This window comes from Arachis ipaensis, chromosome B10 (assembly GCF_059453495.1).
Source record: "Arachis ipaensis isolate K30076 ecotype BB chromosome B10, ASM5945349v1, whole genome shotgun sequence".
NCBI classification, from domain to species: Eukaryota; Viridiplantae; Streptophyta; class Magnoliopsida; order Fabales; family Fabaceae; genus Arachis; species Arachis ipaensis.
Window position 1 is genome coordinate 137,590,470 of NC_142435.1, and position 72,089 is coordinate 137,662,558.

General features: G+C 34.6%; 1 long non-coding RNA gene and 2 pseudogenes across 1 annotated transcript; 2 read left to right on the forward strand and 1 right to left on the reverse strand.

The window, feature by feature from the left end:
* Positions 1-5,876: 5,876 nt before the first annotated feature.
* LOC148581861 (uncharacterized) lies at positions 5,877-6,193 on the forward strand. Its single transcript, XR_015883441.1, has 3 exons — positions 5,877-5,895; positions 5,995-6,049; positions 6,131-6,193. It is a non-coding gene; the product is annotated as an uncharacterized LOC148581861 (long non-coding RNA).
* Positions 6,194-20,633: 14,440 nt separating this feature from the next.
* LOC107622089 (putative protein phosphatase 2C 76 pseudogene) lies at positions 20,634-21,283 on the reverse strand (annotated as a pseudogene).
* A 3,246-nt stretch (positions 21,284-24,529) lies between these two features.
* LOC107622148 (putative protein phosphatase 2C 76) lies at positions 24,530-32,472 on the forward strand (annotated as a pseudogene).
* The last annotated feature ends 39,617 nt before the right edge of the window (positions 32,473-72,089 follow it).

Below are 72,089 nucleotides of genomic sequence, written 5' to 3' on the forward strand. Positions count from 1 at the left end.
TAACAGAAAAGTTTAATTTTTTTAATAAATATATAACAGGCATTGGAAACTTAAATTTTACGCCTCTTTTATGCTATATTAATATTAATATTAATATTAATATTAATTATTTTATTAGTTTCTATAGTTTCGTAAAATTTTTAATTAAGTCTTTATATTTTTTTTCTTTTAATTAAATTCTTACACCAATTTTATTTTTAATTGGATTTTTATATTTTTTTATTTGGATTTTTATACCAATTTTTTTTAATTGAGTCCCTATACAATTAAATTAATTATTATCAAGAAGAATTTAATTAAAAAAAATTAGTACAAAGATCTAATTAATAAAAAAAATTTTAAAAATTCAATTAAAAATTTTACAAAACTATAGATCAACAGAATAATTAAACCTTAATATTAATAGTAATATGGTACATTTAAATATGAAATTCATAGCCTAACAACAAATGATTTGACCAAATCAATAAGGAATTAGATACAGTATTCTCTTTTCTTTGTTGTTAGGCTATGAATTTCATATTTATTTTCAAAACAGATTTGCTTAAGAACATAATAATTGATTGATTTTCAAAAAAAAAAAAAGGGAAGAAATGGCTGGTCGATTTTTTTTTTTTTTCATTTTCTTGTGTAATTGGCTAATTGCAATCATATTGTATTTATTTCATTTTAAATTTTCTTTATTATCTATAATTTGAATAAAGTACATAAATAGATCTCTAATCATTTTTTGTATGGATATTATAAGTTCTTAACCAAAATTAATAGTAGAAATGCCCGAGGCTAATATATATTTAATTTAATACAAAAAGAAAATTAGAGACTTATTTATTATTTATTCTTATAATTTTTTTTAATTTTGAGATGGGGCAAAAGGGACAGGAACAACAAATAGAGACTAGTTATAATTAAATTAAATTTATCCGTCAGTTATAATTATTTATAATTTGTAATATAATATTTAATTCAACCAACAAAAATACTTATAATTAATTTATCATAAAATATTGAAATAAACATACATAAAGACTGCCTACGACAAAAAGAGTTGGCACGCACAAGAAGCAAATATACATAAAAAATTAGTTATTAATATATATTATGAATAATTTTATGATTGAACTTTTAAATACACATAGTTTTTTTTTTCAAAAATATAACTTATATGCCCAAATTATGTTCAAGAATTTTAAATAAATATGAAATAAAAGTTTGTATGACTACTAAATAAATATTTTTATAATTTTATTATTTATTATTATAATATCGGTGTTGGTGGAGAAATACTTTCGAAAGAATAAGTTAATTCGAAATGCTGGAGAGATGTTAAAAAGGGAGTAAAAATCGAAAAGACATACGTACCAGTGTTAAATGGAAGTTAGCTACGTGTACTCGATTTTGGTACCTTAATGAATTAGGAAAATAATTCGAATAGATCGAATGACACTTTTGAAATGGAGAATCGAGCAGTTACACAGAGAAAGAAGTTGAAGACTTTTCTCTGAATTGGGAATTTATTGGTAACGTTCATTAATTAGTAAAAGAGCGGGAACGGTTACCAAGAAATTCGCATACAAGGCAGCACCATGCAATTAGTGGTTGGTTATAGAAGTAGATTATAAATACTAGCAAGTTCGAAGAAATTAGGGTTGGAACTTTTTTTCAGAAATACACTCAAGCACACTCATATTCTAGCGAATTCCCTAGTCTATATTCGAGTTCGATTTCTGTAGGGTTCCTTCCATTGTTTTTATTTTTTCTATTTACACTTTCTGTAAAACTTTACTTTTCCGTCCAATTTACCTTTCCTGTCTAATTTATCTTTTAAGCAATTTTGAATTTCTTTGCCCAATTTATATTTCAGCATCTTTAATTTTTATATCAAAAGTCCTTTGATTCTATCAAAAGCATTTTACCACTTTGTTTAAATTTACTGCAAACTATTTCGATTTCAGTCGGTATATTTTTCGAATCTTTTCTTCTACATTTCTTTTGCCTTTTTGACACTTTTTGAACTTATTTTCTATCTTGATACTCGTCTAATTCGAGAACCTTTGATGCACTTATAGAACTGGTACCTGCAAAAGAAGAGTAGGTTTCGCTCCCAGACTATTAGAATCGAACCACCATCGATTTTGTTTTGTTAAAAATCGACAAAACAATCGGAAATTAAAATTTAAATGGTAATATAATAATTTTTTAGAAATAAAAATATAACTTATATTTAGTTCTCATGAAACCTTCGATTTGGAGAACTTGAGAGAACTTGAAAATTAAATGAAAAGTTTGAATGATTAATAAAAATAAACTTTCAATCTATTAGTTTTTTTTTTTTTTTTTTTAGATTCTGTTAGAACTATATTTATCAAAATAGTGACTGGGTAATTTGGTTTTTTTATCCTTGAGCGTTTCTATTCTGTTATTTATAAAAAAAATGTAAAAATAAATAAAAATTTCCAATCTCTTTGTCTTCAGAATAATAAAATTTATAAATACCGTTTATATATTCAAAGTCCTTCATTCCCCTCCCAGCTCCCATCCAGCAAATTCCTCTAAACCCAAACTAATAAATGCAATTTTAATATGTATCTTAGGATAGTATGATCTATTTTCAATATCTAATTAATTTTGGTCTTCTTCTTTAAATACAATTTAAATGGTTCATTCTTTCTTGACATTTTTGGAATAAAATAATTTCTTAGTAGTAATTAATTTTATAGTAATTTCCTAAAAGTAATTTTTCAGTCAAAATTATCTTATATACTCTCAATTTCTTATTTTAAAGATTGATGAATTGACTGATTTTATTTTAAAATTTAAAAATTTCTAACATTAAAATGCATCGACTGATCATAAAAAATAATATCAACTCTTTAAAATCAAATGTTGGTCATTCTCTTTTTGGTTAAAAAAATATTAAATTAATTATTTTTTCTTAATAATTTTGGTTTTATTATTTTTGTTTTCTACAAATATTAAAAATTGACTATGAATATTTAAATTTTATTATCTTTCCATCAAAAGAGAAACCCCAAGGTAATATGGTTTTCCTATATAAATAGATAATTCGAGCATTACTAACACATCAATTTGAAAAATGGAATTCACTCAACTTTTGTTTCATATCATTGTTTGCTTCTTTTTCCTATCACTTGTTTACGACACTATAGATGCTACTAAAATTAATAACCCTGAGGTAGGTTTCAACAGTGATGTTTTAGGTCTCAAACGTATTGTTTCAATTGGTCCAAATTCAATCCATAATGAAGTGCTGATGCTGTCAAACTCAAATGGACCTCTTCCTAAAAAATACTCTTTCATAAAAAATATAGGTCTTGACCGTATCGTTTCAGTTGGTCCAAACTCAGTTCATAATGAAATGTCAGCACTGCCAAATTCAAATGGATCTCCTCTCAGAAAATACTCTTTCTCAAAAACTATAGGTCTCGACCGTATCGTTCCAGCTGGTCCAGACCCATTACATAATGAAGTGCCGGTGCTACCAAATCCAAATGGACCTCCTTTCAGAAAATACTCTTTCTCAAAAACTATAGGTCTCGACCGTATCATTCCAGCTGGTCCAGACCCATTACATAATGAAGTGCCGGTGCTACCAAACCCAAATGGACCTCCTCTCAAAAAATATTCTTTCTCAAAAACTATAGGTTTCGACCGTATCGTTCCAGCTGGTCCAGACCCATTACATAATGAAGTGCCGGCGCTACCAAACCCAAATGGACCTCCTCTCAGAAAATACTCTTTCTCAAAAACTATAGGTCTCGACCGTATCGTTCCAGCTGGTCCAAATCCATTACATAATGAAGTGCCGGTGCTGGTGTTGCCAAATCCAAAAGGACCTCCTCCCAGAAAATACTTTTTCTCAAAAACTATAGGTCTCAACCGTATCGTTCCAGCTGGTCCAAACCCATTACATAATGAAGTGCCGGTGTTGGTGCTGCCAAATCCAAAAGGACCTCCTCCCAAAAAATAATCTTTTTCATAATATACAGGTCTCAACCATGATGTTCCATCTGGTCCAAACCTAATCGATAATCCAGCACCGCAAAGTTATCCTCTAGAAACATAAATCATGACATTGATATTTCCGGTAGTCCGAATCCAATTAATCATAAGACACCGGCAATATTGGAAGGTCCTCCTTTCAGATATTTTTTTTAAAGAACATGTAGATCACCATTATATATATAGTTAGAATAAGTTTACCAGGTTATGTCCACTATAAGTATAATGCAACTATGCACGTTTATTAATAAATTTTCAGGTTATATTTTATTCGTATTTGTCTTACATTTTAGTTTTAATATATCGTTATGATCGAGTATGAGACTTTATCGTTGTTCTTATTATATTGCGTGATTATTTTATATTTCACCTATTAAAACAACAAACTGGACCTAAAACAAACCACCATTTAATTTGTATGCCAAAAACAGGTTTAATAAGGTAAGATTAGTTTCACATATATATAACTATAACAATAGAACCAAAAAAATTTTTCATAAATTTTATGCTTAATTTGTTTCTTAAAATTCGTTCTCTTCTTTAATCATACGTATATATAGTACTACTACTCATATAATCGGTACTTACTTAAATAATAATAAAAGGATAGCGTTCCCCTCCCAGCTCCCATCCAGCAAATTCCTCTAAAGCCAAACTAATAAATGCAATTTTAATATGTATCTTAGGATAGTATTATCTATTTTCAATAACTAATTAATTTTGGTCTTCTTCTTTAAATATAATTTAAATGGTTCATTCTTTCTTAACATTTTTAGAACAAAATAATTTTTTAGTAGTAATTAATTTTATAGTAATTCTCCCAATAATAATTGTTAAGTCAAAATTATCTTATATACTCTCAATTTTTTATTTTAAAAATTGATGAATTGATTGATTCTATTTTAAAATTTGAAAATTCTTAACATTAAAATGCATCGACTAACCATAAAAAATAGTATCGACTCTTTAAAATCAAATGTTGGTCATTCTCTTTTTGGTAAAAAAATAGTATTAAATAATTAATTATTATTTTTTAATAATTTTGGTAAAAAAAATTATAATAACAAAAGGTTGAAAAATATCAAATTTGAAAAATGTTTGTATGTTCTCAAATTTTGATTTTAAACATTATTGATACATTTATAATATTTTAAAATTTAAAAAATTGAAGAGTTTGTGATGATCACAAATTTATATAATCCTTTCACATTGGAAATAACTTCTTATCACATTATAAAATAATAGCAAATTAGATAGTCATATTAGCATCTCATTAAATGATGTAATACCCGGTCTAACCGAAATTTAGTAAATAATAAGTTAAATAGGAGCGAATATGGTTGGAAGATTTGGCAATTGGAATTTGATAATTTAAATATGATATTTGGATTCAGTGAATTTTTCCGAGTCGGAAAATATAGTTTTCTGCGTAAAAGTGCACAGTGGAATTTTGACCGGCAGTACCGGCTGAGATCTGTCTGGTACTACAACTGAGGAAATTGATTATGGGTAAATAAGATTAAGAAATGAGGAATTATAATTGGGAAAGGTAGAAATATTTAAACTGCGATTTAGAGCGCTAATCTTAAAGGTTTTGGCCCAAAATTGGGCCAATGGGCAAAAATAAGTGAACCGGGCCTAAGTGGGCCCAAGACCCAACATATATAAACATTAGTTGTGAGCATTTCAGCTCATTTTACCCTAAAAAGAAGGGTTGGGGCGCTGATTTGAGAAGAGAGAAGAGAAGAGAGAAAACCTAACTCTCTTTGATCTTCAAACCACCATAACTTGAGCTACGGAGCTCCGATTGACGAGCCGTTTGCGGCCACGCGTTGCTCTTCTCATCCTCTACAATTCTATCCAAGTTTGGTGGTGAGTATTTCATTTATCTCTGCCCAGTTTTCGAAATTCCCCACTGTTACACGTTTTTTGGGTAGTTAGTGTTGAAATCTTGTGATTTTGGGTGTTTAGGGATACTCCAACATGGATTCTAAGTGGATTCTATCCCTACTTCATATGGGCTGAGGTAAGAAGTGCTCAAATCCTTGTGATTTGTCATTTTTATGAGCCCTAGGTTGATGTATGTATGTGACATTGGTTATGTTAGTGTATTTGGTGATGTTGGTGCACAATTGGGAGATTGGTATTGCTTGAGGAGCTTTGGTAAGGCTTGGAGCTAAGGTTGGTGAAGAATTCCAAAGAAGAGGCTCAATTGGTTTGGCTACAAGAGGTACGGTTTAAGTTTCATTTAAGTACCGTGTGTTGTGATGAGAATTCCTAGGCTAGATGCCCCTAGGATTAAGTTTGGATTGTGTAAATGGTTGGTGCTAATATGCATAGTTGATATGTAATGTGAATTAATGATTGGGTTGAGAATTGTGTGACCTTGTATGCTTGGTGTATTTGAGAATTTGATGTACTAGGTAATGAGTATTGATTTGTGGTTTATGCATTTAAATTGTGAAAATTGGGCCGGAGGCCGTGAATTTTGGGCCGGAGGCCGGAAAGAGGTAAGAAAGGTAAGTCGATGTGTGCATTGTATGATGGCACAAGTGATTGGATGAATTTCAGATAATGAATATATGAATGATTAGGTTGGTTATTGAATAATAAGGTTTGAGAAGTTGAAGTGTGGAATTTGGTAATTTTGGGTAAAATTATGTAGACGAGGTATGTTTGGTTCGGTTGAGATATATTATGTGATCATATATGTGATTATGATTATTGATGCCTTGATGGTATGATGATGCATTAGAGATATGTATGTTGTGATATATGCTTGGAGAATGATTAAGGTTGATTTGTGGGTGAAATCACGTGATAGTGAGTATGATATTGATTACGTATAATGATGGTTGATTGGAAATGGTATTATTGGAAATTGGGATGAGGAAGGATGTATGACATGATATTGTGTTTGTCCTTTAGCCATTTGATTGAGAAGTGTTAAAATGGTTAGATGTGGTTTTGGGAATTTTTGGTAAAGTGTCAATGTGTGAGTTGAGGATGGCTTGATGTGGATTTTGGTACATTTTGATTGATTTCAAAAAGGGTTGAAATTGGCATGTTTTGGTTGATTTTGAAAAGAGTTGAAAATGGCTTGTTTTAAAAATGGCACCTAGTGGTTTTGTATGAAAACATGGTTTTTGGGCATATTTTGACGGGACATAACTTGGACTACGGATCTCTGTTTTGTGCCAAATCTATTTAGAAAGGAAATTGGATCCGGGATGTCCATGCCGTTTGAAGAACGGGTGAAAAATGATTTAAAATGAGAAAGTTATGTCCGTCGGAAGATTGGGGGTTGAATCTGTAAATTCTGCAGCTTTTAACTTAGAAAATTTTTAGCAGAATGACCCTCCACGCGTAGGCGCACTTGGCGCGTACGTGTCGTTCTTCAAGAAGGCACTATCCACGCGTGCGCGTGGTGTGCGCGGGCACGTCGATGCACTGCACCAAATGCCCAGCTATTTTCCCGAGAGTTGTGCCAGAGTTGTGCCAGTTTTGTGCCTGGGGCGCAAGAGCACCCACGCGTACGCGTGGCTGACGCTTGCGCGTCGTTTGGCTATTTTTCAACCTGCGCGTCCGCGCGTATGACGCTTGCGCGTCGATGAGTTTTGTGGCCATCCATGCGTGCGCGTGGAGTGCGCGTACGCGTGGTCCTGTTTTCATGCCAAAGTTGATTTTTGAGTTTTTAAAGCCAAATCTCGTACTTCTAAGCCTCTGATCTCACCCCTTATGTATTAAATCATTATGATATGCCTAGCAATGAGAAAGGGCTAGGGGATGTGGTAACTTGCGAGTGAAGCAAGGGGAAAAGTTATGATCAATGATGATCAAAGATGATTATATGAGATATGGAGGATGATGGTGGAAGTACCGTGTATGCCATGAGCCAGAGGGCTATATTTATTGATAAATGGCCCGTTCTTGATTGGACCATGAGCCGGATGGCTGAGTTATTGCTGGGTTACGGCAAAGCCATTATTGTTTATGGCTGAGTATAAATGCATATATGATTAATGAATGAATATGTTAAATGGATAATAATGAAAAAATATTGAATGTGATGTGCGACCCCGGGTAGTAGGCAGTGGCGTTGTCCACTTGCTCCGGGTATGAGACGGGAAAGGAGGATTATGATAAACGAGTTTAATCGTGGGGTTTTGAATAAATGTGTATTTGAGATACCTGGGTAGTAGCAAGGGTCGTGGTTCATCCCGCTTGCTCCGGGTCATTGTCTGAGGATTGATAATAATGAAGGGTGATTATGAATAAATGTTTATTTGTGATACTTGGGTAGTAGCAAGGGTTGTGGTTCGTCCCACTTGCTCCAAGTTAATGTTTGAGATTTGGTAACAATGAATGTTGATAATATGAATTGAGATTGAATAAATATATGTTTGAGATGCCTGGGCAGTAGCAATGGTTGTGGTTCGTCCCACTTGCTCCGGGCCAATGCTTGAGATACCTGGGTAGTAGCAAGGGTTGTGGTTCATCCCACTTGCTCCAGGTCAGAGATTGCGACGCCTGGGTAGTAGCGGCAGTAGTGGTGAATCCACTCGCTCCAGGTTGAGCTTTTAGACACCCGCCTGGGTAGTAGCCGCAGTAGTGATTATTTCACTGGCTCTGGGTTGAGCGGGCAGTAGTAAGGGGGTTGTAGCTCAAACCTACTTGCTCCGCAATGGGTGTTTCTGTCCAATGGTTAGCTACCAGGACATGTCGGGTTGGCTATATAACCGACAGATGATATCATCAGCCATAGGGCAGGCATTCATCATTTGCATATGTTTGAATTGTTTGGGTTTGCCATTTGTTTTGGATTTCTACATCATATATGCCATGTTACCTGACTATATGCTACTTGTTCTACTTGTACCATATTTGTGTATTACTTGCTTGTATTGCTTGTGTTTGTACAACTGAGAGGCCCCTCATGCTGGTGTCGGTGGGTATGAGGGCTGTTCTTGATGGGATGAATTGATGATGCGATTGCATGATGATGTATTGATATAGAACTGCTGAGGCAGAACAACTGGTGATGGTTTTGCTTATGATTCTGAGTCTGATTCGTGGAAGAGTCAGCGAGTTGGGAAACATGTGAAACATGAATTAAATTTAGCACTCCCTTATGACAGTTGCCTATTCATGGATTAGCGAGAACCTAGGATGAATAATTGGTGAAGAAGTTTAGGATGCTTAGTGAGTTTTTATTGCAGTACATTGAATTTATTTGGCACTTTTACCGTACTGGGAACCCATGGGCCCGGGGTTCTCATTCCGTATATATCTCTTATTTTTCAGATACAGGTCCAGGTGCTCAGAAGTGAGTTGTGGGTCGTCTGAGAGACGGCGAAGATCTTTATTTCCTCTACTTTATGTTTTGATTAGAATCTCTCCACCTTTGTTTTGGAAAGTTTATATTATGTATTGAACTCTTTGAATTTGCCTATAGAGGCTCTCATGTTTCCTTCGGGAGAGATTAGGATATACTGTTGTCAACTAATTTCATAATGTACTCTAGCCGACCTAAACTTCGCGGGTCGCGACTAGTAGCTATTTACTTATGTTATATATATCTATCTGTTATCTATCTCTTAATCTCCTCTACGCCTTGTCCGTATATTGTTTTCGGCTTCACGATTTATCTTTTGTTGTCGAAACGTGAGAGATACGTCTTCGCGATTTTATTTCTATTCTTTTCAGGCTTCTCGATTAATACTCCTTTCGAAATTACCTATATTTATTTATTAAAAATCCACCTGAGAGTCGTACCACCGTAATATCATTGACTTATGACTCGAGCATAAGGATTTGAATATTAGGGTGTTACATTATGGTATCAGAGCAGTTCGTCCTCGTGAGCCTGAGGGATGGAACTGCTTATGCTTCAATGCATACTCTGAGTCTGTGCATGTGCTAGTTAGGGTATCTAACCGATACATCTAGCATGAAGTCCATGAGTGTACCTTTGGTACTTTGAAGCACTATACTTCCGATATTGAGACTGATCAACTTGATATCGATTGTTTGGTGTGTATAGGAACCAGATGGCACCTCGTGGACCCGGTCGGGGACGTGGAAGAGATCGTACTAATACGCAGGAACCGGAAATCAACCCGAATAACCCGGTAAACCTTATGGCGGTGTTGGAGAATATGGCTGCTGCTATGCAGGCCACTACGGAGGCTCTTGGGCAACAGATGAACAATAATGGCAATGGCGGAAGGGAAGCTCAGGGCCCGATGACACTGGCAACCTTCTTAAAGGTTAATCCACCTAAGTTCAAGGGAACCACCAATCCGACCGAAGCTGATACTTGGTTTCAGGCCATGGAGCGAGCACTGCAAGCGCAGTTGGTGCCTGAAGAGCAGCGTGTTGAATTCGCTACCTATCTACTCACGGGGGAAGTATCGCATTGGTGGCAAGGGGCTCGACGTCTCCTGCAATAGGAGAATGATCATATCACTTGGGATGCCTTCCAGGTGGAATTCTATAAGAAGTACTTTTCGAATTCCGCCAGGACAGCCAAGGAATTGGAGTTACTGCAGCTAAAGCAAGGTGCTATGTCCATATCTAAGTATACAGACAAATTTGAGGAGCTATTCAGGTTTTCCCGCATGTGTCAAGGAGCTCCGGGAGACTTCGAGGAATGGAAATGCATTAAGTATGAAGGAGGGCTCCGGAGTGACATCTTAAGTTCAGTGGGACCAATGGAGATCCGAACTTTTTCAGAGTTAGTGAATAAGAGCAGAATTGCTGAAGAGTGTGTGAAAAGGAGGGTTGCAGAGAAGGGAAGTCATAGAGAGCACAACCAAGGATTCGCACCAAGGGGTCGAGAGTTTAAGGAGAGAGGATACGTACAACACTTTCCCCAAGGACAGAATAACTTTGCGACGAGTAAGGAGTCCCAAAGGAATGGTAAGGGAAAACGGGCAGCGGCTGCTTCTGATGTTTCAAGCTGTCAGAGATGTGGAAGTCATCACCCAAATAGGCCGTGCCGATTGGGGTTAGGTGTATGTTACAAGTGCGGGTTACCAGGGCATGTATCAAGAAATTGCCAACAAGGAGAGAGTCAGGATGCGGGCCGATTGCGACAGTAAGATTGAGGTAATTGCCTTAATACAAATGGATAAATGCCTGTGATGTAAATGACTTTCTGTTGAGAATGATATGTTGTGTTTGTTATGTAGTTGGTTGATTTCTGGATTTTTGGTGAAATGGATTGAACTCGTGACTTTTAGTTCCTTTGATTTAAATAGATAAGGGATGGTCCTAAATGATGGATTTGGAAACGTTAATTCGAATTATCGGTCAAGTTAAGTGGTGGTTTAGTACTTGAGGAAATAAGTGATGGAACTAATACTTGACGAGAAATCAAGGTGGCATAGCGGAAGCTTGCTAAAGCGTTAGCATAGTATGGTAATAATAAGGAAAAGTAGAGCATGATTGGAAATGCTTTATGCTTTGAGTACTTAAAAGTTTAGTGAGCTTATGCAGATAATGATTCTAGGTAATTGGAATTAATTGTGGCTGTGAGCCTTGATGGTTCTGAAACGGATGAGGAAATTATCATTGATGCATAATTGGATTTAGATGATGAGAGAGTGCGAGTTGTCGTCTTTGAGAGATGAGTACCATGATGTTTGGTCATAGTAACCTTGGAATTAGATTGAGATTTATAATGATTGGTTTTGAAAGACGAATGTGAAAGCCACTAAATTGAAATACAGATGCAGTACTGAGATTGGTTTGAGGGAGCCCATGACGGGTGGTAAACTCCAATTTTTGGGGAGGTACTGTTGAAAATTTTTCTCCAAAAAATTTGAAAGAGTGCTGGTTATGGTTTTAAGGATAATTTTTTTTATATGAGTAACTTTAACGAAAGAGATGTGTCTCGAATGCTTTTATAGATTATTAAAAGAAAGCGGATTCTTATGATTTTTGTTAAATTGTTATTTCAAACTCATTTGCTTTCTAGAAATGAAAGGGATTTTTGATTGATGAGTCAGAGACTTTATAACATCAAGTCATGTAGAAATTCGAAGGTTTGAGAATAAGAAAGTAAGTTTGGAGGTTATGCTTGGAGTTGAGCTGTGATTAGTGGTAATTGGCTTGGCAGAGGGAGAGGATAGTGATGGACGGAATTTTCGAGGACGAAAATTTCTGTTAGGGGGGTAGAATGTAATACCCGGTCTAACCGAAATTTAGTAAATAATAAGTTAAATAGGAGCGAATATGGTTGGAAGATTTGGCAATTGGAATTTGATAATTTAAATATGATATTTGGATTCAGTGAATTTTTCCAAGTCGGAAAATATAGTTTTCTGCGTAAAAGTGCACAGTGGAATTTTGACCAGCAGTACCGGCTGAGATCTGTCTGGTACTACAACTGAGGAAATTGATTATGGGTAAATAAGATTAATAAATGAGGAATTATAATTAGGGAAGGTAGAAATATTTAAAGTGCGATTTAGAGCGCTAATCTTAAAGGTTTTGGCCCAAAATTGGGCCAATGGGCAAAAATAAGTGAACCGGGCCTAAGTGGGCCCAAGACCCAACATATATAAACATTAGTTATGAGCATTTCAGCTCATTTTACCCTAAAAAGAAGGGTTGGGGCGCTGATTTGAGAAGAGAGAAGAGAAGAGAGAAAACCTAACTCTCTTTGATCTTCAAACCACCATAACTTGAGCTACGGAGCTCCGATTGACGAGTCGTTTGCGGCCACGCATTGCTCTTCTCATCCTCTACAATTCTATCTAAGTTTGGTGGTGAGTATTTCATTCATCGCTGCCCAGTTTTCGAAATTCCCCACTGTTACACGTTTTTAGGTAGTTAGTGTTGAAATCTTGTGATTTTGGGTGTTTAGGGATACTCCAACATGGATTCTAAGTGGATTCTATCCCTACTTCATATGGGCTGAGGTAAGAAGTGCTCAAACCCTTGTGATTTGTCATTTTTATGAGCCCTAGGTTGATGTATGTATGTGACATTGGTTATGTTATTGTATTTGGTGATGTTGGTGCACAATTGGGAGATTGGTATTGCTTGAGGAGCTTTGGTAAGGCTTGGAGCTAAGGTTGGTGAAGAATTCCAAAGAAGAGGCTCAATTGGTTTGGCTACAAGAGGTACGGTTTAAGTTTCATTTAAGTACCGTGTGTTGTGATGAGAATTCCTAGGCTAGATGCCCCTAGGATTAAGTTTGGATTGTGTAAATGGTTGGTGCTAATATGCATAGTTGATATGTAATGTGAATTAATGATTGGGTTGAGAATTGTGTGACCTTGTATGCTTGGTGTATTTGAGAATTTGATGTACTAGGTAATGAGTATTGATTTGTGGTTTATGCATTTAAATTGTGAAAATTGGGCCGGAGGCCGTGAATTTTGGGCCGGAGGCCGGAAAGAGGTAAGAAAGATAAGTCGATGTGTGCATTGTATGATGGCACAAGTGATTGGATGAATTTCAGATAATGAATATATGAATGATTAGGTTGGTTATTGAATAATAAGGTTTGAGAAGTTGAAGTGTGGAATTTGGTAATTTTGGGTAAAATTATGTAGACGAGGTATGTTTGGTTCGGTTGAGATATATTATGTGATCATATATGTGATTATGATTATTGATGCCTTGATGGTATGATGATGCATTAGAGATATGTATGTTGTGATATATGCTTGGAGAATGATTAAGGTTGATTTGTGGGTGAAATCACGTGATAGTGAGTATGATATTGATTACGTATAATGATGGTTGATTGGAAATGGTATTATTGGAAATTGGGATGAGGAAGGATGTATGACATGATATTGTGTTTGTCCTTTAGCCATTTGATTGAGAAGTGTTAAAATGGTTAGATGTGGTTTTGGGAATTTTTGGTAAAGTGTCAATGTGTGAATTGAGGATGGCTTGATGTGGATTTTGGTACATTTTGATTGATTTCAAAAAGGGTTGAAATTGGCATGTTTTGGTTGATTTTGAAAAGAGTTGAAAATGGCTTGTTTTGAAAATGGCACCTAGTGGTTTTGTATGAAAACATGGTTTTTGGGCATATTTTGACGGGACATAACTTGGACTACGGATCTCTGTTTTGTGCCAAATCTATTTAGAAAGGAAATTGGATCCGGGATGTCCATGCCGTTTGAAGAACGGGTGAAAAATGATTTAAAATGAGAAAGTTATGTCCGTCGGAAGATTGGGGGTTGAATCTGTAAATTCTGCAGCTTTTAACTTAGAAAATTTTTAGCAGAATGACCCTCCACGCGTAGGCGCACTTGGCGCGTACGCGTCGTTCTTCAAGAAGGCACTATCCACGCGTGCGCGTGGTGTGCGCGGGAACGTCGATGCATTGCACCAAATTCCCAGCTATTTTCCCGAGAGTTGTGCCAGAGTTGTGCCAGTTTTGTGCCTGGGGCGCAAGAGCACCCACGCGTACGCGTGGCTGACGCTTGCGCGTCGTTTGGCTATTTTTCAACCTGCGCGTCCGCGCGTATGACGCTTGCGCGTTGATGAGTTTTGTGGCCATCCATGCGTGCGCGTGGAGTGCGCGTACGCGTGGTCCTGTTTTCATGCCAAAGTTGATTTTTGAGTTTTTAAAGCCAAATCTCGTACTTCTAAGCCTCCGATCTCACCCCTTATGTATTAAATCATTATGATATGCCTAGCAATGAGAAAGGAGCTAGGGGATGTGGTAACTTGCGAGTGAAGCAAGGGGAAAAGTTATGATCAATGATGATCAAAGATGATTATATGAGATATGGAGGATGATGGTGGAAGTACCGTGTATGCCATGAGCCGGAGGGCTATATTTATTGATAAATGGCCCGTTCTTGATTGGACCATGAGCCGGATGGCTGAGTTATTGCCGGGTTACGGCAAAGCCATTATTGTTTATGGCTGAGTATAAATGCATATATGATTAATGAATGAATATGTTAAATGGATAATAATGAAAAAATATTGAAATGTGATGTGCGACCCCGGGTAGTAGGCAGTGGCGTTGTCCACTTGCTCCGGGTATGAGACGGGAAAGGAGGATTATGATAAACGAGTTTAATCGTGGGGTTTTGAATAAATGTGTATTTGAGATACCTGGGTAGTAGCAAGGGTCGTGGTTCATCCCGCTTGCTCCGGGTCATTGTCTGAGGATTGATAATAATGAAGGGTGATTATGAATAAATGTTTATTTGTGATACTTGGGTAGTAGCAAGGGTTGTGGTTCGTCCCACTTGCTCCAAGTTAATGTTTGAGATTTGGTAACAATGAATGTTGATAATATGAATTGAGATTGAATAAATATATGTTTGAGATGCCTGGGCAGTAGCAATGGTTGTGGTTCGTCCCACTTGCTCCGGGCCAATGCTTGAGATACCTGGGTAGTAGCAAGGGTTGTGGTTCATCCCACTTGCTCCAGGTCAGAGATTGCGACGCCTGGGTAGTAGCGGCAGTAGTGGTGAATCCACTCGCTCCAGGTTGAGCTTTTAGACACCCGCCTGGGTAGTAGCCGCAGTAGTGATTATTTCACTGGCTCTGGGTTGAGCGGGCAGTAGTAAGGGGGTTGTAGCTCAAACCTACTTGCTCCGCAATGGGTGTTTCTGTCCAATGGTTAGCTACCAGGACATGTCGGGTTGGCTATATAACCGACAGATGATATCATCAGCCATAGGGCAGGCATTCATCATTTGCATATGTTTGAATTGTTTGGGTTTGCCATTTGTTTTGGATTTCTACATCATATATGCCATGTTACCTGACTATATGCTACTTGTTCTACTTGTACCATATTTGTGTATTACTTGCTTGTATTGCTTGTGTTTGTACAACTGAGAGGCCCCTCATGCTGGTGTCGGTGGGTATGAGGGCTGTTCTTGATGGGATGAATTGATGATGCGATTGCATGATGATGTATTGATATAGAACTGCTGAGGCAGAACAACTGGTGATGGTTTTGCTTATGATTCTGAGTCTGATTCGTGGAAGAGTCAGCGAGTTGGGAAACATGTGAAACATGAATTAAATTTAGCACTCCCTTATGACAGTTGCCTATTCATGGATTAGCGAGAACCTAGGATGAATAATTGGTGAAGAAGTTTAGGATGCTTAGTGAGTTTTTATTGCAGTACATTGAATTTATTTGGCACTTTTACCGTACTGGGAACCCATGGGCCCGGGGTTCTCATTCCGTATATATCTCTTATTTTTCAGATACAGGTCCAGGTGCTCAGAAGTGAGTTGTGGGTCGTCTGAGAGACGGCGAAGATCTTTATTTCCTCTACTTTATGTTTTGATTAGAATCTCTCCACCTTTGTTTTGGAAAGTTTATATTATGTATTGAACTCTTTGAATTTGCCTATAGAGGCTCTCATGTTTCCTTCGGGAGAGATTAGGATATACTGTTGTCAACTAATTTCATAATGTACTCTAGCCGACCTAAACTTCGCGGGTCGCGACTAGTAGCTATTTACTTATGTTATATATATCTATCTGTTATCTATCTCTTAATCTCCTCTACGCCTTGTCCGTATATTGTTTTCGGCTTCACGATTTATCTTTTGTTGTCGAAACGTGAGAGATACGTCTTCGCGATTTTATTTCTACTCTTTTCAGGCTTCTCGATTAATACTCCTTTCGAAATTACCTTATATTTATTTATTAAAAATCCACCTGAGAGTCGTACTACCGTAATATCATTGACTTATGACTCGAGCATAAGGATTTGAATATTAGGGTGTTACAAATGAGTCATATGATCCGTCCAAATTTTGTGAAGGTCAGTGACTTAAAAGTATTTTTCAATAGTTAGGGACGAAAATATCCGCGGAACAAAAGGTCAGGGACTTATTTATGCTTTTCTCTAAATTTTTATCATCTTTCCATAAAAAAAGAAACCTTAACGTGATATGATTTTCCTATATAAGTAGATGATACATTTTAGAATTTAAGAGAACCCTTTTTCAAAAGATATTCTTTTTTAAAAAATGTTGGTGTCGACCGTAAAGTTTCATCTGGTCCAAATCCAATTGGTAATAGAAGTCCTCCTCTTGCAAGATATTCTTTTTTAAAAAATATAGGTCTTGATCGTATCATTCTAGTTGGTCCAAACCCAAATGGACCTCCTCTAAAAAATACTTTTTCCAAAAATATAGGTTTCGACCATATCGTTCCAGTTGATCTAAATTCAGTCCATAATGAAGTGTCAGCACTGTCAAATCCAAACGGACCTCCTCCCAAAAAATGCTATTTCTAAAAAATTATAGGTCTCAACCGTATCGTTTCAATTAGTCCAAACCCAGTTCATAATGAAGTGCCAGTGCTGCCAATCCCAAATGGACCTCTTCCCAGAAAATACTCTTTCTCAAAAATTATATATAGGTCTCAACTGTATCATTCCAATTGAACCAAATCCAGTACATAATGAAGTGTCGACGCTACCAAACCCAAATGGACCTCCTCCCAGAAAATACTCTTTCTCAAAAACTATAGGTCTCGACCGTATCGTTCCAGTTGGTCCAAACCCAATCTATAATGAAGTGCCGGCGCTGCCAAATCCAAATGGACCTCTTCCCAAAAAATACTCTTTCTCAAAGATTATAGGTCTCGACCGTGTCGTTCCAGTTAGTCCAAATCTAATCCATAATGAAGTGCCAGCGCTGCTAAACCCAAATGAACCTCCTCTCAAAAAATATTCTTTCTCAAAAATTATAGATCTCGACTGTGTCATTCTAGTTGGTCCAAACCCAATTCATAATGACGTGCCGACGCTGCCAAATCCAAATGGACCTCTTCCCAAAAAATAAACTTTTTCAAAAGATATAGGTCTCAACCATGATATTCCATCTGGTCTAAATCGAATTGATAATCCAGCACCGGAAAGTTATTCTCTAGAAACATAAATCATGACCATAATATTTCCGATAGTCCAAATCCAATTAGTAATAAGACACCGGCAATAGTGGAAGGTCTTCCTTTCAGGAACATGTCGATCACCACTATATATAGTTGAATAATGTCCACTGTAAGTATAATGCAATTATGCACGTTTATTAATAAATTTTAAGGTTATATTTTATTCGCATTTGTCTTACATTTTAGTTTTAATATATCGTTATGATCGAGTATGAGACTTTAATTTATTGTTGTTCTTATATATATTGTGTGATTATTTTATATTTCACATATTAAAACAACAAACTGGATCTAAAACAAACCACCATTTAATTTGTATGCCAAAAACAGGTTTAATAAGGTAAGATCAGTTTCACGTATATATAACTATAACAATAGAACCAAAAAAATCTTCATGAATTTTATGCTTAATTTATTTCTTAAAACTCGTTCTCTTCTTTAATCATACGTATATATAGTACTACTACTCATATAATCGGTATTTACTTAAATAATAATAATAATAATAATACGAAATAATAATAACGAGAGTCTGAATTTCAGAAACTAGGATATATATGATGAATTTATAAAGAATAAAATATTTATTAACAAAAATCTTCATTAAAAAAAAAAAAAAAACTCTACAAAGAACATTTTAAACTCTACAAAGAGGATTCTGTTTTATTAAAATATTGCGATCAATATCCTTAAAATTAAGTTTACATTCATGCACTTCTGAGTGCCTATATATACTTTATTTTCACAAAACGAATCTCCTTGTAACACCCTCACTACTAGAATGTCACGCTTCCAGCTGCGCCACTCTGATAATAAGAAGTATTATGACTACTTTACATACTAAATATTTAAATAGAAGCCTGTCACTCGACACTGTATCGCTGCGTTCTTTGAAAACCGGAAAATAAATACTTTATCTTAAGAAAAATACAAGCAGACATAGATTCATATACAAGACTCCTTACATAATATCTTATAATATAATATACATATAAAACATACAACTCCTATCCCTCTTACAAACTAATTATAACAAAGACGAGGGAAGAAAATAATCTAATTCATACAACATATGAAACCAAACGCAGTTTAACTCTTCTTAATGCTTCTTCATCCGGTTCCTGAAAATGTAAAGCTGTAGGGGGTGAGAACCTAACCACATGGTCTCACCACGGAGTTTCAAAGTTATCATAAGAAGATATTTAACAAGAAAATTATTTTCAAACTCAGTGATTATCATCGCCTTATGAATCCTTTCAAAACCAGTAGGTAATTGTTCAAAACTTTTTCAAAGAAACAATGTTTAATCTAATTGAAATCCAAAACATTTCCTTTCTTATAAGAAAATCTCAATCAGAAACCAACCACGCAATCAAACAACACAATCATTAATTCAGCACCAAAGTTCATTCTCAAATGTAGCACGCCAGGACAAACACATGCAAGACAGACAAGAAAAGCACAAGTATGTAGCAATTATAGCAAATAGTTCAAGTAGCAGTTAAGAACAGTTTAACAATTAGGCAAACCAAAACAAGTTCAAACCCAAGAAAAACATACAAATGCATATGATGCATGCTTGTCCTATGGCTGATAAGGCTCATCTGTCGGTTATTCAGCCAGGCCGACAAGTCTGAATTATCCTTAGACTGTCCCCCGACGTACATCTCCAAGACTCTATGCATAGCTTTTTCTCAAATAATCAATATTGCTCAATGGGGGTAACATTCCCGGGAATTTATATAGTGCCCGGTCACACTTACGTCGTAGGGTCAACAGAGTATCGAGTTTTCAACCTGGTACATGTGGTGGCAAGCCATGGTACTTTATCCAGGGAACCTCGTATCTCAGATAATTCAAAATCATAAGCCATATGAATAATTCAAAGATCATATCTCAACATTCTCAACATTCTCAACATCATAATCATTCGTCAATCCAAATCTCATTTCCAAATTCATTTAAAAACTATATTTCAAAGAAAATTCTCATCATCCTTCTTTCCATTCCATTCACTAACAATTCCCAATCCAAAACATAACTCTTCGTTTGATAAATGAGGTAATTTTAAATCATATAATACTTAAAACCCTTTTAAAATAACTACTTTAAATGAAACTTCTAATTTTATAAAATTTCGATAGCATCTCCTCTAAAACTTGGGTTCTGCCACCCTTTTCGGGTCCCATCCAAACATTTTTCAAACTTTTTTCTCAACCATTTCCAAATCTCATTCATTTTGCAAAATTCAACCAGTTCCAATATCAAATTGTTTTCAAAGCGAATCAGTGCCAATAATAAATCTCTTTTTAAAATCAAACCAGCTCAAATACTAAATCATTTATAAAGTCAGACTAACTAAAAATTAAACCGTTTCCAAAATTAATTCAGTTTCATATTCCAAATCATTTCCAAAGCCGATTCATTTACATTATCAAAAATAGCTTCAAAACCAAGAAAACCATTTTTCATAATAATCAACTAAATAACCTTTCAAACTAATTTCTTTTTAGCCATCACAAACTACTCAAGCAATCATGCAGTCAGTCATTCAGTCCAGCAAACAACCACATTTATAAGACAATCATAATCACAGACATATGTTTCTCACATTAATATCTATTTATAACAACTCTGTAATGTAAAATAGATATTAAGAAAAACCCTACCTCAATTTAGTCAAAGCTCAATAGTTAAACGCATCAATTCCTCTTCCGTTCATCACTTCTGTTTGGTTTATGATCCTGAGAGAGCAATTGCTTTACCAGCCAATATTATAGTCCCAGAATCTCCAACATTAGCAACATAGAGATGGTTATCAACCAAAACAGCGATTGAAGCAGTAGAGCCATCATCCCGGAAAGTGTCTTTTTCAGAATCCAGAAATTGAGAATCAGTCCCTTGATACGTTTCACTTATAGCCAATTTGGCACCAGTAAAGAAAATTTGGATGCTTCATGAGATTATCAAAGAGATGCTCTTTCAAATACTCTACAGCACCAGAACTACCATGACCATCAAATATTCCAAATAAGCATATTGAATGACCACCAATCTTCAATATTTTAATATCATAAAAATTCTCCATCGTTACTCTCTTCCATCTGAAGCTTGAATACCACGGCTAAGCCTTCCATCCTCACTTTTCCACCCTCCACCTGCAAACCGGCCATCATCATCTCTTTCTGGCATCATATTCACAAGGGAACCAACACTTCTTGACACAGAACCCGTATCCACCATCATCACTGTGAATGTCTTAAATTGACGAATAAAAAATACTAGGGGCAGCTTGCAAACTCCTCTTAGTGTTGTTTATTCTCACTTGTTTAGAAAAGGTTCCAGCTTGAACAACCAAAGGCTTACACGATTGCTGCATACCATCTAACCGACCAATCCAGAAGACATGGGTTCCGGCGGCAGTTTTCGGCAACCACACCCGCAGCAACGTAGCTTCCAACAGAACCAAGTAGAGCGATAGTAACCTTTGAGTAACTCCGATGAGCTTCATCAGCGGTGGTAAGAAAGGCGGTCCCGACGGCCAGAGGCTCCAGCAGCGGTGGTGAGATTTGGCGGCAGTGACGTAAACATTGTCTCCTTCCTCACGTCGCACTCCTCCTCCGTCAGTCTCCTCTCTTCGAGCACTCTCTGTCCTCGGTTCCACCATGGATGGCGGTGACTCTGCTTGCGGTGAGGACGACGATTATGACCTCAGCAATGGCAGCGGCGGCAAGATGCAACGGCAACGGTGGCTTCTCCCCTGTGCGTGCTCTGCTCCTCCCTTGCATGGCTCTGGTTCGCGCTCCTCTTCCTCTGACGGCGACACACAACGGCACAGACGCATCTGCGGTGACAACAGCCTCAGCCGCAACAAAGAACGGCGGAACAGCCCACTAGCTCCGGTGCGTCTTCCCCCTTCCACCGGCACTCTTCCCTCTCTTTCTCTCTGTTTTCTCGGATTTCACTCTCTCTTCCCTGCTTTCCCTGTTTCCATTTCCGTTCTTTTTTTCTTTTTGTTTATTCTGAAGCTGTTTTTCTTTAAAGAAAAGGGGGTATGGCTAGGGGTGTACACGGCCCGGCCCGGTCCGAAGACCCGGCCCGGCCCCAAACACTTTAGAGGCTAATTTAGTGTGATTTCATCGGGTCTAGGGTCAGGTAAGGGTCTCAAAAATAGACCTGGTCATTATTTTGGGTCGGGTCCGGGCCATAGCTCGGGTCACCCGAATTCGGTCTGGTGGCCCGGTCATCATACACAATTAATATTTTGTGTTATTAGTGATGGATGATGGCTATTCTTATGTGGAATTTAAATATTGTAAACCTTAATATTTTGTGTTATGAGTCATTATAATATTATAAGTAAATGTTTTATGTTTAAAATGCATAAGACTTTAGACTAATGCATAATATTGTGTTATTTGTATTGATTTAAATATTTGGTATTTTTAGACAATATTAGTATTGATTATGGTTATGCTTTAATTTTAGAGAATGGTTGGTTTTTGTTATATTTTTGGAAAAACTACCAAAAGTACCCATGAAATTTATGAACACTGACAAAAATACCCATAAACTAAGGAAATTAACGATGTATCCATGGAAGATGGATTTCGTATGACAAAAGTATCCAAACCCTAATTTCTTTTTTGTTGATTTTTTAATAAAATTTTCAAACTATCCCCACTCTCAACCTCAACTCACTTTTTCAACTTTCCATAACCCAACCTGTACCTTTAAAACCCTTGTCATGGAATCCAAAACTACTCCTACAACAGACGAAATGAACCTTTTATGGTGGAAATTTTGGATAGTAATGCAATAGAGGATTGCAGCGCCGAGATTAACAAAAGAATCAATCAATACCGATGAAGAATCAGAGAAAGAATCATAAAGGAACAGTTTTTAATCGTTTCAGTTGTTTTCTCCTTTTTTTTCTTAATTTGAGGGCTTTCTTTGTGTGAAAGGATTGGCGAAAAAAATAGAAAAGAGCTCACCATACTAAATTTATTTGCCAAGAATCAGTCGAAGTCCTCTACCACCACCACTATCATTGATTTTGGCCTGGTCTATTATAGGAGTAGTTTTGGACTCCATGAGACCATGACAAAGGTTTTAAAGGTACAGGTTGGGTTATGGAAAGTTGAAAAAGTGAGTTGAAGTTGAGAGTGGGGATAGTTTGAAAATTTTATTAAAAAATCAACAAAAAAATTAGGGTTTGGATACTTTTGTCATACGAAATCCATTTTCCATAGATACATCGTTAATTTCCTTAATTTATGGGTACTTTTCTCAGCGTTCATAAATTTCAAGGGTACGTTTGGTAGTTTTTCCAAAAATATAACAAAAACCAACCATTCTCTAAAATTAAAGCATAACCATAATCAATACTAATATTGTCTAAAAATACCAAATATTTAAATCAATACAAATAACACAATATTATGCATTAGTCTAAAGTCTTATGCATTTTAAACATAAAACATTTACTTATAATCTTATAATGACTAATAACACAAAATATTAAGGTTTACAATATTTAAATTCCACATAAGAATAGCCATCATCCATCACTAATAACACAAAATATTAATTGTGTATGATGACCGGGCCACCAGACCGAATTCGGGTGACCCAAGCTATGGCCCGGACCCGACCCGAAATAATGACCGGGTCTATTTTTGAGACCCTTACCCGGCCCTAGACCCGATGAAATCACACTAAATTAGCCCCTAAAGTGTTTGGGGCCGGGCCGGGTCTTCGGACCGGCCCGGGCCGTGTACACCCCTAGCCATACCCCATTTTCTTTAAAGAAACACAGCTTCAGAATAAACAAAAAGAAAAAGAGAATGGAAATGGAAACAGGGAAAGCAGATAAGAGAGAGTGAAATCTGAGAAAACAGAGAGAAAGAGGGGAAGAGTGCCGGTGGAAGGGGGAAGACGCACCGGAGCTAGTGGGCTGTTCCACCGCTCTTCGTCGCGGCTGAGGCTGTCGCCGCCGCAGATGCGTCCGTGCCGTTGTGTGTCGTCGTCAGAGGAAGAGGAGCGCGAACCAGAGCCATGTAAGGGAGGAGCAGAGCGCGCACAGGGGAGAAGCCACCGTTGCCGTTGCATCTTGCCGCCGCTGCCACTGCTGAGGTCACCATCGTCGTCCTCACCGCAAGCAGAGTCACCGCCATCCATGGTGGAGCCGAGGACAGAGAGTGCCCGAAGAGAGGAGACTGATGGAGGAGGAGTGCGACGTGAGGAAGGAGACGATGTTTACGTCACTGCCGCCAAATCTCACCACCGCTGTTGGAGCCTCTGGCCGTCGGGACCGCCTTTCTTACCACCGCTATGAAGCTCATCAGAGTTGCTCAAAGGTTACTATCGCTCTACTTGTTTCTGTTGGAAGCTGTGCTGCTGCGGGTGTGGTTGCCGAAAACTTCCACCGGAACCCATGTCTTTTGGATTGGTCGGTTAGATGGTATGCAGCAATCGTGTAAGCCTTTGGTTGTTCAGGCTGGAACCTTTTCCAAACAAGTGAGAATAAACAACACTAAGAGGAGTTTGCAAGCTGCCCCTAGTAATTTTTATTCGTCAATTTAAGACATTCACAGTGATGATGGTGGATACGGGTTCTGTGTCAAGAAGTGTTGGTTCCCATGTGAATATGATGCCAGAAAAAGATGATGATGGCCGGTTTGCAAGTGGAGGGTGGAAAAGTGAGGATGGAAGGCTTAGCCGTGGTATTCAAGCTTCAGATTGAAGAGAGTAACGATGGAGGATTTTATGATATTAAAACATTGAAGATTGCAGGTCATTCAGTATGCTTATTTGGAATATTTGATGGTCATGGTAGTTCTGGTGCTGCAGAGTATTTGAAAGAGCATCTCTTTGATAATCTCATGAAGCATCCAAATTTTCTTTACTAGTGCCAAATTGGCTATAAGTGAAACGTATCAAGGGACTGATTCTCAATTTCTAGATTCTGAAAAAGACACTTTCCGGGATGATGGTTTGACGTTAGGATTTTTGCCAGTAAAGAATTTTAATAAAACCGTCGCGTTGTAGATATAGTTTCTAAACCAACAAAAATCCCTTCGTACAAACGTTTTGGTTGTCACAAGTAACAAACCCCTTAAAAATTGATAACCGAAGTATTCAAACCTCGGGTCATCTTCTCAAGGAACTGCAGGAAAGTATGTTCTTATTGTTGGTTATGGAGATTGTAAATTTGGGGTTTTGAGAATGAAGAGCGAATAGTTTAATTAGCAAATAAAGTAAATGAAGAACAAGTAATTTAAATAGCAAGTGAAATAAATAAATGACTATGAATAAACTTTTGGCAAGGTATGAGAAATTAGAGGTCCTATCCTGGCTATCCTTATCAATGATGATAATAATTGAATCTTAATTCCACTTCGTTAGCCTTTACTAATATAAAGGAAGGTCAAGGGATTAATTGGTTTGATCTTCGGATCCTATTTATTTCCTAAGAAAAGATTGGGATTATTGAAGTTCAATTCAATTAACAAGATAACAATTATCAATCGTGTTTGAGTTTGACAACTCCTGAGTTACTAATTTCTTAACCAAAACCAAAAGGGGAAGTAAATCTACTGGAATAAAAATGTCTTCAGAGTAAAAGCAACAATAGCATAAATAAAAGAAATCAATATTAAACTGAAATACCTCAAATAACATTAATAAAAGAGTGATCTGTAACATGAAAGGATTCATAAAGTAACCTACAAAAGTAAATAAAAGGAATATTGAACCTGACCAAAAGAGATAATCCTGAAAGCGAATAAAAATCCTAATCCTAAAGAGAGAGGAGAGAACCTCTCTCCAAACTAAATCTAAATCATGGAAAGTAACTAAATTGGCGAGCTCCCCTTTAATGTATGCATTCCTCCACTTTATAACCTCCAATCTGTGTTTTCTGCACTTGGATCTGGGCCAAAAGGGCTTCAGAAATCGCTAGGGGTGTATCCTGTAATTTCTGGTGCGTGGCCTCTGTCACGCGTCCGCGTGGGTCACGCGGTCTCGTCATCTGGAGTTTTTCTTGTCACGCGGTCGCGTCGTTCACGCGTCCGCGTCGTATGCGATTTGCTCAAATCGCGCGGTCGCGTCAGTCATGCGGCCGCGTCGCTGCTTCTTTGCTCTTGGCACACGATCGCGTCGTCCATGCGATCGCGTGGATGCCAGTTTCTTCAAGGACTCCGTTTTATGCTTTCCTTCCGTTTTTGTATGTTTCCTTTCCATCCTTTGAGTCATTCCTGCCTTAGAAGATTTGAAACTACTCAACACACTAATCACGGCATCGAATGGAAATAAAGGTAATTAAAATAATTAATTTTAAAACATAGGAAACATGTTTTTCACATACATCACATAATAAGGAAGGAGAAGTAAAACCATGCAATTAATATGAATAAGTGGGTGAAGGATTGAACAAATCACTCAAATTAAGCACAAAATATATCATAAAATATGGGTTTATCAACCTATTCTAAATGCAACTACCTAAATGAGTCATGCAAAAAATGTTTCTACCTACTTAGTTAAAAGCAAATAAGTTCTCCAAGGCAAACATAAATCAGATTTCACTAATTCAAATTATACAATAAGAGACAAGTAAACTTGTAAGAAGATAGCAAATGAAAACAGAGAACATAGAATTAAGCACTGAACCTTTACTGGTAGTGTATATCACTCTAGTCTCTCAAGTGTCTAGGGTCAATCACTCTACTCTTCTTTAATCATGCTTTCTAAACCTTGTTCTTCATCTAACCAATCAACAAATATTTAATGTACCAATGCAAACATCATGAGGTCTTTTCAAAGTTGTAATGGGGCTGAGGTAAAGGTAAGGATATATGTATGGTCAAGTGAGCTATAACATGAATCTTTAATTAACCTAAGCTTTCACCTAATATACATATACTCTATATACTTTTAAATTCATGCCTAGCTACCCATAATTCCCACTTTTGTATAATTCCCATACTCATGTACCAAATTTTCTTTAATTTTTATCACATGTGCATTGATCTTTTATTAAACTTAATATTGGGGTAATTTCGTCCCCTTATTTATTTATATTTTATATATATTTTCCTTTTTTTTTTTGAATCATAAAAGCAAACATAACTTTTCAATGCACATGGATTCTCCATTATTTTTCTATTTTGGTTTTTCATGAGCAGGTTCCCAAATTCCCAATATTCAAATAATTTAAAAACATGATACATTCCCTTATTAACCCATGTTCCCACAGTTTTCCCACACTTAATTGTTACACAATCCCTATCTTAAGCTAACCAAAGATTCAATTGGGATATTTAATTGTTTTTCTGCTTAAGGCTAGTGATGTGGTAAAATACAGAATAAATGGGGATTAAAAGGCTCAAGGTGGCTGACAAGGGTGATTTAAAGGGTAGGCTTATTTGGGATAAGTGAGCTAAAATCAAATAATGGCCTCAATCATATGCAAGCATGTAAATACACTAAATATTGGACATATAGAATGGAACAAAGCTAAGATTGCAATTATAGAGAAGAAAACACACAAGAATAAAAATATTATGGTTAAATAGTGTAACCATATAAATAAGCTCAAAATCTCACAGGTTGTGTGTTCTTTGGCTCAAAAACCATGTTCCACATACAACTTCAAACAAGTTTTAACATAAATTTTTTTTTCAATTTAAATTAGTGAAAATTTTCAAAGATAGGGTCTTAAAAGAATTTTATTACTTTAACCAAGTAGTAACTAGATGCATAAAATCAAACAAATATACAAATGCAATAACTAATTTAACAAAGAAAATTTAAACATTGGTGTTAAAACAGAAAGGTACTAACCCATGGAGATCGGTATCGGCCTCCCCACACTTAAAGATTGCACCGTTCTCGGTGCATGCTAAGATGTGCAAGTGGACGGGTGGCTTCAACTGATACTTTTCTCTATAGAATGTGCAGATTGACTTGCCTGTTTCCCCATGTAAAAGTCTTCTGGTTCTCTTCCGGGTGGCCATCCCGAAAGAAAAAGGGAAGAAGAGTAACCCAGAAATAAAGATAGGAAAATAAATACAGTATGGGTGGGTTAATGCCAAATAATAAGGGTCTCAATTACATGGTAGCTACAACATGCAAGTGAGAAAACAATAGAAGCCATGGCATGCCAGTGGTACAAAATGTACAACAATGGGGAAGAGAGTGGGGAATGAGAGATAATATAAATTCATGTCAATGCAAAAGTAATACAAATATAAAAGATTGGCATTGATTTAAATAATATTACTCAATCAGAATTAAACAACTCATTAAGCACCAAGAAAATACCAGAAAAGATGTAACAGTTGAATAAGAACATTTGAACACCAATGGTAAAATAATAAATTTAAAAAAATAAAAATATGCAATGAATGAAAGTATGCAAATAAATAAAATAAAATAAAAGATAAGAAGAATGAGAAGGGAAGGAAATAAAGTAAGAAAGAAAGAAGAAAGAAGAAAAAATAGAAGAAATTAGGATTAGAGAAGAAAAGATAAGAAAATTGGCACTAATCTGGATAGGTTGTGTGACGCTGGCAACGCGGTCGTGTGGGTGACGCGGTCGCGTGGTGCGCAATAAGGTCAGGCGACGCGGACGCGTGGGGCACGCGATCGCGTGACTTGATTTGTGCTAGTGGCGCGAGTGCAGCCTCGTTGTTGCACAACTCTCTGTTCAAAACTTAGTATTTCCAAAATCCAGGGTGACGCGGTCGCGTGGTTGACGCGATCGCGTGAGTGGCCATCATAAGGATATGACGCGGACGCGTGAGCCATGCGTCCGCGTGGTAAGGCGTGTGCGGTCAGCACCAGTCCAGCACCACTCTCGCACAACTTTCGGTCATGCACCCTTCGTACGTCGATTTCCAGGTCACGCAGCCGCGTGAGTGACGCGGTCACGTGGGAGCCATTTTTCCCACATGACGCGGACGCGTCAGCGATGCTGCCGCGTCACGTGCGTGCTTCTCTTTTTTTTTTATGCATGAAAAATGCAGAATGCAGTGTTAATATGAATGTTATGCAAAACTCCAGGTTCAATATAATGAAATAAAATAAAACTCAAAAACAAATAAAACTAAATAAAAATAAAAAAGGACGATCATACCATGGTGGGTTGTCTCCCACCTAGCACTTTTAGTTAAAGTCCTTAAGTTGGACATTTGATGAGCTTCCTGTTATGGTGGCTTGTGTTTGAACTCATCCAGGAATCTCCACCAATGTTTGTAATTCCAATGGCCTCCGGGATCCCAAACTAGGCACGTAAAGCCTGTGAGCAGCTTCAAACAGATTCTTATGCTCCCGGGGTGTTGGATGTCAGAACAGAATCCATGATCCCAAGCCTTGTTTTTAAATCCGCCTCTGTCTTGATCCATATTTTTCCATCCGGGCGGTTTAGAAAGTAGATTCTCACCACACTGACCAAACGTTTTCCGAGATCCATTCAATTGAGCTTGATACCAATCCGTGCACTTTAAGTTGAAGCGTGGAACCTTATTGAACCTTGTGCACCAGCTCTGAGCACGAGCCATTTCCCTCTTACTCTTAAAGCCGCAGAGAGCTCTAAGCTGGCCATCTGTTTCAAGTAAACCATATTCAAGTGAATAAGTAAAGTTAAAGGTTAAGGATTGTACCCACTTGAGGCTTGTATTAGGCGGTAATGGCCTTGGGGTAGGTATTTCTGGTGGTTCTGTAAGTTCTTCTCCCTTGTGCTCTTCTGTGAATTCCTCCACTTCCTTGTAAGGTTCTTCAAATGCATCTGAGTCCTGGTCAAAGTCTTCTATGTCTTCCTCATCACTTGAGTCATAGATTGGAGGTTGAGAGAAATCTACCTCCGCGTCATCTTCGTATTCACTTGGGGAAGATTCTTTGATCTCAGAGAATTCACTTGCGGATGCAAGTTCATTACTAAGAGAGCTTGACTTGTGACTATCATCATCAAGGGAATTTGTGTCCTGGGTTATTCCGTCTAGTTCTTCATAAACGACTTGCCTTGGGGATTGTGCACTGTCCTCCTTAGCATCAACTGTAATGTCCTTGACGGAGTTCTCCTCAGCTCTGAATTTCCATGGAGGTTCAGCATCTCCTAGATCTTCAACCAACTCTTCTTCTTGTACAATGACAGCTTCTTCTACTTGTTCTAGTACGAATTCATGCTCTGTCTTGTCCACTGGAGTTTCTAATATTTCCTTCATGCTACGCTCTTCATTAGATTGTCCACATGGGGCTGTGGTTGGTCCTTGAATGTTCGTGCGTCTAGAAGCTAATTGAATTACTGCTTGCTCCAGTTGCCGAATGGTTGTTTAAAGTTTATCTACTGTTGCCTTGAGGCGAACCTCTGATTCTCGGGGTGATGGATTTGGACATGAAACATAGGGAAGTGGTGGTGCTTGGGGGTGATTGGATTGGAACTGGGGTAGGAAAGGATCATACGGTGGTGAATGGTGAAAAGAAGCTTGTGAGTGTGGTGGTTTGAGGTTATGTTGAGAGGATGGTCTATAGGCATGGGGTGGGGCTTGTTGGTAGTTACAAGGTTGTCCACCATATCTATCAGCTGGATATGCATTGTAGAATGGTCGTTGCCCATGATATCTTGGAGGGTGTTGACGCCTAAAGGGTTGATTAGATCCTCTTGGCTCCATCCATCCTTGATTGGTCTGACCTTGATGCATATTCCTGTTGTAACTTCTATTTCCTTCAGCAAAGTTAGAACCAAACTCAAAGCGAGAGGAGTGAGAGTTCATAGTAGCAAATAAAATTAAAAAGGAAAAACAGAAATAAATAAACAAGTAAAAGAAAAATATGTACAATAACCAATAATAAGGCACACGTTAGCAGTTCCCCGGCAACGGCGCCATTTTGACGTTAGGATTTTTGCCAGTAAAGAATTTTAATAAAACAGTCGCGTTGTAGATATAGTTTCTAAACAAACAAAAATCCCTTCGTACAAACATTTTGGTTGTCACAAGTAACAAACCCCTTAAAAATTGATAACCGAAGTATTCAAACCTCGGGTCGTCTTCTCAAGGAACTGCAGGGAAGTATGTTCTTATTATTGGTTATGGAGATTGTAAATTTGGGGTTTTGAGAATGAATAGCGAATAGTTTAATTAGCAAATAAAGTAAATGAAGAACAAGTAATTTAAATAGCAAGTGAAATAAATAAATGACTATAAATAAACTTTTGGCAAGGTATGAGAAATTAGAGGTCCTATCCTGGCTATCCTTATCAATGATGATAATAATTGAATCTTAATTCCACTTCGTTAGCCTTTACTAATATAAAGGAAGGTCAAGGATTAATTGGTTTGATCTTCGGATCCTATTTATTTCCTAAGAAAAGATTGGGATTATTGAAGTTTAATTCAATTAACAAGATAACAATTATCAATCGTGTTTGAGTTTGACAACTCCTGAGTTACTGATTTCTTAACCAAAACCAAAAGGGGAAGTAAATCTACTGGAATAAAAATGTCTTCAGAGTAAAAGCAACAATAGCATAAATAAAAGAAATCAATATTAAACTGAAATACCTCAAATAACATTAATAAAAGAGTGATCTGTAACATGAAAGGATTCATAAAGTAACTTGCAAAAGTAAATAAAAGGAATATTGAACCTGACCAAAAGAGATAATCCTGAAAGCGAATAAAAATCCTAAATCTAAATCCTAATCCTAAAGAGAGAGGAGAGAACCTCTCTCCAAACTAAATCTAAATCATGGAAAGTAACTAAATTGGCGAGCTCCCCTTTAATGTATGCACTCCTCCACTTTATAACCTCCAATCTGTGTTTTCTGCACTTGGATCTGGGCCAAAAGGGCTTCAGAAATCGCAGGGGGCGTATCCTGTAATTTCTGGTGCGTGGCCTCTGTCACGCGTCCGCGTGGGTCACGCGGTCTCGTCATCTGGAGTTTTTCTTGTCACGCGGTCGCGTCGTTCACGCGTCCGCGTCGTATGCGATTTGCTCAAGTCGCGCGGTCGCGTCAATCATGCAGCCGCGTCGCTGCTTCTTTGCTCTTGGCACGCGATCGCGTCGTCCATGCAATCGCGTGGATGCCAGTTTCTTCAAGGACACCGTTTTGTGCTTTCCTTCCATTTTTGTATGTTTCCTTTCCATCCTTTGAGTCATTCCTGCCTTAGAAGATCTGAAACTACTCAACACACTAATCACGGCATCGAATGGAAATAAAGGTAATTAAAATAATTAATTTTAAAGCATAGGAAACATGTTTTTCACATACATCACATAATAAGGAAGGAGAAGTAAAACCATGCAATTAATATGAATAAGTGGGTGAAGGATTGAACAAATCACTCAAATTAAGCACAAAATATATCATTAAATTATGGGTTTATCATGGCTCTACTGCTTCAATCGCTGTTTTGGTTGATAACCATCTCTATGTTGCTAATGTTGGAGATTCTGGGACTATAATATTGGCTGGTAAAGCAATTGCTCTCTCAGGATCATAAACCAAACAGAAGTGATGAACGGAAGAGGAATTGATGCGTTTAACTATTGAGCTTTGACTAAATTGAGGTAGGGTTTTTCTTAATATCTATTTTACATTACAGAGTTGTTATAAGTAGATATTAATGTGAGAAAGATATGTCTGTGATTATGATTGTCTTATAAATGTGGTTGTTTGCTGGACTGAATGACTGACTGCATGATTGCTTGAGTAGTTTGTGATGGCTAAAAAGAAATTAGTTTGAAAGGTTATTTAGTTGATTATTATGAAAAATGGTTTTCTTGGTTTTGAAGCTATTTTTGATAATGTAAATGAATCGGCTTTGGAAATGATTTGGAATATGAAACTGAATTAATTTTGAAAACGGTTTAATTTTGAGTTAGTCTGACTTTATAAATGATTTAGTATTTGAGCTGGTTTGATTTTAAAAAGAGATTTATTATTGGCACTGATTCGCTTTGAAAACAATTTGATATTGGAACTGGTTGAATTTTGGAAAATGAATGAGATTTAGAAATGGTTGAGAAAAAAGTTTGAGAAATGTTTGGATGGGACCCGAAAAGGGTGGCAGAACCCAAGTTTTAGAGGAGATGCTATCGAAATTTTATAAAATTAGAAGTTTCATTTAAAGTAGTTATTTTAAAAGGGTTTTAAGTATTATATGATTTAAAATTACCTCATTTATCAAACGAAGAGTTATGTTTTGGATTGGGAATTGTTAGTGAACGGAATGGAAAGAAGGACGATGAGAATTTTCTTTGAAATATGGTTTTTGAATGAATTTAGAAATGAGATTTGGATTGACGAATGATTATGATGTTGAGAATGTTGAGAATGTTGAGATATGATCTTTGAATTATTCATATGGCTTATGATTTTGAATTATCTGAGATACGAGGTTCCCTGGATAAAGTACCATGGCTTGCCACCACGTGTACCAGGTTGAAAACTCGATACTCTGTTGACCCTACGACGTAAGTGTGACCGGGCACTATATAAATTCCCGGGAATGTTACCCTCATTGAGCAATATTGATTATTTGAGAAAAAGCTATGCATAGACTCTTGGGGATGTACGTCGGGGGACAGTCTAAGGACAATTCAGACTTGTCGGGTTGGCTGAATAACCGACAGATGAGCCTTATCAGCCATAGGACAAGCATGCATCATATGCATTTGTATGCTTTGCTTGGGTTTGAACTTGTTTTGGTTTGCTTAATTGTTAAACTGTTCTTAACTGCTACTTGAACTATTTGCTATAATTGCTACATACTTGTGCTTTCCTTGTCTGTCTTGCCTGTGTTTGTCCTGGCGTGCTACATTTGAGAATGAACTTTGGTGCTGAATTAATGATTGTGTTGTTTGATTGCGTGGTTGGTTTCTGATTGAGATTTTCTTATAAGAAAGGAAATGTTTCGGATTTCAATTAGATTAAACATTGTTTCTTTGAAAAAGTTTTGAACGATTACCTACTGGTTTTTAAAGGATTCATAAGGTGATGATAATCACTGAGTTTGAAAATAATTTTCTTGTTAAATATCTTCTTATGACAACTTTGAAACTCCGTGGTGAGACCATGTGGTTAGGTTCTCACCTCCTACAGCTTTACATTTTCAGGAACCGGATGAAGAAGCATTAAGAAGAGTTAAACTGCGTTTGGTTTCATATGTTGTATGAATTAGATTATTTTCTTCCCTCGTCTTTGTTATAATTAGTTTGTAAGAGGGATAGGAGTTGTATGTTTTATATGTATATTATATTATAAGATATTATGTAAGGAGTCTTGTATATGAATCTATGCCTGCTTGTATAAAGTATTTATTTTCCGGTTTTCAAAGAACGCAGCGATACAGTGTCGAGTGACAGGCTCCTATTTAAATATTTAGTATGTAAAGTAGTCATAATACTTCTTGCTATCAAAATGGTGCAGCCGGAAGTGTGACATTCTAGTAGTGAAGGTGTTACATGGAGATTCGTTTTGTGAAAATAAAATATATATAGGCACTCAGAAGTGCATGAATGTAAACTTAATTTTAAGGATATTGATCGCAATATTTTAATAAAACAGAATCCTCTTTGTAGAGTTTAAAATGTTCTTTGTAGAGTTTTTTTTTTCAATGAAGATTTTTGTTAATAAATATTTTATTCTTTATAAATTCATCATATATACCCTAGTTTTTGAAATTCAGACTCTCGTTATTATTATTTCGTATTATTATTATTATTATTATTATTTAAGTAAATACCGATTATATGAGTAGTAGTACTATATATACGTATGATTAAAGAAGAGAACGAGTTTTAAGAAATAAATTAAGCATAAAATTCATGAAGATTTTTTTGGTTCTATTGTTATAGTTATATATACGTGAAACTGATCTTACCTTATTAAACCTGTTTTTGGCATACAAATTAAATGGTGGTTTGTTTTAGATCCAGTTTGTTGTTTTAATATGTGAAATATAAAATAATCATACAATATATATAAGAACAACAATAAATTAAAGTCTCATACTCGATCATAACGATATATTAAAACTAAAATGTAAGACAAATGCGAATAAAATATAACCTTGAAATTTATTAATAAACGTGCATAATTGCATTATACTTACAGTGAACATTATTCAACTATATATAGTGGTGATCGACGTGTTCCTGAAAGGAAGACCTTCCACTATTGCCGGTGTCTTATTACTAATTGGATTTGGACTATCGGAAATATTATGGTCATGATTTATGTTTCTAGAGAATAACTTTTCGGTGCTGGATTATCAATTCGATTTAGACCAGATGGAATATCATGGTTGAGACCTATATCTTTTGAAAAAGTTTATTTTTTGGGAAGAGGTCCATTTGGATTTGGCAGCGTCGGCACGTCATTATGAATTGGGTTTGGACCAACTAGAATGACACAGTCGAGGTCTATAATTTTTGAGAAAGAATATTTTTTGAGAGGAGGTTCATTTGGGTTTAGCAGCACTGGCACTTCATTATGGATTAGATTTGGACTAACTGGAACGACACGGTCGAGACCTATAATCTTTGAGAAAGAGTATTTTTTGGGAAGAGGTCCATTTGGATTTGGCAGCGCCGGCACTTCATTATAGATTGGGTTTGGACCAACTGGAACGATACGGTCGAGACCTATAGTTTTTGAGAAAGAGTATTTTCTGGGAGGAGGTCCATTTGGGTTTGGTAGCGTCGACACTTCATTATGTACTGGATTTGGTTCAATTGGAACGATACAGTTGAGACCTATATATAATTTTTGAGAAAGAGTATTTTCTGGGAAGAGGTCCATTTGGGATTGGCAGCACTGGCACTTCATTATGAACTGGGTTTGGACTAATTGAAACGATACGGTTGAGACCTATAATTTTTTAGAAATAGCATTTTTTGGGAGTAGGTCCGTTTGGATTTGACAGTGCTGACACTTCATTATGGACTGAATTTGGATCAACTGGAACGATATGGTCGAAACCTATATTTTTGGAAAAAGTATTTTTTAGAGGAGGTCCATTTGGGTTTAGACCAACTAGAATGATACGATCAAGACCTATATTTTTTAAAAAAGAATATCTTGCAAGAGGAGGACTTCTATTACCAATTGGATTTGGACTAGATGAAACTTTACGGTCGACACCAACATTTTTTAAAAAAGAATATCTTTTGAAAAAGGGTTCTCTTAAATTTTAAAATGTATCATCTACTTATATAGAAAAACCATATCACGTTGAGGTTTCTTTTTTTATGGAAAGATGATAAAAATTTAGAGAAAAGCACAAATAGGTCCCTGACCTTTTGTCCCACGGATATTTTCGTCTCTAACTATTGAAAAATACTTTTAAGTCACTGACCTTCACAAAATTTGGACGGATCATATGACCCATTTAATGAGATGCTAATATGACTATCTAATTTGCTATTATTTTATAATGTGATAAGAAGTTATTTCCAATGTGAAAGGATTATATAAATTTGTGATCATCACAAACTCTTCAATTTTTTAAATTTTAGAATATTATAAATGTATCAATAATGTTTAAAATCAAAATTTGAGAACATACAAACATTTTTTGTAACATCCCAGACCACCCGCTAGCACGATATTGTCCGCTTTGGCACACAAGGCCTCACGGTTTTGCCTTTGACGATAGGGATGATAGCCAAAGCCCCCCACACTCGTCAAAACGCGTCATGCTAGGGAGAGGTATCCACACCCTTATAAGGCATGCTTCGTTCCCCTCTCCAACCGATTTGGGCCTAACAATCCACCCCCCTAAGGGAGCCCAGCGCCGTCGCTGGCACATCGATCCGGGTTCTGGCTCTGATACCATCTGTAACAGCCCAGACCACCCGCTAGCACGATATTGTCCGCTTTGGCACACAAGGCCTCACGGTTTTGCCTTTGACGATAGGGATAATAGCCAAAGCCCCCCACACTCACTCGTCAAAACGCGTCATGCTAGGGAGAGGTATCCACACCCTTATAAGGCATGCTTCGTTCCCCTCTCCAACCGATGTGGGCCTTACAATAGGTCCAATCAAGAACCAACCATTTATCAATAAATATAGCCCTTCGGCTCATGGCATACACGGTACTTCCACCGCCATCCTCCATATCTCATATAATCATATCTGATCATCATTGATCATAACCTTTTCCCTTGCTTCACTCGCAAGTTACCACATCCCCTAGCTCCTTCCTCATTGCTAGGCATACCATAATGATTTGATACATAAGGAGTGAGATCGGAGGCTTAAAAGTATGAGGTTTGGCTTTAAAAACTCAAAAATCAACTTTGGCATGAAAATAGGGCCACGCGTACGCGCACTCCACGCGCACGCGTGGATGGCCAAAAACTCATCGACGCTCAAGCGTCATACGCGCGAACGCGCGGGTTGAAAAATATCCAAACGGCGCGCAAGCGTCAGCCACGCGTACGCGTGGGTGCTCTTGCGCCCAGGCACAAAACTGGCACGACCCTGGCACAACTCTCTGGAAAATAGCTGGGCATTTGGTACAGCGCATCAACGCGCCCACGCACACCACGTGCACGCGTGGATGGTGCTTTCTGGAAGAACGGCGCGCACGCGCCAGGTGCGCCTACGCGCGTAGGGTCGTTCTGCTAAAAATTTTCTAAGTTAAAAGCTGCAGAATTTATAGATTCAACCCCCAATCTTCCGACGGACATAACTCTCTCATTTTAAATTGTTTTTCACCCGTCCTTCGAACGGCATGGACATCCCGGATCCAATTTCATTTCTAAACAGATTTGGCAGAAAACAGAGATCCGTAGTCCAGGTTATGTCCCGTCAAAGTATGCCCCAAAACCATGTTTCCATACAAAACCACAAAGTGCCATTTTCAAAACAAGTCATTTTCAACTCTTTTCAAAATCAATCAAAACATGCCAATTTCAGCCTTTTCTTTGAAATCAATCAAAATATACCAAAATCAACATCAAGCCTCCTCAACTCGCACGTTGACACTTTCTCAAACTCAAACACATTTACATATCATATACTCTTTCTCATGCCAAATTTCAACAACACTATTTCCAATCAACCATCATTATACATAATCAATATCGTACTCACTATCACGTGGCTTTACCCACAAATCAACCTTAATCATTCCTCAAGCATATATCACGACAAACATATCTCTAATGCATCATCATACCATCAAGGCATCAATAATCATAATCACATATATGACCATATAATATATCTCAACCAAAACCAACATACCTCATCTATATAATTGCACCCAAATTTACCAAATCCCATACCTCAACTCCTCAAACCTTATTATTCAATAACCAACCCAATCATTCATATATTCATTATCTGAAATTCATCCAATCACTTGTGTCATCATACAATGCACACATCAACTTACCTTTCTTACCTTTTTTCGGCCTCCGGCCCAAAATCCACAGCCTCCGGCCCAATATCATAATTTAAATGCATAAACCACAAATCAATACTCATTACCCAGTACATCAAATTCTCAATACACCAAGCATACAAGGCCACACAATTCTCAACCCAAATCATTAATTCACATTACATACCAACTATGCATATTAGCACCAACCATTTACACAATCCAAACTTAATCCTAGGGGCATCTAGCCTAGGAATTCTCATCACAACACACGGTACTTAAATGAAACTTAAACCGTACCTCTTGTAGCCAAACCAATTGATCCTCTTCTTTGGAAGTCTTCACCAACCTTAGCTCCAAGCCTCACCAAAGCTCCTCAAGCAATACCAATCTCCCAATTGTGCACCAACATCACCAAATACACTAACATAACCAATATCACATACATACATCAACCTAGGGCTCATAAAAATGACAAGTCACAAGGGTTTGAGCACTTCTTACCTCAGCCCATATAAAGTAGGGATAGAACCCACTTAGAATCCATGTTGGAGTATCCCTAAACACCCAAAATCACAAGATTTCAACACTAATTACCCAAAAACGTGTAACAGTGGGGAATTTCGAAAACTGGGCAGAGATGAATGGAATACTCACCACAAAACTTAGATAGAATTGTAGAGGATGAGAAGAGCGACGCGTGGCCGCAAACGGCTCGTCAATCGGAGCTCCGTAGCTCAAGTTATGGTGGTTTGAAGATCAAAGAGAGTTAGGTTTTCTCTCTTCTCTTCTCTCTTCCCAATTTCAGCGCCCAACACCCCTTCTTTAGGGCAAAATGAGCTGAAATACTCATAATTAATGTTTATATATATTGGGTCTTGGGCCCACTTAGGCCCGGTTCACTTATTTTTGCCCATTGACCCAATTTTGGGCCAAAACCTTTAAGATTAGCGCTCTAAATTGCACTTTAAATATTTCTACCTTCCCTAATTATAGTTCCTCATTTATTAATCTTATTTACCCATAATCAATTTTCTCAGCTGTAGTACCAGACAGATCTCAGCCGGTACTGCCGGTCAAAATTCCACTGCGCGCTTTTACGCAGAAAACTATGTTTTCCGACTCGAAAAAATTCACTGAATCCAAATATCATATTTGAATTATCAAATTCCAATTGCCAAATCTTCCAACCATATTCGCTCTTATTTAACTTATTATTTAATTAATTTCGGTTAGACCGGGTATTACATTCTACCCCCCTAACAGAAATTTTCGCCCTCGAAAATTTCATCCATCACTGCGAGTACGCGAGCGTAGTCTGCCTCTATATCCAACGCATAACAGTCCCAAGGTCCTTTTATTCTGCGCGCTTCCGTTGCCGCGCTCTGATTTCTCTATATTCGAGGTTCTCGGTCATTTGTCCAATGCCAACCAACAGTCTCGTTCCTTACTTTTATCGTCTCATCAACTCACCCTATTAAATCTCAAATCATGTCATCAATAATATTACCATCGTCGTTAATCACAGCCATCTTCCCCCATCACTATAATCAATCAAAGATCATCACCACACCTTAATGATACTCCATCACTATCCTCTCTCTCTCTGCCAAGCCAATTACCACTAATCACAGCTCAACTCCAAGCATAAACTCCAAACTTACTTTCTTATTCTCAAACCCTCGAATTTCCACATGACTTGCTGTTATAAAGCCTCCGACTCATCAATCAAAAACCCTTTCATTTCTGGAAAGCAAATGAGTTTGACATAACAATTTAACAAAATTATAAGAATCTGCTTTCCTTTAATAATCTATAAAAGCATTCGAGACACATCTCTTTTGTTAACGTTACTCATATCAAAAATCATCCTCAAAACCATAACCAACGCTCTTTCAATTTCTTGGGAAAAATTTTCAACAGTACCTCCCCAAAAATTGGAGTTTACCACCCGTCACGGGTTTCCTTAAACCAATCTCAGTACCGCATCAGCATTCCAATTTAGTGGTTTTCACATTCGTCTTTCAAAACCAATCATTATAAATCTCAATCTAATTCCAAGGTCACTATGACCAAACATCATGGTACTCATCTCTCAAACACGACAACTTGCACTCTCTCATCATCTAAATCCAATTATGCATCAATGATAATTTCCTCATCCGCTTTAGAACCATCAAAGCTCGCAGCCGCAATCAATTCCAACTATTGGGGATCATTACTTGCAGTAACCCGCTTAACCCTTCTAGTATTCAAACATAAGATACTATAGTAAACTTTTACAGCTCTTATTCGTAGCTATCCTGTGTTACTGCTTCCACAAGTTTCCGCTGCTTTATTCTGATCTCTCGTCTAGTACGAGTTCTATCACTTACTTCCTCACAACCACAACTTAGCATGACTGGCATTCACTAGATTTCTATCTATGATAGCCAAAACCACATACCAACTTAATCGTACTTTTAACACGTTGTTACCGATCTTTCGCTTACCAATTCCCAAACCGTCGGATCTAACGGTATCACCCGTTGTTGTAGTGAACACACGACCTTGTTGTTGGCCCTTGGTAGTATTCCGATTGACCTTCTTAGGACATTTCCAGGACACGTGTCCAACTCCTCTACAACCATAGAAAAGTTCCAATCTACCTCGACACGGAGTTCCCGGATGATGGCTTTGACATCGCCCACCAGTCATTCCACTCTGAGGTTGCTTTCCATTAAAGGCCTACCTAATCACTTATGCTCACCAAACCTTCTATTAAGATAACTTAGGGTTATCTAGAACAGATCATAATTTTTCATTCGACCATGTATTATGAGTGAATACCAGCCTTCAGCATTATCTAAAGTGGTAAAGAATTGAGTTATCAGTTTTCTTATTACCTCAGGTACGAAAATCAGACTTGGCAGTCTCCCGGTCCTTCCGATGTGGGCAATCTCTGACCAAATGTCCTAGCTTTCCGCAATTGTAACACAAACCCGAACCATAACGACACGGTCTATTTGGGTGATGACCTCCACATCTCTGACAGCTCAAAACATCTGAAACAACCACTATTTGCTTTTCCCTACCTTTTCCTTGGGAATTCTTATTTGTCGCAAGGTCATTTCGCCTTTGGGGAAGACGTTGTGGGTATCCTCTTCTCTTAAACTCTTGACCCCTTGTTGGGTATTCCTGATTGTGCTCTCTGCGGTGGGACTCCTGACGGTCATTCTTCGTCTCAACAGCCTTCCTCACACATTCTTCAGCAATATGGCTCTTGTTCACAAGTTCGGAGAAGACCCTAATCTCCATCGGTCCAACGGATCTCAGGATTTCACTTCGAAGTCCTCCCTCATACTTAATACACTTCCATTCCTCGAAGTCTCCCGGGGTTCCTTGACACATACGAGAAAACCTGAATAACTCCTCAAATTTATCCGTATACTCAGATACGGACATTGTACCCTGCTTCAGTTGCAGTAATTCAAGTTTCTTGACCGTTCTAGCAGAATTCGGGAAGTACTTCTTATAAAATTCCACTTGGAAGGTACCCCAGGTGATAGGATCATTCCCCTGCTGCAGGAGACGTCAGACCCCTTGCCACCAATGCGATGCTTCCCCCGTGAGCAGATAGGTAGCAAATTCAACACACTGTTCTTCAGGCACCAACTGCGCTTGCAGTGCTCGCTCCATGGCCTGAAACCAGGTGTCAGCTTCAGTCGGATTAGTGGTTCCCTTGAACTTAGGTGGATTAACCTTTAAGAAAGTTGCCAGTGTCATCGGGCCCTGAGCTCCACTTCCGCCATTGCCATTATTATTTATCTGTTGCCCAAGAGCCTCCGCAGTGGCCTGCATAGTAGCAGCCATATTCTCCAACACCGCCATAAAGTTTACCGGGTTATTCGGGTTGATTTCCGGTTCCTGAGTACTAGTACGATCTCTCTCACGTCCCCGACCAGGTCCACGAGGCGCCATCTGGTTCCTATATACACCAAACAATCGATATCAAGTTGATCAGTCTCAATATCGGAAGTATAGTGCTTCAAAGTACCAAAAGTACGCTCATGGACTTCATGCTAGATGTATCGGTTAGATACCCTAACTAGCACAGGCACAGACTTAGAGTATGCATTGAAGCATAAGCAGTTCCATCCCTCAGGCTCACGAGGACGAACTGCTCTGATACCATAGTGGATTGTAAGGCCCACATCGGTTGGAGAGGGGAACGAAGCATGCCTTATAAGGGTGTGGATACCTCTCTCTAGCATGACGCGTTTTGACGAGAGAGTGTGGGGGGCTTTGGCCATCATCCCTATCGTCAAAGGCAAAACCGTGAGGCCTTGTGTGCCAAAGCGGACAATATCGTGCTAGCGGGTGGTCTGGGCTGTTACAGATGGTATCAGAGCCAGAACCCGGATCGATGTGCCAGCGAGGGCGCTGGACTCCCTTAGGGGGGTGGATTGTAAGGCCCACATCGGTTGGAGAGGGGAACGAAGCATGCCTTATAAGGGTGTGGATACCTCTCCCTAGCATGACGCGTTTTGACGAGAGAGTGTGGGGGGCTTTGGCCATCATCCCTATCGTCAAAGGCAAAACCGTGAGGCCTTGTGTGCCAAAGCGGACAATATCGTGCTAGCGGGTGGTCTGGGCTGTTACATTTTTCAAATTTGATATTTTTCAACCTTTTGTTATTATAATTTTTTTACCAAAAAGAGAATGATCAACATTTGATTTTAAAGAGTCGATACTATTTTTTATGGTTAGTCGATGCATTTTAATGTTAAGAATTTTCAAATTTTAAAATAGAATCAATCAATTCATCAATTTTTAAAATAAAAAATTGAGAGTATATAAGATAATTTTGACTTAACAATTATTATTGGGAGAATTACTATAAAATTAATTACTACTAAAAAATTATTTTATTCTAAAAATGTTAAGAAAGAATGAACCATTTAAATTATATTTAAAGAAGAAGACCAAAATTAATTAGTTATTGAAAATAGATAATACTATCCTAAGATACATATTAAAATTGCATTTATTAGTTTGGCTTTAGAGGAATTTGCTGGATGGGAGCTGGGAGGGGAACGCTATCCTTTTATTATTATTTAAGTAAGTACCGATTATATGAGTAGTAGTACTATATATACGTATGATTAAAGAAGAGAATGAATTTTAAGAAACAAATTAAGCATAAAATTTATGAAATTTTTTTTTGGTTTTATTGTTATAGTTATATATACGTGAAACTGATCTTACCTTATTAAACCTGTTTTTGGCATACAAATTAAATGGTGGTTTGTTTTAGGTCTAGTTTGTTGTTTTAATAGGTAAAATATAAAATAATCACGCAATATAATAAGAACAACGATAAAGTCTCATACTCGATCATAACGATATATTAAAACTAAAATGTAAGACAAATACAAATAAAATATAACCTGAAAATTTATTAATAAACGTGCATAGTTGCATTATACTTATAGTGGACATAACCTGGTAAACTTATTCTAACTATATATATAATGGTGATCTACATGTTCTTTAAAAAAAATATCTGAAAAGAGGACCTTCCAGTATTGCCGGTGTCTTATGATTAATTGGATTCGGACTACCGGAAATATCAATGTCATGATTTATGTTTCTAGAGGATAACTTTGCGGTGCTGGATTACCGATTAGGTTTGGACCAGATGGAACATCATGGTTGAGACCTGTATATTATGAAAAAGATTATTTTTTGGGAGGAGGTCCTTTTGGATTTGGCAGCACCAGCACCGGCACTTCATTATGTAATGGGTTTGGACCAGCTGGAACGATACGGTTGAGACCTATAGTTTTTGAGAAAAAGTATTTTCTGGGAGGAGGTCCTTTTGGATTTGGCAACACCAGCACCGGCACTTCATTATGTAATGGGTCTGGACCAGCTGGAACGATACGGTCGAAACCTATAGTTTTTGAGAAAGAATATTTTTTGAGAGGAGGTCCATTTGGGTTTGGTAGCACCGGCACTTCATTATGTAATGGGTCTGGACCAGCTGGAACGATACGGTCGAGACCTATAGTTTTTGAGAAAGAGTATTTTCTGAAAGGAGGTCCATTTGGATTTGGTAGCACCGGCACTTCATTATGTAATGGGTCTGGACCAGCTGGAACGATACGGTCGAGACCTATAGTTTTTGAGAAAGAGTATTTTCTGAGAGGAGATCCATTTGAATTTGGCAGTGCTGACATTTCATTATGAACTGAGTTTGGACCAACTGAAACGATACGGTCAAGACCTATATTTTTTATGAAAGAGTATTTTTTAGGAAGAGGTCCATTTGAGTTTGACAGCATAAGCACTTCATTATGGATTGAATTTGGAGCAATTGAAACAATACGTTTGAGACCTAAAACATCACTGTTGAAACCTACCTCAGGGTTATTAATTTTAGTAGCATCTATAGTGTCGTAAACAAGTGATAGGAAAAAGAAGCAAACAATGATATGAAACAAAAGTTGAGTGAATTCCATTTTTCAAATTGATGTGTTAGTAATGCTCGAATTATCTATTTATATAGAAAAACCATATTACCTTGGGGTTTCTCTTTTGATGGAAAGATAATAAAATTTAAATATTCATAGTCAATTTTTAATATTTGTAGAAAACAAAAATAATAAAACCAAAATTATTAAGAAAAAATAATTAATTTAATATTTTTTTTAACCAAAAAGAGAATGACCAACATTTGATTTTAAAGAGTTGATATTATTTTTTATGATCAGTCGATGCATTTTAATGTTAGAAAATTTCAAATTTTAAAATAAAATCAGTCAATTCATCAATCTTTAAAATAAGAAATTGAGAGTATATAAGATAATTTTGACTGAAAAATTATTTTTAGGAAATTACTATAAAATTAATTACTACTAAAAAATTATTTTATTCCAAAAATGTCAAGAAAGAATGAACCATTTAAATTGTATTTAAAGAAGAAGACCAAAATTAATTAGATATTGAAAATAGATCATACTATCCTAAGATACATATTAAAATTGCATTTATTAGTTTGGGTTTAGAGGAATTTGCTGGATGGGAGCTGGGAGGGGAATGAAGGACTTTGAATATATAAACGGTATTTATAAATTTTATTATTCTGAAGACAAAGAGATTGGAAATTTTTATTTATTTTTACATTTTTTTATAAATAACAGAATAGAAACGCTCAAGGATAAAAATACCAAATTACCCAGTCACTATTTTGATAAATATAGTTCTAACATAATCTAAAAAAAAAAAAAAAAACTAATAGATTGAAAGTTTATTTTTATTAATCATTCAAACTTTTCATTTAATTTTCAAGTTCTCTCAAGTTCTCCAAATCGAAGGTTTCATGAGAACTAAATATAAGTTATATTTTTATTTCTAAAAAATTATTATATTAGCATTTAAATTTTAATTTCCGATTGTTTTGTCGATTTTTAACAAAATCGATGGTGGTTCGATTAATAGTCTGGGAGCAAAACCTACTCTTCTTTTGTAGGTACCAGTTCTATAAGTGCATCAAAGGTTCTCGAATTAGACGAGTATCAAGATAGAAAATAAGTTCAAAAAGTGTCAAAAAGGCAAAAGAAATGTAGAAGAAAAGATTCGAAAAATATACCGACTGAAATCGAAATAGTTTGCAGTAAATTTAAATAAAGTGGTAAAATGCCTTCGATAGAATCAAAGGACTTTTGATATAAAAATTAAAGATGCTGAAATGTAAATTGGGCAAAGAAATTAAAAATTGCTTAAAAGATAAATTAGACAGGAAAGGTAAATTGGATGGAAAAATAAAGTTTTACAGAAAGTGTAAATAGAAAAAATAAAGACAATGGAAGGAACCCTACAGAAATCGAACTCGAATATAGACTAGGGAATTCGCTGGAATATGAGTGTGCTTGAGTGTATTTCTGAAGAAAAGTTCCAACCTTAATTTCTTCGAACTTGCTAGTATTTATAATCTACTTCTTTAACCGACCACTAATTGCATGGTGCTGCCTTGTATGCGAATTTCTTAGTAACCGTTTCCGCTCTTTTACTAATGAACGTTACCAATAAATTTTCAACTCAGAGAAAAGCCTTCAACTTCCTTCTCTGTGTAACTGCTCGATTCTCCATTTCAAAAGTGCCATTCGATCCGCTATTCGAATTATTTTCCTGATTCATTAAGGTACCGAAATCGAGTACACGTCAGCTAACTTCCATTTAACATTGGTACGTATGTCTTTTCGATTTTTACTCCCTTTTTAACATCTCTCCAACATTTTGAATTAACTTATTCTTTCGAAAGTATTTCTCGACCAACACTGATATTATAATAATAAATAATAAAATTATAAAAATATTTATTTAGTAGTCATACAAACTTTTATTTCATATTTATTTAAAATTCTTGAACATGATTTGGGCATATAAGTTATATTTTTGAAAAAAAAAACTGTGTATTTAAAAGTTCAATCATAAAATTATTTATAATATATATATGTGTATAAATATATATTATTTCACATATTTTTAATATATATTTTATATTTTAATATATAATATATATTAATAACTAATTTTTTATGTATATTTGCTTCTTGTGCGTGCCAACTCTTTTTGTCGTAGGCAGTCTTTATGTATGTTTATTTCAACATTTTATGATAAATTAATTATAAGTATTTTTGTTGGTTGAATTAAATATTATATTACAAATTATAAATAATTATAACCGACGGATAAATTTAATTTAATTATAACTAGTCTCTATTTGTTGTTCCTGTCCCTTTTGCCCCATCCCAAAATTAAAAAAGAATTATAAGAATAAATAATAAATAAGTCTCTAATTTTCTTTTTGTATTAAATTAAATATCTATTAGCCTCGGGCATTTCTACTATTAATTTTGGTTAAGAACTTATAATATCCATACAAAAAATGATTAGAGATCTATTTATGTACTTTATTCAAATTATAGATAATAAAGAACATTTAAAATGAAATAAATACAATATGATTGCAATTAGCCAATTACACAAGAAAATGAAAAAAAAAATATATCGACCAGCCATTTCTTCCCTTTTTTTTTTTTTTTGAAAATATATCGACCCTTAAGCAAATCTAGTTCTACGGGGAACAAAATAGAAAAAAAAAAAAGAATACTTAAAAAGCTAAATCACTATATCTAATTCCTTATTGATTTGGTCAAATCATTTGTTGTTAGGCTATGAATTTGATATTTACATGTACCATATTAGTATTAATATTAAGGTTTAATTATTCTGTTCGTCTATAGTTTTGTAAAATTTTTAATTAAATTTTTAAATTTTTTTTATTAATTGGGTCTCTGTATTAAATTTTTTTTAATTAGATCCCTCTTGATAATAATTAATTTAATTGTATAGAAACTCAATTAGAAAAGAAATTGGTATAAGGATCTAAATAAAAAAAAATATAAGAACCCAATTAAAAATAAAATTGGTGCAAGAATTCAATTAAAAAAAAATATAAAGACCTAATTAAAAATTTTACAAAACTATAAAAATTAACAAAATAATTAAAATTAATATTAATATTAATATAGCATAAAAGAGGCGTAAAATTTAAGTTTCCAATGCCTGTTATATATTTATTAAAAAAATTAAACTTTTAGCACTACAAGATACTTATCATTTGGGGGAGGTTTTATAGTAGAAGTTTTTGAAAACTTCTCCAACATCGTTTATTCGTAGATATTTTTAAAATTTTTCTACATAAATTTGCACACAATTAAAACAACCATACACCCAAAAGTCCACTCAAAACTCGTATCAAAGATGTAAAATAGGACTAATTTCGAGTTAGAACGAGAATAAATAAGACCTATTGATTAAAATCTTAAATTATAGTTGTCACCGTTGTCGTCGTCGCCGTCACTGCTATTGTCACCACCACAGCGATTCATCTCAAGACATTATAGCCAATTAGATCGTTCTTAAAAAAATTAAAAAATTATAGTATTTAGATTTTATTATTTATTTTGTTTTCATAAATTCTTAGTTCCTAAAAAAAGCAATTTTTTTAATCTTATAAATTTATTTTTTTAAATATACAACAAGACATTAGGTAAAAAAAAATTAAATAACTATTCTAGGAAAGGACACGTCCTTCCTTTTTCAGCATCAACAGCTAAAGAAAGAAAACAACAAACAACAAAAAATATAACTTAAACAAAAGAATCCAATGGAGATGAGATTTATAAGAAATTGATATGGCATTGTTTGTTTTATATCTATGTTTATATAGGTGTGTTTGATATGGCATACTTTGAAATTGAGATTAAAATTTAATATTATATTTGGTGGTTAAAAATTAAAATTAAATAAAATTTTAATTTTGGAACACAAAATATCAATTTTTTTAGTACTTTTAAAAAGTAAAGATATATGAAATTGAAATTTTAAAAAATTAGAGTATTTATTTATTTTGATTCTCAAAAAAATTTGGATTAAACACTTTAGTCTTTAACTAAAATTAATTATTCAATTGGTCCTTAATAATTAATTTTATAAGTCACTTAGATCTTTAGCTCCGTCAACTATAACGAAAGACAAAATGGTCCCTGACAATTCAAATAGGAGAAAAAATGATCCCTCACTGATCGCGGGCCGAAAAGAAAGGGTTTCTTGATGCGTTTGGTTTATGAGTTTCGACTATTCGAGGTAGGGGATTTTTCTTAAAATCTATTTTACTTTACGGAGTTGTTATAAATAGATATTAATGTGAGAAAACATATGTTGTGATTATGATTGTCTTATAAATGTGACTGTTTGCTGGACTGAATGACTGATTGCTGAAAAGAAATTGGTTTGAAAGGCTATTTAGTTGATTATTATTTAGAAATGGTTTCCTTGGTTTTAAAGCTATTTTTGATAATGTAAATGAATCGGATTTGGAAATGATTTGAAATATGAAATTGAATTAATTTTGGAAACGGTTTAATTTTAAGTTAGTCTGACTTTATAAATGACTTTATAAATGATTTAATATTTCAGTTGGTTTGATTTTAAAAAGAGATTTATTGTTGACACTAATTCGCTTTGAAAACAATTTGATATTGGAACTGGTTGAATTTTGGAAATGAATGAGATTTGGAAATGGTTAAGAAAAGGTTTGAGAAATGTTTGGATGGACTCGAAAAGGGTGGCAGTGTTCGAGTTTTAGAGGAGATGCTGCCGAAATTTTATAAAATTAGAAATTTTATTGAAGTAATTAATTAAAAGGATTTGTTTTTAAACATCATATGTTTTAAGATTGATTTATTTATCAAATAAAGAATTACATTTTGAATTAGAATTGTTAACGGACGGAATGGAAAGAAGGACGATGAGGATTTTCTTTGAAATATGGTTTCTGAATGAATTTGGAAATGAGATTTGGATTGATGAATGATTATGACGTTGAGAATGTTGAGGATGTTGAGATATGAATTTTGAATTATTCATTTGGCTTATGAATTTGAATTATCTGAGACACGAGGTTCCCTGGATAAAGTACCATGGCTTGCCACCAGGTGTGCCAGGTTGAAAACTCGATACTCTGTTGATCCTACGACGTAAGTGTGACCGGACACTATATAAATTCCCGGGAATGTTACTCCCATTGAGCAATATTGATTATTTAAGAAAAAGCTATGCATAGACTCTTAGGGATGCACGTCGGGGGACAGTCTAAGGACAATTCAGACTTGTCGGGTTAGCTGGATAACTGACAGATAAGCCTCATCAGCCATAGGACAGGCATGCATCATATGAATTTGTATGCTTTGCTTGGGTTTGAACTTATTTTGGTTTGCCTAATTGCTAAACTGTTCTTAACTGCTACTTGAACTATTTGCTGTAACTGCTACCTAAACTTATACTTTCCTTGTCTGTCTTGGTTGTGTTTGTCCTGGCGTGTTACATTTGAGAATGAACTTTGATGATGAATTAATGATTGTATTGTTTGATTGCGTGGTTGATTTCTGATTGAGATTTTCTTATAAGAAAGGAAAGGTTTTGGATTTCTGAAAGATTAAACATTGTTTCTTTGAAAAGGTTTTGAATGATTTTTTATTGGTTTTTAAAAGATTCACAAGGCAATGATAGTCACTGAGCTTGAAAACAGTTTTCTTATTGAATATCTGCTTATGACAACTTTGAAATTCCGTGGTGAGACTGCGTGGTTAGGTTCTCACCCCCCTACAGCTTTACCTTTTCAGGAACCGGATGAAGAAGCATTAAGAGGAGTTATATTGCATTTGGTTTATATGTTGTTCTATTAATTAGATTATTTTCTGCCCTCGTCTTTGTTATTACAAGCTTGTAAGAGGGATAGGAATTGTATGTTTTATATGTATATTATATTGAGTTATTATGTAAGAAGTCTTGTATATAAATCTATGCCTGCTTATATTTTTCTTAAGATAAAGTATTTATTTCTTGTTTTCAAAGAAATCAGCGATACAGTGTCGAGTCACAGCCTCCTATTTTAGTATTTAGTATGTAAAGTAGTCGTAATACTTTTTGCTATCAGAGTAGCACAGCCGGAAGTGTGACTTCTGATTGTGAGGGTGTTACACTCACAACTCTAACAGGAGATAAAATGATCCCTGACCCCTTTGTTCGAAAACGACACTATTCTTCCCTAATTTTCATCATATCTCGCATAACTCTAACATTCATACTAGCCTTCTTCACCTTCACAATCTTCTTTTCCATCTTTTCCTTCTTCTTCTTCAGCTCCAAGATCAAGGTATGGTGTAATTACCACACGTGTTGCACCTACCTCAACTTGTCATGAACCACACACTTCCTAAATGTCTGTGGTTGGTACACCCATTTCCTCCGCACTTTACCCACTATAAACATTCACCTCCACGTCCTCGATAATAGCATCACCTCTAACCCCGACAACGTCCACCACATCCTCAAAACCAAGTTCCACAACTACCCCAAGGGCACTCTTTCTCCACTCTTCGACAAGCAATATAGATTGTTGGACATTAGGACATCATGAGAAAATTCTCTTTCGACATCATATACAAATTCTCATTTGGAACGGACCCCGAGTGCTTCATTCCTTCTTTTCTGGAGTCCAAGTTGGCAAACAGTTTCGACCTTGCATCCAAGCTATCAGTACAACAAGCAATGTCACCGTTGCCGCTCATATGGAAACTGAAACAATTACCAAACATTGGTTCAGAGAAGAAGTTGAAGGAAGCGATCGGATTGGTGGACAATGTGGTCATGGAGATGATAGGGCAAAGGAGGAGGGAGATGGCGGCGACGATGACGGGTCTTAACAAATCAGACTTGCTGTCTAGATTCATGGGATCTATCGAAGACGACAAGTACTTGAGAGACATAGTCATTAGTTTCCTGAGTATGAATTGGTTGAGAACAAGTTGATGATTTTTCTTCTTGTGAACATTGAAGTTGCAGAGTGTGCATTGTGTAGCTTCAAGTTATAGTGTTAGACTGTTAGTATTATGTGAGATACAATAGAAATTGGAGGAAAACAGTGTCGTTCCTAAATAGAGGAGCTCAGAGACTATTTTGTCCCATGTTAGAGTTTCTAGGGACTATTTTATCCTCCGTTAGAGTTGACGGAGCAAAGGACCTAAGTGACTGACAAAGTTAATTGTTAAGGACCAATCGAGTAATTAATTTTAGTCGAGGACTAAAGTGTCTGGTCCAAAATTTTTTGAGGACCAAAATAGGTAAATACTCAAAAATTGAGACTGAAATTTTATTAATATTTCTTTTAAAAAAAATACCCTTATCCAAAAGTTAAAATTTCAAGTCTACTCTTTGTTAAACCTGGTTAGGGTTTCTTCTGATTTTCATTGCATCTCTTCTCATCCTGGAGTACAACGTTGGTCCAAACCCTCCTCAAGCCCATGATGCTAGCATCGCCACCAGGACTAGCTCACGGTAGTCGTCAGAGCCATGGTGATGAAGGTAAGTCACCTTGTATCTTGCAATTTAATCACACGGAATACAAACATTGACAAAAGTAAACGCTGAAAGCTGCGAAGCTACCACACTATGGAGCTGGTAACTCCACTCATAAACTACGCTTTGATCTGTGTTCTGCTATTGTTCGTCAATTGTAACACCCTACCACACAAAATCTTACGCTCGAGTCGTAAAGCAGAGGTGACGAGGTATTACGACCTCTAAAATAATATATATGTATAATAATAGAAAGAATGTAATATACGAAGAGTCTTGAAGGCCAGTTAAAGAAAAAACGTAGAATTAAAAGCGCAACGCTCAGAAATAACGTTTACTTGCGTGTGAAGAAAACTAAAGCACGCATACATATGTATATAAAAAGAGAGTAGAAGGTCTAGGGTACAACTTAAGCAAGCTCCTAACACAGCCTGCGGAGCTAAGGCTGGTCGGAGAATATATTTATGTACATACATATAAATATCCGTAACCCAAAATATATAAAAGTAAGGGAATACGTCGGGGATTAGTGCCCTACCACATTCATTACATCCCACAAAACACAATCACAATAAATGCGGTAGAATGAATTGAGGGATTAGCACCTTATCGCCTTCCCCACATCTCACAAAACACAATCATAAGGAATGCAGGGGAAAAAGATCGAGGGATTAGCGTCCTACCGCCTTCTCCGCATCCAACACATCAATATCATCATTATGTCTATTTATTCTCAAAATTCATTATCGTCATTCCTTTACAATCATTCCTTATAGACATGGCATCACACATATACCTCATATCTTTGCATTTTTGTACATAATTAATCATTTAAAATCTTACTTCACTCACAAGTTACTACCTCTTCCTAGCTTCATCTCATTACTAGGCATACTATTAAGATCTAGGGCTAAAAGAATGAAAATAGAGGTTTAGAGGTTTGAAATTAAGATTTAAAACACAAATCCATGTTTGATGAAACAGGGGTCACGCGTACGCGTAGGCGTGCAATTTTCCATGCTCGTGTACGCATTACCTCGTCCGCGTATGAAGCCCTATGCTCGCGTATGCAAGGGTCTTTTTTCGCCCATGATGCGTACGCAGCATATGCCCACGTACGCATGCATGCCAAATAGAAATGTCCATCCGCGTACGGAGGGGTTTGCGTACGCATGCATTACAGATTAGTAAAAAATGGTTAAGTTTACAGAATTTTAATTTTACATACTGAACTTTCGACGTGCATAACTTTCTCGTTTTAAAATATTTTTTATCCGTTCTTCTAATGGTGTAAACTTCACGGACCTAATTTTCATATGAAATAAGTTTGAAACAATTTGGGGGTCCGGAAGCTGAGTTATGGCTTGCCGAAATTCGGCCAAAAATTAAATTTTCACAAAAAATTAACATCTATTTTCAACAATTCACCATTCAAAAACCAACTTTCTATGCTCATAAACAACACCAAAACATACTATATCACAGAAACACAGCCCCACATCCTACCACAATCAATCATACCTTAATTTTTAACAATCTCTTACATAAACTTCTCAATTAAACCAACAAACTCATCAATAGTTCATCACATAAATATTCAATCCCATCATCCTCATCATTCATCATTAAAATCATCATGCCTCAATAAATTGTCACCACAAACATCAATTGCCATAATTCATACTCAACCCAATTCAACAATTTTCATCAAGGATGCTAAACATTTAACACAATCATGTATTTCAACCTATACTAAGGTCATCTAGCCTATGTTTTCACAAAATATTATATATTATATACGAGAAACCAAAACTATACCTTGGCTGATTTCTCTCCTAAGTCAAAGGCACCACAAGTTGGCACAAAACCCAGCCCCAAGGTTCTCAATCCTCAAGCTAACAGCACCCAAGGCTCCACCAAGCATCCAACATTCACAATTTAACTCCAATTCACATATATACACTACCTAGTTCACATTGCCACATCCAAGTATACCAATTATTATTCAAACATAATGAACAAGGAAAAACTACTAGGGTTCAAAAAGTCTCACCTTACTCAAGCACCAATATAGCAAGATTAAGCGCTTCCTTCAAGCTAGCTTCAGCCTAAACATCACAATTTAACCAAATCTAAACACATACACTTATTTATTTTCGAAATTAGGGGAGAGTGGCTGAGAAGAGAATAATGAGTTACTTACCAAATTGTTCTATGAGTTTTGTAGAGCTCATCGCGGTGAACGCGTGGCTGTAAACGATGCGGCGATTGGAGCTCTGGATCAAAAGTTATGTGAAGTTGAATTATTGAGTGAAAGTTTGTGTTTTTGGAAGCTCTCTTCTCTGCATGGACATGCTTCAGTGTGTTTTTGGCTGAATGGAGGAAAAAGAATGACTTTAAGTTATTGGGCTGAGGGGTTGGGCCTTGGACCCATTTTAGGTTCGGTTCGACTGGTTCGGCCCGTTTGACCCAATCTTATGCCAAATTTTTATTTAAAATTAATGTCAAAATTTTTTTTAATTAGTTTTATCTTATTGAACTATAAAATTCATAATAAATTATTCTATTACCATTTAAATTTTAATTTCTAATATTATAATAAAGGATAAAATTATAAAAATATTTATTAAACCAAACAAACTTATTTTTTATTTATTTTTAACTCATGAACAAAATTTAAGCTTTCATTTTTTTAGGATAATTTTTTAACAAAAAAATGTGTGTATATACTGGTATTCATATAGGTAACTAAAAGTGTGATATATAGATATACGAAAATAGGAACTAGAAAATCTAATAGGAATTTAGCAGTAAATTTTATTTGCTGACGTGTATAGTTAGTTCGAACAGAAATCAGTTAGCATATTCCCTTCATAAGCAATGCTGCTAAAGACATGCATGTACGTGTATAAAAGCCTCACATGAATGATGGAGAGTTTGGATCTTCCACTCTAAACTAACTCTCATTTTTTGAGCTTCTCCTTCTCACAAGGTGTGAGCTTCTGCCTCATCACCATAGTGCGCTGAATATGACAGCTTGCAGAGGAGAGTGATTCTTTCACCACTTGTGAGATTATATTATCAGAGAAGTTCGTGAGTTTGTTCATTATTGATTTTTCTACTAATGGCGACAAATGAGCCAGAAAGTATCGTAACGTTTTCGTCTGGGACCGTGCAATTCGGAGTAGACGACCGAGATTTGAAAAGGATATTAATTGTTTTCTTAAAATAAATTATGCTATTAGATCAGATTTAGAGTTGCTACCAATTAATTTTTTTTTATAAGAATGGAATGATTAATTGAATGTTGAAAAATGAGAAAAATCTGTCTTACTAGAATTTGAGTTCAGAAAAGAGATTAGCATCCTATCTCGGCTGCTTTTAGATGGTTACTTTTTTTGTTTTTTGCTAAGATAGTAAATTTCATTGCAATAAGGTCCAATTGGATAACATACAAAAAAAATTAAAATAGGAAAAGATCCACCAATGTGATTAAAGGAAGTCCTCTTCGAACAGGGGGTACAATCGAAATTGAAAAAAAAAAATCATGTTGTAAGTTCTATCTTTCTCATTTATCTTCGAGCTTTTTTCACGCAGTGCAATGGAGATCTGTAGTGTTTCTGTTCAAACACTATCTCGTTCCTCGCTTTCCACAGCTTCTAGTATAAATTTGCTGCTAGTTTCTTTCTTTCATCCGTAAGCCTTGTTTGATTGCTTCTGTTTTGGGTTGCTAACCACCATTTCCATGCTTCTTCTTTGCAGGTCAGCGTCGTGATTCCAGAAATGTCCCAGCTGGCTTCTGCAAAGTCTGCACATGCCCAAATATAATGAACAACTGTTTCCTCCACCAAGTATATTAAAGTATATTAAATGATAATAATATATGTTTATAATTATGATAATATATTATTTTTTACAATAATACTCCTTGAAAAATATAAAAGAAAAAGATTTAAAAAAATTATTAGAGAATATGAATTATATATATTTTTTTATTTAAGCATAATAATCATTAAAGTGATATATATATATATACACGCATGAATTCATAAAAATATGTAATAGCTTAGCGGAGATTAATGCACAGCTATCTTTATTGTCTTTGGTTTGAACTTTAGATGGCATAATTTTTTTTATACATCAACAATGTAAGATTTAAAATAAATAAAATAAATATTTTAATTTCTTCAATTATAAAATTTTTATCTTTAATACTATATACGTGAAATTGATCTTACCTTATTAAACCTGTTTTTGGCATACAAATTAAATGGTGGTTTGTTTTAGATCCAATTTCTTGTTTTAATATGTGAAATATAAAATAATCACACAATATATATAAGAACAACAATAAATTAAAGTCTCATAATCGATCATAACGATATATTAAAACTAAAATGTAAGACAAATGCGAATAAAATATAACCTAGAATTTATTAATAAACGTGCATAATTGCATTATACTTACAGTGGACATTATTCAATTATATATATAATAGTGATCTACATGTTCTTTAAAGAAAATATCTGAAAGGAGGACCTTCCAGTATTGCCGAGGTCTTATGATTAATTGGATTTGGACCACCGGAAATATCATGGTCATGATTCATGTTTCTAAAGGATAATTTTGTGGTGCCAGATTACCGATTGGGTTTGGAGCAGATGGAACATCATGCGGTTGGCGGCGGTGGCGGCGGCGGCGGCAATCCATTATGGATTGGATTTAGACCACTTGGAACGGTACGAACCTATATTGTTTGAGAAAGAGTATTTTCTGGGAGGAAGTCCATTTGGCGGCGACGGCGGTGGCGACAATCCATTATGGATTGGATTTGGACCACTTAGAACAGTACGGTCGAGACCTATATCTTTTGAAAAAGAATATCTTGCAGGAGGAGGACTTCTATTACCGATTGGATTTGGACCACGTGGAACTTCATGGTTGACACCAACATTTTTTGAAAAAGAATATCTTTTGAAAAAGGATTCTCTTGAAATTGATAGTGGCAACACTTCATTATTGATTGAATTTAGACCAATTAAAACATCATGGTTGAGACCTACCTCAGGGTTATTAATTTTCGTAGCATCTATAGTGTCGTAAATAAGTAACAGAAAAAAGAAGCAAACAATAATATGAAACAAAAGTTGAGTGAATTTCATTTTTCAAATTAATGTGTCAGTAATGCTTGAATCATCTATTTATATAGGAAACCATATCATCTTGGGGTTTCTCTTTTGATGGAAAGATGATAAAATTTAAATATTCATAATCAATTTTTAATATTCGTGAAAAACAAGTAATTAATAATGAGCTATATATATGACCCATTTAATGAGGTGCTCATATAACTATATCTAATTTGCTATTATTTTATAATGTGATAAGAAGTTATTTAATTTGCAAGGTGAAAGAATCATATAAATTTGTGATCATCACAAACTCTTCAGATTTTCAAATTTTAAAATATTATAAATGTATCAATGTTTAAAATCAAAATTTGAGAACATACAAATATTTTTCAAATTTAATATTTTCAACCTTTTGTTATTATAAAAATTTTTTTACCAAAATTATTAAGAAAGAATAATTAATTTAATACTATTTTTTTTACCAAAAAAAAAATGACCAACATTTGATTTTAAAGAGTCGATACTATCTTTTATGATCAGCTCATACATTTTAATGTTAGAAATTTTTAAATTTCAAAATAAAATCGGTCAATGCATCAATTTTTAAACTAAGAAATTGAGAATATATAAGATAATTTTGACTTAACAATTATTATTGGGAGAATTACTATAAAATTAATTACTACTAAAAAATTATTTTGTTCTAAAAATCTTAAGAAAGAATGAACCATTTAAATTGTATTTAAAGAAAAAGACCAAAATTAATTAGATATTGAAAATAGATAATGCTTTCCTAAGATTCATATTAAAATTGCATTTATTAGTTTGGCTTTAGAGGAATTTGCTGGATGGGAGCTGGGAGGGGAATGAAGGACTTTGAATATTTAAATGGTATTTATAAATTTTATTATTCTGATTTCTGAAGACAAAGAGATTGGAAATTTTTATTTATTTTTTCATTTTTTTTATAAATAACAGAATAGAAATGCTCAAGAAAAAAGAAAAAAAAAAACCAAATTACCCAGTCACTATTTTGATAAATATAGTTCTAACAGAATCTGAAAGAAAAATAATAGATTGAAAGTTTATTTTTATTAATTATTCAAACTTTTCATTTAATTTTCAATTTTTCCAAATCGAAGGTTTCATGAGAACTAAATATAAATTATATTTTTATTTCTAAAAAATTATTATATTACCATTTAAATTTTAATTTTCGATATTATAATAAAGAATAAATTTATAAAAATATTTATTAAGTCAGACAAACTTTTATTTCTTATTTATTTAAAACTCTTGAACAAGATTTGAGCATATAAGTTATATTTTTTGAAAAAAAAAAACTATGTGTATTTAAAAGTTCAATCATAAAATTATTCATAATATATATGTGTATAAATATATATTATTTTACATATTTTTAATATATATATTTTATATTTTAATATATAATATATATTAATAACTAATTTTTTATGTATATTTGCTTCTTGTGCGTGCCAACTCTTTTTGTCGTAGGCAGTCTTTATGTATGTTTATTTCAATATTTTATGATAAATTAATTATAAGTATTTTTGTTGGTTGAATTAAATATTATATTATAAATTATAAATAAATTATAACTGACGGATAAATTTAATTTAATTATAACTAGTCTCTATTTGTTGTTTCTGTCCCTTTTGCCCCATCCCCAAAAAAGAATTATAAGAATAAATAATAAATAAGTCTCTAATTTTCTTTTTGTATTAAATTAAGGTGGAAACTCACCTGCCGTCGATTTTACATGAAATTGTTTTTGGATAGATGACACGTGTTATTATTTGGTTAAAAAAAATCGATTTATTTTATACAAATAATTTAATTAAAAAATCAATTGATATAGCTATGATGTTAGATTTTTTACCGTATTTTATTTTAAAAATAAATTAACTAATTTAAATTGAGAAATTGTAGTTAATTATTTACTATATAATTTAAAATTATAATTAAAAATTATTAAAAAAATAAAATTATCTAGTATATTGGACCAGCTCAATGTTAATCAGATTTTTTATTTCTATTATAAAATATAAAAAAAAATTAATCCTCAAAAATAAAAAATTATGTTTTTTTTAGGGTTTAATTTTTTTATTGTGTTTCCATAAAGTTTGTACAAAATTCACCTATTATATTGACTAAACTTATTTATTTACGTAAAGTTTGTTTATGACTCGGCAAACTTGTTTACCTTTTAATACGATTTGAATTGTATTAGTATATTTTTATTTTTTAATTAATTTAATTTTATTTAAATAATTAGAATTTTAAATTATAAAATTTGTATTAGTTTGCAATTTAAAATTTAAATAGATATAATTTAAATTAATGATTTATAAAATTATATATATTCGTATTATTGTACTCATATGATTAATTATATTTATTCGATTTTCAAAAAAAAACATAACAGTTATTAATTTTTAATTAACAAATAAATACACTTATATTATTTTAAATTAATTTTTTTTAAATAAATGTACTCTTATTATTTCAATTTTTTTAATTTAAATAAACATATGCGTATTATTTTAAATAAAATTTAAAATTAATATAAGTAAGTTTATTTAAAATTTAAAATTTTAATATTTTAAATAAACATACTCTTATTATTTTAAATTTTTTTAAATTTAAATAAACGTACTCATATTATTTTAAATAAGTATATTCTTTTCATTTGGAAATAATATGAATGTATTTAAATAAAAAAATTAACAACCATTTTTTTTTAAATCAAATAAATATAATTAATCATATAAGTACAATAATACGAATACATATAATTTTATAAATTATTAATTTAAATTATATCTGTTTAAATTTTAAATTACAAATTAATACAAATTTTTAATTTAAAATTCTAATTATTTAAATAAAATTAAATTGATTAAAAAATAAAAATATACTAATACAATTCAAATCGTATTAAAATATAAACAAGTTTGGTGAGTCCATAAACAAATTTTACGTAAATAAATAAGTTTAGTCAACATGATAGGTGAATTTTGTAGAAATTTTATGAAAACACAATAAAAAAAATTAAATCCTAAAAAACAAGATGATTTTTTTAGAATTAATTTTTTTTATATTTTATAATAGAAAGAAAACTGATTAACATTGAGCTGGTCTAATATATTAGATAATTTTATTTTTTTAATAATTTTTAATTATAATTTTGGTTAAAAAAAATTATATAGTAAATAATTAACTACAATTTCTCAATTTAAATTAGTCAATTTATTTTTAAAATAAAATACAGTAAAAAACCTAACATCATAACTATATCAATTCGATTTTTAGTTAAATTATTTGTATATAATAAATCAATTTTTTTTAAACTAAATAATAATACATATCATCCATCCAAAAATAACTTCATGTCGATGTAAATGAGTTTCTGCCTTAAATTAAATATCTATAAGCCTCGGGCATTTCTACGCATTAATTGGTTAACAACTTATAATATCCATACAAGAAAAGATTAGATACTTTATTCAAATTATAGATAATAAAAAAAATTAAAAATGAAATAAATACAATATGATTGCAATTACCCAGTTACACAAGAAAATGAAAAAAATATCGACCAGCCATTTCTTCCTTTTTTTTTTTTTTTTTTGAAAATCAATCATTTATGTTCAGAAGCAAATCAGTTTTACAGGGAACAAAAAAGAAAAGAGAATACTTAAAAAGATAAATCACTATATCTAATTCCTTATTGATTTGGTCAAATCATTTGTTGTTAGGCTCTGAATTTCATATTTACATGTACCATATTAGTATTAGTATTAAGGTTTAATTATTTTGTTGGCAGGTCTCTATATTTTTGTAAAATTTTTAATTAGGTCTTTAAATTTTTTTTAATTGGATCTTTGTATCAATTTTTTTTTAATTAGGTCTCTCTTGACAATAATTAATTTAATTATATAGGGACTTAATTAAAAAAAATTGATGTAGGGACAAAAATAAAAGTATAGGAACCCAATTAAAAAAATTTAGTGCAAAGACTCAATTAAAAAGAAAAAAAATATAAATATGTAATTAAAAATTTCGCGAAACTATTAGGACCAACAGAATAATTAAACCTAGTATTAATATACACTACAAGAAAAAGGCGTATTTGTAACAAAAAATATTGTTACAAAACGTCAAAATTTTGAAACAAAAGTTTTTTGTAACAAAAAAGGGTCCATTGCAGTAAGTTCCGTTACAAAAAGTTTTTGTAACAAAAAATGGAACTATTACAATTCAGTACCATATTTTGTAACAATTTTTTCTGATACAAAAAACCAGAAACCGTTTCAAAAGTGATAACAAATTTTGATTTTAAATGTATTTTTCGTGACAGTCAATTTTTTCCTATCAAAAAATTTTGTTACAAAATATAACATGATTTTGTAACATTTTTTTTCTTTAGTTACGAAAGCAAATTAATTATTTTGTAACTTTTTTTTATTACAAATTACATGCATAATTTACTAAATTATTTTTTAAATTAACTAATATATTAACGCTTTTAATAAACAAGTTTGCATGTATATAATATGCAAAAACATACATAAGTCAAACAAGATCCTTTTAGCTAAAATTGTCTTGAAACAAAATAACATTAGCTAGTGAGTACATTGATTAGTTCAACCAAAACATAAAAGTTCAACCAAAACATAAAAGTTCTAACATAGATTAGTGTCTCTATGCATCAAAACATTCTTGAGCCCTCAAGGTAGCATATGGTCACCATTTCAACACTCCTGTAAATAAGAAAAACCGAAACAAAAAAGTTAGAAACAAGATATAACACTAATTATAAATTTTCCACTAAGTTTTTTCCACTAACTTACATGAATGGTGATTAATTTGCCTTCAGGGCTCCACACAGCCTGCAAGTTTTTCCTTTCCTTTTGCAAAGAATGCAAATCTCTCTTGTACTTCCCCAATCTCAATCTATGCTGCACCAACAGAAAATTCAATATAGTATCAAGCTTATATTCTATCCTTTAACTCCCCTCCCTATAAACTCCCATATACCGCATATTGCAGTAATTTATCCCTCAAGAAATCTAGTCCAACATTTTTTCCCCAAAAAAAATAGATAAACCCAATCATAACATTACAAAAACTCTGCTCCATGACACCATGAACACAAGATCAAACATGCAAAATAACATAATGTAAACTCTAATAATGCTTTTCATGCTTTTACACTCACAAAATTCCATACAAAGAAAGTGAGATTCATGTCAAAACACCAAATTATAGCATAAAAGACAAAGCACCATATCTCTTTTACTTTATTTGGCATTTTTAGTTCTAGCCATGTTTCAAAACATGACAAAGCATTCCCTAACCATAACCACACCAGACTTTTTCTCCTTCAACGCTGCTCCCAAAATACTCTATGAAATCTTGCATCTGAAAAAAGAGATAGTGGACAGTTTTTATGACCTCTCCACACAAAACACAATTTGAGAACTCTTCCAAAATAATATCAAGTCTAGCCAACTTTTCCCTTGTATTGAGTTTTTCATGCAAAACAAAATATATATACTAGACTTTATTCAAAGTTAAAAATATGTAGATAAATTAGGGACAAGATGTGAAAGATAATATTACAAACTATCAAAATAAAAATAACATGTTATTCTCAGTAACAATTATTTATCATAAAGTAGCATAATATAGGGACAAGATGCAAAGCTTCATAGTGCACACTTAATAAAAGAAAAGAAAGCTAAGAAACACACAAGTCAACATGTTTGCAATCTCACAATTATAACAATATATAATATATGTTGATTACTTATCCAGTAACTTAATAATAAATTTGAAATTCAAGATCATCTTTAGAGTTAGGACAAAAGAAAAAGAAAAACTCTGACAACAAGATAATAGCTCACTTCCTACACGTACAGATGCACTAGGCCAAATCTGATCAAGCTAAACACAACACTGAATAATTAAATAAACACAATACTGAATAAACACAACAAGAATAATTTCATAAAATACAACATGTGAACAACAAGAACAGTTCCATAATTACTGTACAACAAAATAATCTAAATTACTCATAACAGAAAAACCTAAAAAATCATTACTCATAATAATAACAGTTCAATAATCTTTAATAATGTTCACTATTCATCATCAGTAATAAACTCATTCTTCAGAATGGCATAAATTAGAGCTTGCAGCCAAAAAGTTCAGAAGAAATCAAAGTTATGGTCTTTAAATCACAAAAAAATTTCATCCCCAAAAATTAAAAATAATAAGAAACTTGATATTAAAATGAAAAAGGAAGGGTTATTGGGGTTTACACACTCAAAGACTGCTTCTCCCTGCTGGCGCAGAGACGGCATCATGGCTTCGGCGACGGCGGTTGGGCGGTGGCGGAGCCTCGGCAACAACGGTCTCATCCTTCGCGGCACGGTTTCTCTATCACGGTGTCTCCTCTCTCAACGGCGCTCTCTCCCCTGGTTCGGCAAGACAGCGGCGAAACAGGAAGCTCCTTGCATGCGGCAGTCTGGAGGCTTGAACAGCGACGATGGTGGCTGGGCGCGACGACGACTCCTCTAACAGCAGGCTCGCGACAGGCACGACGCGCTCTCTCTCTCTCTCCTTGGCACTTGCCCGACGGCGCCTTCTCTCCTCTGGGTGTGACACGACGGCGCGACGACAGTGATGTCCGCCGGCGTCGTCCTCCCCTCCTTCCCCCTCTCCTTCTCTTCTTTCTCTTTCCCAGTTTCCCCTATTTCTGTTTCCCTTTTTCTTACTTTCCTTTTCGCTGGGCAAATGTGTTTTGGGAAGGGGGGTTGGTGGCTAGGTTTAGGGGGTAGAGTGAGAGAGAGTTGTATTAGGATTAATGTTTAGATAATTTAAGTATTTTTAATAAAAATGGGGATAGTATAGTAATTAAAAATTAATTTTAATTTAATAATAATTATATAAAAATATTATTTAACTATAAAATCTCAAAGTATTTTTAAATAAATACACTGATTTTAAGAATTAGAGAAAATTAAATTAATTATTTTTAAACTATTATTTTGTTATTAATTTATAATTTTTTAAAATAAATATTAATTAAGATAAAATTAGAGATAATTAAATTAAATTTTTTATTTATAAAAATTAAAGTATTGAATTCAAAAATTTTAAATATTTAAATTAAATTATATAAAATTTTTACGTTTTTTAAAATATTAACATTTTAAATTATAAATAAAAAAATCACATTTAATATAAAAATATCTAAAAATTCATTTTGAATAAATATAATAAATCATAAATAATTTATTATTTAATTTTTAAAATATTTTTAAACTGAAAGTATCATTAATTTGACTTAAATATTTTTAGTAAAATAAATTTTTAAATATAAAATCTTAAATAAATATAATAAATCATAAATAACTCTATGTTAATTTTTAAAAATTCGAAATCTTACTTTTAATATGTTGAAACAAAAATTTTATTAATTATAAAATCTTTGAATTTTGTGACAAATAAATAACTTGTTATAAAAATATTGTATTTTGTGACAAATTAATTTCTTGTTATAGAATATTTAGAGCTTTTGAGACAAATAGATATTTTGTTACAAAATATTATAACAATTTGCAACAAAACAACGATTCGATACGAAAGCCAACATAATTTGTAACAAAAAGAATCACGTTGTTACAAAATATTGAAATATTTTGTAACAATTTTTTTGTTGTTACAAAATATTCTTATTTTGTAACAATAACTAATTATTGTTACAAAAAAATCATAATTTGTAATAATTTTAAATTTGATACAAATTTTTTGTTACAAATGTTTCATTTTCTTGTAGTGATAGCATAAAAGAGCACTACAAGAAAAAAGGCATGTCGGTACACTTTTTTCTTACTACGCTTTTAAAGCGTGGCCAAAAGTGATCAATGACTACACTTTTTCGAGGCGTAAAATTTAAGTTTCCAACGTCTGTTATATATTTAATAAAAAAAATTAAACTTTTAACACTACAAGATACTTATTGATTGGTGGAGGTTTTAGACCATCTCTAGTAGGGAACTCATCTCAGTCCCTATTTATGGCCCACCTGTCATAAAAAGTAACTCCACATCAGCTTTTGCGTCATAAACGGTAAATAGGAACTCAAAGCATCTCTCTCTTCTCCATTAGGAGGAACTAACTTTAGTCCCTATTGTGGTCCCACTTAATTAATTAATTAAAATACTTAAAATTAATGTAATTAATTTTTTTAATAATATTATTTAAATTTATAAATTTAAAAATAATTCACTATTAAAAGATATTAATATTAAATAAATTCATATATAATAATAATACACAATATATAATTCGAGATTACACTAATTTATAGTTTTGTGTTTACAATTGCTAATTTTAATAATATCGTTAGCATTTTAAATTTTAAAAATAAAAATAACTAACTCAACTAAGAATTATTTTATAAGGTGTAAAAATTAAATTTATTTTTTAATGTAAGTAAATTTAATTAATTATAATTTAATATAATAATATAAATAATATTCAATATTAATTATGATATAAATAATTAATATAAATCATTAATTAAATAAAAATGTAATTATTTAATCTAATTAATTATTTTTTAAATAATTAATATAAATTATTAATTAAATAAAAATATAATTATTTAATATAATTTTTATTATAATTATTACTAATTTAATTATTATTTCATTATTTAATATAATTATTTAATTATTTCAGATTTTATATTATTATTTTTTTTAAAATAATTTGCCAAATGGCAAGTTATTATTGGTTAACTTGAGTCCCTATTTAGAGGGACTCCCTCAACTTGAGACCCGTGCGGGAACTCATTCCTTCTCTCCTCCAATAGTTAGAGTTCCTATGTGTCAGAAAAAAGTGAAAGAGGAACTCACCATTGTAGATGCTCTTATAGTGGAAGTTTTTGAAAACCTCTCCAACATCATTTATTCGTCGCAAATTTTCAAAATTTTTCTACATAAATTTGGACACAATTAAAACAGCCACACACTTAAAAGTCTACCCAAACACTTAAAGCTCGTATCAAAGATATAAAATAGGGCTATTTTCGAGTGAGAAGAAGAGTGAACAAGACCTACTAATTAAAATCCTAAATTATAGTTGTTACCGTTGTCGTCACTGCCGCCACCGCCATTGTCACCACCACAACAATTCATCTCAAGACATTATAGCCAATTAGATAGTTCCTAAAAAATATTAAAAACTTATAGTATTTAGATTTTATTATTTATTTTGTTTTCATAAACTTATAATTTCTAAAAAGCAATTTTTTTAATCTTATAAATTTGTTTTTTTAAATATGCAACAAGACATTACGTAAAAAAAAATAAAATAACTATTCTAGGAACAGACACGTCCTTTTATCAGCATCAAGAACCAAAGAAAGAAAACAACAAACAACAAAAAATAAAACTTAAACAAAAGAATCTAATCGAGATGAGATTTGTAAGAAATTGATATGGCAATGTTTGTTTTATATCTATGTCTATATAGGTGTGTTTGATATGGTATACTAAAAGTTTGACATTAAGTCTAAGATTTAATATTATGTTTGGTGGTTAAAGATTAAAATTAAATAAAATTTTAATTGGAATACAAAATATTAGTTCTTTTAGTACTTTTAAAAAGTAAAGATATATGAGACTGAAATTTTAAAAAATTGGAGTATTTACTCATTTTGATTCTCAAAAAATTTTGGACTAAACAATTTAGTCCCTAACTAAAATTAATTATTCAATTGGTCCTTAACAATTAATTTTGTCAGTCACTTAGATCTTTCGCTCCGTCAACTCTAACGAAAGACAAAATGGTCCCTGACAACTCTAATAGGAGACAAAATGATCCCTCACAACTCTAATAGGGGACAAAATGATCCATAACCCCTTTGATCGAAAACGACACTATTCTTTCCTAATTTTCATCATATCTCGTATAACTCTAACATTCATATTAGTCTTCTTCACCTTCACAGTCTTCTTTTCCATATTTTCCTTTCTCCTGTTCAGCTCCAAGATCAAGACATGGTGTAATTACCACGCGTGTTGTACCTACCTTAACATGTCATGAACCACACACTTCTTAAATGTCTGTGGCTGGTACACCCACCTCGTCCGCACTTTAGCCACCATAAACATCCACCTCCACGTCCTCGATAATAGTATCACCTCTAACCCCGACAACGTCCACCACATCCTCAAGACCAAGTTCCACAACTACTCCAAGAGCACGCTTTCGCCACTTTCTGACAAGCAATATAGATTGTTGGACATTAGGACATCATGAGAAGATTCTCTTTCGACATCATATACAAATTATCATTTGGAATGGACCCGAGTGCTTCATTCCTTCTTTCCTGGAGTCCAAGTTGGCAAACAGTTTCGACCTTGCATCCAAGCTATCCGTACAACGAGCAATATCGTCGTTGCCGCTCATATAGAAACTGAAGCAATTACTAAACATTGATTCGGAGAAGAAGTTGAAGGAAGCAATCGAATTGGTGGACAATGTGGTCATGGAGATGATAGGGCAAAGGAGGAGGGAGATAGCAGCGACGACGGCGGGTCTTAACAAATCAAACTTGCTATCTAGATTCATGGGATCTATCGAAGACAACAAGTACTTGAGAGACATAGTCATTAGTTTTCTGAGTATGAATTGGTTGAGAACAAGTGATGATTTTTCTCCTTGTAAATATTGAAGTTGCAGAGTGTGCATTGTGTAGCTTGATGTTACAGTGTTAGACTGTTAGTGTTATGCGAGATGTTAGAGACCATTTTGTCCTCTATTAGAGTTTCAAGGGACTATTTGTCCTCCGTTAGAGTTGACGGAGTAAAGGACCTAAGTGACTGACGGAGTTAATTGTTAAGTACTAATCGAGTAATTAATTTTAGTTGATGACTAAAGAGTCTGGTCCAAAATTCATTGAGGACTCATAAACCCATATTTTATGATGTATTTTATGCTCAATTTAAGTGATTTATTCAATTCTTCACCCACTTATTCATGTAAATTACATGGTTTTACTTTCGCTTCCTTATTATGTAATATATGTGAAAAACATGTTTCCTATGCTTTAAAAATATTAATTTTAATTATCCTTTATTACCATTTGATGCCGTGATTTATGTGTTAAGTATTTCCAGATCTCCCAAGGTAGGAATGGCTTAGAGGACAGAAAGAAAACTTACAAAATTGGAAGGAAAGCATAAAAATGGAGTTTTGAAGAAAAAGGCAGCGACGCGAACGCATGGACGACGCGGCCGCGTGCCTAGCGCGAAAAGGCAGCGATGCGAACGCGTGACTGACGCGGACGCGTGCCTTGAGCAGAACGCAATTGACGCGTACGCGTGACCGAAGCAAACGCGTGACAAGGAAAACTCTCGGATGACGCGACCGCGTGACCCACGCGGACGCGTGACAGACGCCACGTGCAGAAACTGCAGAAAACGCCCCCGGCGAATTCTGAAACCCTTTTGGCCCAGATCCAAGTCCAGAAAATACATATTAGAGGTTATAAAGTGGGGGAATGCATCCATTCATAGAGAAGTCTGGCATCATACATTCATAATTTTAGGATTAGATGTAGTTTTTAGAGAGAGAGATTCTCTCCTCTCTCTTAGGATTTAGGATTTTAGGATTTCTATTAGTTTAGTTCAATTCATCTTCAGTCATAGGTTCATCCTTTTACTTTATATTTCTCTTTTACTTTCAGATACTTTAATGCTTTTATTTGTTGATTACTTATGTTGCCAAATTGGCTTACGAACCATTCATGTTAGGATTTTCTATTTAATATAATTTGAGGTATTTCAGAATTATGATTGCTTTCCTTTATTTATATAAATAATTTATATTTTTTCTTTTGGCTTTGGTTGATTAATTGGTAACTCTTGTGTTATCAAACTTATCGTGATTGATAATTGTTATTTTTGCTAATTGAATTGAATTCTACTAACTCTAGTCTTTCCTTAGGAGTTGGCTAGGACTTGAGGATCTAACTAATTAGTCCACTTGACTTTCTCTTGCTTTAGTAAAGGTTAACTAAGTGGGATTAAAACTCAATTCTCATCACCATCGATAAGGATAACTAGGATAGGACTTCCAAATTTTCATACCTTGCTAAGAGTTTCATTAGATATTAATTTATTAATTCCTGCAATTTATTTCCCTTGTTCAACCCTTTTAAAACCCAAAATTCTACCTTTTCCATAGCTAATAATAAGTCATACCTCCCTGCAATTCCTTGAAAAGACGACCCGATGTTTAAATACTCGGTTATCAATTTTATTTGGGTTTGCTTACGTGACAACCAAACGTTTGTACGAAAGGATTTTCTGTTGGTTTAGAAGTTATACTTGCAACGCAATTATATTTGTGAAAATTCTTTACCGATAGAAATCCAGATCGTCAAAATGGCGCCGTTGCCGGGGAATTGCAAACGTGTGCCTTATTATTGGTTATTGTAAATATTTTTTCTTCTGCTTGTTTATTTGTTTCTGTTTTCAATTTTTTTTAATTCTTATTAGCTACCATGAGTTCTCACCCCTCTCGCTTTGAGTTTGGTTCTAATATTGTTGAAGGGAATGAAAGCTATAGCAGGAATATGCATCAAGGTCAGAGCAATCAAGGATGGATGGAGCCACGAGGACTTGATCAACCCTTTAGGCAACAACACCCTCCACAGTATCGCAGACGATGACCATTCTACAATGCATACCAAGCTGATAGATATGGTGGACCCCTTGTAGTTACCAACAAGTTCCACCCTGTGCTTATGAACCACCCTTTCAACATAGCTTTGAACCACCACACTCACAAGTTCCATTTAACCATTCACCACCGTATGATCCTTATCCACCACAATTTCAATCCAATTACTCCCAAGAACCACCACATTCTTATTATGAACCCTCTCCCCCAACCAATGAACCCTCATATCCACCCCAACCTCCAATGGATGACAAACTTCGTGTTCTTCTTCAAGGACAAGTGAAGATGCAAAGGGACGTACTGGAACTCACTACTGCCTTAACTGAGGTAGTAAATAAATTAGCTTCCCAACATCTGAGCACTCAAAGTACTCCCATGGCTACATGTGGAGAATCAAAAGAAGAGCGTAGCATGAAGGAGACGCTAGAAATTTTGGTGGACAATGAGGAGCATGTCTTTGTATTGGAACAAGTGGAGGAAGCCATAATAGTTGTAGAGGAAGAAGTGGTTGAAGATTTAGGAGATGCTGAACCTCCATGGGAATCAAGAACTGTAAAGGATTCCGCTGAGAAGTTCGAAATTGATGCCAAGGAGGATAGTGCACAACCTCCAATGCAAATACCTTGTGAAAAATTGGACGGAACAGACCAAGAAATTGATTCTTTAGGCAGCAATGATCATGAATCAAGCTCTCCTAGTCACGAACTTACATCCGCAACTGAATTCCTTGAGCCTGAAGAACCTTATCCAAGTGAATACGAAGATGATGTCGAAGTAGATTTCTCTCAACCTGCAACGTATGACTTGAGTGATGAGGAAGACATAGAAGACTTTGATCAGGACGCAGTTGCAGTTGAAGAATCTTACGAAGAAGTGGAGGAATTCACAGAAGAATACAAGGGAGTAAAGCTTACAGAACCATTGGAAACACCTATCCCAAGGCCATTACCACCTAATACAAGCTTCAAGTGGGTACAATCCCTAACCTTTGTCTTTACTTTTCCACTTGAATATGGTTTGCTTGAAACAGATGGCCAGCTTAGAGCTCTCTGTGGCTTTAAGAGTAAGAGGAAAATGGCTTGTACTCAGAGCTGGTGTGCAAGATTCAATAAGGTTTCACGCTTCAATTCGAAGTGCACGGATTGGTATTAAGTTCAATTGAATGGGTCTCGGAAGACGTTTGGTCATCTTGGTGAGAATACAATTTCTAAACCGCCCGGATGGAAGAATATAGATCCAGACAAAGGCGGATTTAAAAGCAAAGTTCGGGATCCTGGAATCTATTCTGACATTCGTCATCCCGGGAGCCTGAGAATCTGTTTGAAGCTGCTCAAAAGCTTTACATGCCTAGTTTGGGACCCCGGAGGCTGTTGGCATTCCAAACATTGGTGGAGATTTCTGGATGAATTTAAGCACAAGCCACCATAACAGGAAGCTCATCAAATGTCCAACTTAAGGACTTTAACTAAAAGTGCTAGGTGGGAGACAACCCACCATGGTATGATTGTTCCTGTTTCAATTTTATTTCATTTTGTTTGTTTTTATATTGTTTTATTTTCATTGAACCTGGATATTATTCGTAGCATTTGCATTAGCATTGCATACTGCATAATTGCATAATGGCATAAAAAAATGGTTCACCCCACGCGAGCGCCCAGGCCACGCGTGGGCGTGAGAAGGAAATCGGCATAAAGATCCAACGCCCAGAAAGTTGGGCTGGAATTGTGCAGCTGGTGTGCGTTTAGCACAAAACGGCCCACGCGTTTGCGTCCCTGATGCGAACGCGTCACTTGCAAAACACTCATCCCACGCGAAAGCGTGAGCGACGCGTCCGCGTCGCGTGGATATAATGGCCCCCTAAATA